A 67,442-nucleotide genomic window follows, 5' to 3' on the forward strand; every position below is an offset into this window, starting at 1 on the left:
GTTTTCTCTCAGATGTTGTGATGAATAAGATGAACAAAGCAAGTTGGGAAGGACAGCGTTTATTCAGCTCACAGGCTACAGTCCATCACCCAGGGAAACAAAACAGACAGACAGACAGATAGACAGATAATGAAAGAAGGGACAGGAAGCCGAAGCAAGGGAGGAACACTGCTTCCTGGCTTGCCCACTGGCTCGTGCTCACCTACTATTCTAACGCAGCCCAGACCCGCCTGCCTTGGGATGGTACTGTCCACAGTGGGCTGCCCACCCCTCATCAATCAACAGTCAACAGTCAAGGCATGACCATAGGCCTTTCTGAGTTGGCTCAGTTAAGACTCCTCTCAAGTAACACCACATTGTGTCGATTTGGCAATAAGAACCAACCAGTACACCTTCAGCCCTGCCATTCTCCTTGCCGGCATGGCAGACTTTACGACCAGTTTGGAAATATCCAAAAGCTCCTGGAACATCTTTCAGTACCAGGAGGTTAAAAAAAAAAAAAAAGTGCTCAACAAAAAGCCTAAGTTGACAGGGACATGCCAACAGGGCATAGTAAACAACTGAAGAATAAAATCCCCAGTGGCCAAAGCTAGGAGGATTTAAGCATCAAATAAAGTGGAATCAGATCATAATTCAACCTGAAAAATAAATACCCATGAGTTCATATTTACATAAATAAATGAGTGAAGAAATGAGACACAGAGGCAAATCTCTTCTGGAAAACTTGCAAATGAGCTGGGTGGTGGTGGCTCACACCTTTAATTCCAGCACTCTGTCTCTGTGAGTTTGAGGCTAGCCTGGGGTACAGAACAAGTTCCAGGGCAGGCTCCAAAGCTACAGAGAAACCCCGTGTTGAAAAACAAAAAGAATAAAAAGAAAATGCAAATGATGGGTATAAAGAGCAGTATTTAGAAGGCGACTTAGCAACATTTAGCAAAATACACATAGTTGGTTCTGCCTTGGGGCCTAGGACCTCCCCAGCCATGGGCTATAGTACCGGCCTGTGTAACAGGCTTTAAGTCTTATCAGAAGGCAGTTGTTTATTTCAGGGTACTTCTTGCCTGGCAGGCAGGTACTGCAGTGTTCAGAGTGTAGCACCGATGGCTCTTAACCTGGGTCAGAGACATTCCGTTTAGGGGTGGGCTGAAGTGAGTGTGGAGGCACACAGCTGGCCAAATGCTGAGAACCGAGGCTCACGTGGTCAGTTCCACACTGGACATCTCTATCAACAAACCCCGACCCTGTGCCAAGGCCCAGGGAACGTCGCAGAAAAGAGAGGAGAGCTGGAGAGTGGATAGGGGTCCAGTGAAATGCTCTCTCTGGACGTGGCTGTCACACTCACACACTCATGACATCAATACCAAAGCAGCCGAAACCTCGGCATAGGTGAAGACAATCTCCAGGTCCAGCCCTCCTGGAGATGCTATTGACAGTGGAAAGCTGCTGGGAAAAGGAAATTCATTCTTCTTTGGGGGTGTGGCCACCCATAGGCTTCCCTGCTCCAGAGAGTGGGTGTGGCCACTGATAGGCTTCCCATGCTCCAATGTATGGGTCCACACACATGCGCATGGGAAGCAATGGTTGGACTTAGCAGGTTATCAAAAACCAAAGCCATGGAATTAGGAAGTGTTTGGTGAAATATGGAAGAATTGAAGTGGAAATGGGGATATATACAGCCATGTTTCATTCATTACACACATGTATGAAACTCTAGGTGAATAAAAAAATAAGTAAAATATCCCAAATAATACATGTTAATACAGACGTTCTCACTCAATGTGTATATTGTGTGTTCCTTCTGGAGAATGTCAGTGCCAGGAACAGTTGGAAGAAACTTTGTCATTGTGAAGAAACCCAAATCCTTCCCCAGCCAAGGGCCAAGCTTGATAACCACCGTGAGCAGTTACGCGGACACCATCTCTCCTTCCATGATTTGATTTAAAAAATGGCCCTTACCTGTGTCATCGTCCTCCCAAGAATTAGTTACCTTAGTCAAATCAAAAGAAAAACAGAGCCGACCCCTTCTGCTCACAGCTTGTGACTTGGTGGGGAAGGGACTGACCAAAATGGGCCAGAACCTCCATCAATCCAGACACAAGCAGATCTTTGTGAGTTCAAAGCCAGCCTGTTCTACATAGCAAGCTACAGTCCAGGCAGGGCAACACAGTGAAAGTCCAAGATTGCTTGACAAATATTGAATTACATATTCAAGGCCACTATTCCATCTTTTCTTTTTATCTTATTTCTTTTTTCTTCTTTCCTTCTTAGGGATTTTGTTCAAGATTTCAACATAATAAGGATCATAGAGCCAAAGCTAGAAATAATCATTATGAAAATGGCAGCTTCATCTTTGCTCAGGAATAAAAGTCCTGATAGCAGCAAACTTTTTTATGAAGAGAGAGGGAGAGACTATTTGAGTACTTTGTATTCCTGTTATATGTGGGCACTCCCATTTCAAGGACAGGGCCATGTTCTTATCATAGCCAAACAAAATAGGAAATGTGTCAACTAAATGGGCCTTGCAAATCTGATGTTCGATTTTCTTCTTCCTGTCAATCTTTGCTAAACTGCTGTGTTCTAGCCCTGTGCATGAGGGTCAAGCATTCCTCGGGGATGAAAACAGCATCACATACCATCCGCTCCACCATCTGAAGAGGCTTGCATTATGTTCTCCTTTCTCATAATGGGATTGCCTTTCTGCCTGGGCTTCCTGGAAGCTTAGAACAAAATGTTATGCAAATTACATTAGCCAGGCTATTCCCAGGAATTCATGATGGTCTTTTTCCTATACTTTTTTCTATTCTAACTTCATTACCTAAAGGAGTATATTTTAATGTGGGCTACTTTAAAACCCTTGAAGTCATAGCTGGAATACAAATAACATCTTCCGATGCCCACATAGTTTGGGTAAGGTCACAGAGCCAGCTCTATCCGTGACGGTCTCTGTGAAGGGCCAATCTGCAGTCATAGAAATAAGTATGCACAGCTTTCTCTCCCACGCCATCTGTCCACTCTTGTTTATAATTCAGGAGACAGCATCGTAAATGTCTCCAGAAGTAATGGAAGTAAGATGGAGCTGAGCTCCAAGGCTCTGGGATTCCTTCTAGAAAACAAATGCACACCAACACCAAAAGAAAAGACATGGCATTTATTTCCTCAATTCAGGAATGAATTCATGAACTTGCTGTTTTTGTTGAGAAACTGTCAAATACTGTTTCAAATGTTCCTTGATCCTCATCTATATCTTTTTGTGTTGTTCTTGGTCGCTGTTTCATTCTTTGAAAGTAAGACTATAAAGTTTAGCTTTGGGATCAGTGGCATGACTCCATGGATATAGGTGCCTGCTGCCAATCCCAATGACCTGAGTACAGTTCCCAAGACCCACACATTAAAATGGGAGAAATCTGTTGTCTGACCTCCACATGCACGCACACAAACAAATAAATGTAGCTTTTAGAAGAACTAAGCTTTCTCGATCTTCCAAGTCCCACATGCTTTTCTCTCCTCCCCTTCTCTTTCTCCCATCTCCCTCTCCACTAACTGCCCCCACTCCCAATATGCTCAGGGGGTCTTGTTTCTTTCGAATATTGGATCAGGGGAGGAATAGATGAGGGGGGGAAGATACCATAAGAGTGGGAGCCATTATAGTTCTGAAGAGAAAACTGAACCTAGAGAAACGTCCAGAGACCTACAAGGATGACCCCAACTAACAATGTGAGCAACAGTGGAGAAGCTACCTTAAATGCCCTTCCCTGATAATGAGATCGATGGCTACCTTATCCACCATCATAGAGCCCTCATCTACTAGCTGATGGAAGCAGAAGCAGACACCCACAACTAAACACTGAGCCGAACTCCTGGAATCCAGTTGCAGAGAGGGAGGGGTGATAAGAAAATGGGGATAAGACCAGGCTACAGGAATCCACAGAGACAGCTGACCTGAACAAGGAGGAGCTCATGGACCCCCAGACTGATAGCTGGGAATCCAGCATTGGACTGACCCAGACCCCCTGAACATGGGTCTCAGTTAGAAGGCCTGGGCAGTCTAAGGGACCTCAGACAGTGGAACCAGGATGTATCCCTGGTGCACGAAAGGACTTTGGGAGCACATTCCCCATGGAGGGATAACTGTCTTAACCTAGAGGCAGAAGGGAGGGCCTAGTCCCTACTGCAAATGACTTAACAGATTTAGATGGCCCCTCCTGGAAGGCATCACCCTCCCTGTGGAGTGGGGGGGATAGGATGGGAGGGAGGAAGGCAGGGAGAGAGGGAGGGAGGGGAAACTGGGGTCAATATGTAAAATAAGAAAAAAAAAAAAAGAAGAAGAACAAAGCTTTCAAAAAAGAAAAAGAAAAAAACCTTGACAACATCAACTGACAGAGTAAGGAAAGACACTTTTTTTTAAATACCAAAGGACTTTAAAATTGAAGTGTAGATTTTTGGAAGCCTTTAGGCCTATAACATGAGATAAAAGCAATTAATAACACTGCAGGTAGATAACATTCATCTAAAGTGAGGTCTGTCCATCTGTTTAATTCTATTTAACTCTCAAAAGAACCATATACATAAGTGCTGGCAGGATCCCATTACACAGATGAAGAAGATGCTTGCTTTCCATTGCTATGCTCGGAAGCCACTTCCAGAGGAAAGGGTCTGTTTCTTCGTACAGCCTATCATGAGGGGAACCCAGAGGCAGGCAATGAAGCGGAGGCGTGCGGGAACCCCGCTTGGTGGCTTGCTCTCTACTGTTTGCTCACCCTGCATTCATATACACCCCAGGAGCCCCTGCCCAAGGGAGGCATTGCCTGCAGTGGGAGAGACCTCTTACACAGTGGGAATAGCGGGAAACGGGATAGAACAGGGAAAAGGGAAAAACAGTTCTCAACCTGTGGGTCTCAACCCCATTGGGAGTCACAAATCAAATATGTACATTATGATCCATAACAGTAGCAAAATTACAGTTACTAAGTAGTAAAGAAATAGCCTCATGGTTGGGGCCACCACATCATGAGGGACTGTACTAAGGGTTGCAGCAGTGGGAAGGTCGAGAGCCACTGAACTAGGCAGAAGGTTGGGACGTTTGGAAAGCCGGAAGACCTCATTTTATCCACAGAGCTGGACTTGCAAGTGTTCGCCGTGAAGAGTCCTTGTCTGTGGAGGCCTCTGGTATCTGCTACACTATGGATGCTGGATCCTCACGGGCACTCCCTCTTGGTTATCCTACTGTGGCCCTGTGTGTGGAGATCCTGCAGCTTTGGGTCTGCAGGACCGGTCCCTTCACATGCTCCGGCAGATCACAGATGGGATGGATGCTGGGATGGACCAACATATAACCCTGGTTCTGGGCCTGGGTAGCTGCAGGGTTACATAAAAGGGTTTGTTGTGCGACTCACTGTGTCACGCAATAGCTTCCGTGATGAGATTGCTTTTTACCCTTCTCTTCCTTTTCTTTTTTCTCTTAAATTTTATTTTATTTCGTGGGGGGAGTTACAAGGACAGAGAATGGATTCGAGGGACAGGGAAATGAATGGTGTGGAGGTGTGGGATGTGAAAGACACAAAGAACAAAGAAAAAGAAAAAGAACTCATTTTATATTTACCTAAAATTACCTAACATATCTATGTGTGGCTGACAATGCTCCCCTCGAGACCACAAGAACACAGACTAACAAAGCCCCCATTAGCAGGTCTGAGGAGCCACCATTCAAGTCGTTGGTCAGGATAGCCCGAGACTCTCAAAACAGTAAGCTGTTGCTGTCGTCCTTGGTTGCCTCCCAGAGGCTGACACTCAGAACTAGAGTCTGGAGGATTAGCTGGATTTGACCTGAAACCCTCCTTCTGAAGGTCTAGTTTCCAGAGTGTCACAGGTGCCATGCAATCTGCCAAGGGAGGGAAGCCATCACTAGTACCACCCCTGTGTGTTGCCTATGAACTACAGTGAATGTCAGTAAGGCGAGGTAGAGGCACTCATGTCTTGGTGGTGGCCGATAGCGAGATCTCTACTTGGATGAAGGCCCACTCAGCAGGGAAGAAATCATGTCTGGTACTAGAAACCTGGACAACTGCCAGCAGCTAGTAAGGTTGAGGATCTAAGAGGAGAACATACCACTGCCACTTCAGTAGACCAGCACAATTCCTAAATACTTACTCTTATACCCACAGATAAGCATAGCTCTAGCCCTCTTTGCAGAAGATAGTCTCTGAAAATGGCAGCTGCTCTAAATGCAGACATCAGTTGATGCGTCTATAGCACAACTCCTGCCCCTAAAGCTCAGAGGACAGCATAGAAAAGGGCATGGGAATATTATAAGAATCAGAAGCCCCGGAATCCTGAATCTTAGAAATGACAAGGAAGATATATCCATAACACCTCAACAATATGGCTTCCTACACAAGACCAAGCAATGGCTGACATGGAAGAGGGGACTCTCACAAGAGGCCCAACGTCTAAACAAAGAAGTCCAGGCAACTAATGCCTGCAGAGAGGGAGGATTCGTCTTTCCCAGGCATGAGTCCTCTAATTGCTTATCCAATACAAAGTAAGCAACCCTGAAACCTTACACACATATCATCAGGCCCCCACTTACCCATGGGCATTGTGACCTCGGACAATGTGTTTCTCTCAGCCTTCTTTCTTTAATCCAGAGAACTGCGTTGATAATGTTAGTGCTTTTATGAGAAGAAAGTGACTCACTAAAGAGACCAGGCCTTGATGAGGCCCTTCTGAGAACCAGGCAGTCTACATAGGAGGGACTCCACTAACGATGCCTTCCTGAGGACAGCCCCCTCTTACTGTTTTCGGCTCTGCTCATCTAGTGGTCTCCAGACTTGAAGATTTCAAGCAAAAACAATATTTCCTCTTGTGCATTTGTTTCATAGAGCGCCATCTGAAATGAAGTTGTCTATAGACAGGAAAATCTGTTCCTTCTTCCCGCTCCTTCCAACAACCCCAGGTCCTTCTTGGCTATGGACGGCATGGAAACCTGATGAGTGGAATCAGAGCCCTTATAAGAATAGACACTCCCTCCCATCCCCTTCTTCTCCCTTATCTCCACCATGCGGGAATATAGACAAGAAAATTGTGCAAACCACAAGGGCTTCTCGGCTCCAGACCAATATTTCTTAAGTTACCAAGCCTAGAGCAACTAGTCATGCAACCAAACAAATGGGCTTTGAAATTCTGAAGCAGAAAACCATCCCTGGTAGCCATCACATTCCAGTGTCATTTTGGATTGACAGACACTGTTGAGATGAGTCACTGTCTAAGCAATGTAGTCTTTCATTTCTCCTCCTGCAGCTGCTTACCTTTCGTTTCTGTTCCATTTGAGCTTCTCCCACCTGCAGGGCAGACAAGCTATGCAAAGTCCTCAAGCAACTGGTCTCAGCCTGTCCTCTGAGGTTAGTGAGATGCTGGCTTCCTCTTAGAGAAGGGGTGCTTTGATAGTTTGTGTAGCATCATTTAATTAAGGGGAAAAGTAATGGGAAATAGCTTATGGTTCACTGACCATGCCTTCAGAGAATCTTAGTTGGTCTTCTGATGTGTGTTTTCATCTCGGAGTACAAGCCTTTTTAATGAACTCTAGCCTCAGAAGGTATTTGCCAATTTTTTTTTCAGTATAAACACTAATGAAATAGTTCCTACTTCTTTAGATAAAATCTTGACTTCGTCTCCGTCTTACCTAATCACAGAATGTGGTGTGCTGTGTACTTTGAGAATAACTGAGGTCTTATGGCCAGCAATGCCCAAATGCACCTGTGGCATGATAAAATGTGTGTCTGCATTTGGTCTCATGTTTATGCCTGAATCCTAGCATCCACATGCGTTAGTCTGGTCTTAGGGAATGAACCTGAGTCTGAGTCATATCTGGTAAGGTAATAGCAAAAAGTCCATCTACATAGTTCTTGCAAATGCCGAGTTATGTAGATGAAAGCAAGTGAAAAATGGATTATATGTCTAAATACAACAGCTAAAACAAAACAACTCAAGACTATCAGAATATAAAGGTCTTACCTTGAAATTGGTGACATTAAAAACATGAAGAGCACCGAAGAAGTAGCTCAGTGTTAAAGTGCTTGTTATGCAAGCCTGAAGACCAGAGTTCAAATCCCCAGACTCCAAGTAAAAACTGGATGTGTTTGACAACCACCTGTAATGCCTGTACCTAGAAGTCAGACAGAATCCTTGGAGCAAGCTGGCTAACCAGATTAGCCGGCATGACAAGCTCTGGGTTCACTGAGCAATCCTGACTCAATATAGAGAGTGTAAAACAATGGACAGAAACACCAGCATCAGGCTAGGGCCTCCACATGCATGCACACACATATGTGCACTTGTACGCATACCTGTGCCCCCCCCTGCATGCACAAACTGACAAGCACAAATACATACACACACCACACATGTAGATACACACACAAAAAAAGAAATTGAAAAGATCCCTAAGATAACAAAAACATTTGCAAGTCATACATCTAGCAAGGGACTCATCCAAAATACACAAAGCACTCTGACAGTGGCGGACTGAAGACAGATGTTCATGAGAGCTTACACGAGAGTACACAGAGCCAGTCACCACAGATACTTACTCTTCTGCTCCTAGAACTCTGGAAGCTGAGGCAGGAGGTTCACGAAGTTAAGGCTAGCCTGCGAAGCACATCCAGAGTTTTTCTCAAAGACAAGAAATTGGGGCTGGAAGACTGGTCAGAGCAAATGCTGCTGCTGCTGCTGCTGCTGCTGCGTTGGAGTTTCTAGAACCTACTTCAGAGCCATGTCAGGCAGCCCTTAACCACCTGTAACTGAAGTCTCGAGGGATCTTATGACATCCTTTGGTCTCCTCAAGTTCCAGCATAAAACAGTACATGTAGGCAAGCAGATACATGCGCATATGCATACATAAGAATAAAACGGAAACAAAAATGATTACTGTGAAATTATTTTACATAGCTAAAACATAAACAAGAAAATTCCAACGAATTAATTAATTAATGGACAGATGAACCCAGTATGTCTATATAATGGGAAAGTACTCAGCCATGAAAGGGTCTGAAATACTGACGTGATACTATATAAAAGAAAACTAGCTACAAAGGGCCAGGTATTATAAAATTCTGCTTGTAGAAAAAAAAAATTTTAAAAGGGCAAATTTATATAGAGACAGTGGATTAGTGGTCGCCATTGTCTGGCTGAGGGTCAAAGAGTGGATGGAAAGGGAACTTACTCCCCAAGAGTACAGTTCTTCCATGTGTGAGGGTGAAACTTACCTACAGTGAGATCATGATGGTAGCCATAGAGAGCTGGTTTGTTCACTCAAGTTAGCTGAACTTAGGGTTTGTGAATGAAGTTCTGCTAAGAGGCCTGGTAAAGCATTAAACCTCATTGATGGGAGATGCCATTCTGTACATACGTTTCTGTTATTGGTTAATGAATAGCACTGTTGGCCAATAGGAAAGCAAGATAGGCGGGACTAGGAGACAAGGAGGAGAGAGGAAGTGGTAGGGAGGAGATTCAAGATGGAGGACTACAGGGTAGAATGCCAGCCCCTCTCTCCAGTAAGATGAGACCACGTGGAAATACTAAGATTAATAGAAATGGGTTAATATTTAAGACAGAGCTAGCCAATAAGAAACACTAGTAACAGGCCTACAGCGTTATATCTAATACAGCGTCTCTGTGTGTTATTTGGGGCTGATGCGGCTGTGGGACCAGGCTGGCGGGAAAACCGCCCATAACACATGGTAGCCCTCAAGATCCCTGCTAACTACAAGGCGCTTCTCCGAGCAGGCTTCCTTCCTGGGCTATCATGGCCTGTGGTGGTGGCTTTATGGATGTAGTGTTCTTTTCCTGTTTCATTAGCGGCTATCACCACCCTTATTCCCTGGCTCTCTACCAATCTGTCTTGCCTAAATTGCTGAGCTCCAGGCTAAGAAATCTTGTCTCAAACAGAAACAGGGAGAATAGGGAAAATGGTTGACAAGACACCCAATGTCCATCCCCCACTGCCCCCACACACTCACAAATACAAACCTGTACAGACAGACAGACACGTCGTAGGCAAGGAAACTAACCCACCAGATGCGTTATATAGGAATTGTAGATTTCATAGGCATTTAAGAAATAGGAGAAAACAATGGCTAACTTAAAGGGCAACCCAAGTGCCTTGGGCATCTGACGCCAAAGCTCCACGACATGTAGAACAGAGCTGAAGTCCTTCCTCTATGGCAGGTCTGTCAGCCCACTCATCGCCTTCCTCCTGACTCTGCAGCCGGGTTTCCAGCTCAGCCTTGGTGTGTGTCTGCAGAGCCTCTTTTCCCAGGGCACCCCAGTTCTATCCGTAACTAATTGCATTTGAAATAAAAATAAAAACCCTCACAAATCACATCGCCTTTGTCCCTCTTAATCATGCATTTTGAAAACATGGCTGCCTTCATCCCAAAAACACTGTCTGCAGTGACTTAGCATTTATCTAGTCCCTGAGCCCTCTGAAGAAAATACTGGGTTGGCCAAGGGTGGGGCTGTCTATTATGTAGTGGTGCAGGAAAGCAGAGAGCTTGCAAGAGGTGCTGAGGTCACTGAGTGCCCAAGGTCCCCGCGAGAGTCTTTCTTCTTCACTTGATAGCATCTTTAGTGTGGCCCAGAGAGACTCAAGTCTGTGGCAGACTCAGATTAGCATAATTTTAACTCCATTTCATATTTTGAAGCAAAGTGGAATTGTCTTATGAAATGTTTCTATTTAATAAGATAATTATTCCCTTTTAGAAACCAGTTTTCAGAAAAATTGCATAATGCACAACAACACTGATCTCTGAGCCCTCAGCAGAAAGACAAAGAGAAGAGTTACATTTTATCACTTTTGTGTCCCTGGCCCCACAGCAGTCTCCTCAAAGTGACCTTAGAGAACACGGCCAGAGCGCTCCAACAGGAAATTAGCCTCCCTCTGACAGGCTGCGGAGATGGATTACTTGGTTACGTACTTGCCTTACAAGCACAAAGACCTGGAACCCACCTGGGAAGTAGATTTGTTAGATCCCCTGGTTTTGCTGGCCATCTGGTGCAGCCTGTTAGGTGAGTCCTAGGCTATGACTAGCCCAGACCCTATCTCAAGAAAAAAATAACAAAAAGGAGAACATGCCCAAAATATGAAACCTGGGCTTCACTCCTCTGTCATCTATGCATCCACACATAGATGAACACACACAAGGAATTAGCTTTAGGGTTAAGAATGCCCCAAATAGGGAGGGAGGGAGGGGGGAAGGAGGGAGGGAGGGAGGGAGGGAGAGAGAACTGGGATCGACATGTAAAATAATAAATTAAATAAAAAAAATGCTTTGACTCCAAAATTTAAGTTCAAGGACAAGTTACTGGGGGAAAAGGATTTCTATTTTTGTTTCCACAGAAAATGAAAAGATGTGGATTCCTTCCAGACTAATGTGGTTTGATCAAGCCAGACCACCTGAAACAGAGTACCAGGTGATCCTACATTCAAAACAGCTGGACAAAGCAGCCTTACAGACAACAGCCAGGATTTCTGCATCTTCTTAGAATCCCCCATGACAGCGCCCCTTACCAGCAGGAAGTAGTTTGGAAAGAACGACGCCCAAATTCCCAAAGATTGTCTATAAATGTTTGTTTTCATTTAAATGGACTTGGTTATATAAAATATATATATGTATATATATACATACATGTATATATATGTATATATATATAAAGAATGTCCCAAATATTACATTCTGCCTTGCCTCATGACCCCCAAGTCCCCTTCTGAAGGGATGAGCTAAGTACCCGCATTCTTACTCACTGCCCCTTCCTCATCTGCTGTATACACATTGTAAAGGTCTTGAGTATTTGATCTAGAAAGTCTTGTTAAGCCCATACACGTTGGGTTTATGAGGCAGTTAATCCATTTGCAGACAGGATAAGACAGAGAGAAACTATGATGAGTAAGGCTCGCTAGCCAGTAGTCAATCTCACCTAAACCGGTGAGCCCGGGGTTAAGCAAGAGACTAGCTCTCAAACGATAAGTAATTGATGAAAGCAAACAGTAAGTAATCAGTGTCAACCTGTGCCCTACACGCACAACACAAAACCTAAACCCAGCGACTTAAGTAATGATGAGGATGCTGTCACAACGCAGCCGTGGTCAGGAGGAGAGTTACTCTGCCTCCTTGGAAACGCATTCCCGCTCTGAACTGGGATTTCTAAGGGCACCTTGACTTCTCCCGGCTGTGTTGATAAAGCAAGAACTATAGCCACACATAGATGAGGCGAGCCTCAGCCTGGGTACACAGGCCCCTAGCTCGGTGTACCTATTCAGTTCAAGGACGACTAGGGAGAGAAGGCAGGGGGAGTTTGAGGAGGAGTGGAGGAGATGTTTAACGGGAAAGGAGAGGAGGAAGAAATGTTCGCAGGGGTAGGCACCAGCCCCTTGCTCAGCAGGTATAACTCGGTTGCAGGAGTCACGTTGGGGGTGATGGCAGGCTCTGATGTAACACTTTACTTCATCTGTGGTACTCTGTGAGATCCCTTGGGAACAACGTGTCTATGTGCACAGGCTCTTTCCCTCCCCCCCCACCCCCACCCCACCCCTACCCCCGTGAACCATGACCATGATTTCTGTTTTTCTTCCCTATCATTCATTGCTCAGCCGCTACATCAGGAACATTGTGACTTCTTTACTATCTTCCATTAACCACAATAAGAACCTTGTGAGGTAGACACGATCCATGTTTTATATATGACATCTCTAGCCAACATTTATCCACATCTTTTCCTCTGATAGCTACTGTGCCCAAAACAGGCAGAATCTCATTTTAGGGGATGTAATATCCTCATCCCTATATTGTAGAAATGAACACATACAGAGAGAAGCAAAGAAAATTGTCCAAGGTCTTTCCTGAAATGCCCTGGCAGGATTCCCCAGAAGAGTTCATGGGCAGGAAACTACAGCCCGGCAGCCTACAGTCAATGCCACGCAGAAGGCCTCCTAGGAAATTCTTCCTAACAGCTCTGGTGAGGTTTGTCCCTGGCAACACTGTTGACACCGAAGTCCCCTGCAGTAGTTACTTTTTGTTGCTGTGATAAAATGCCAGGAACAAAGCAACCAAAGCAATGTGTAGAAGGAAGAGTTCATTGGGGTTTACAGTTCCAGAAGTAGAATACACAGTAACCCAGGAGACAAGGCAGCAGACAGCTAGAGCAAGAAGCTGAGAGATGAGATCGAATCTTCAACCACACGCACAAGTAGAGAGAACAAACAGCAAAGCTCCATCTTCCAGGTTCCTCAGCCTCCCTAAAGAGCAAACAGTACCACCAAGAGAGGGCCAAATGTGAGCCCAAAGGAGGCATTTCTCACAAACCACAATTCCTGTGAATGAGCATGACCAGGGAGCTGTGGCTGCTTCCTTCACCTGGCCAGGCACACACCAGGCAGTGAAGACCAGCGGTCACGGGCTTGCATCGTTGATATGTGGGGATGGAGATGAATGCGGGAGTCCGAATGTGACACAGAAAGCTCCTGTGGTATGTCAAGGGTCGGTGTGGCATTATGGCAGAACCTCAGCCTCGGTGACAGACAGATCAGAATTCAAGTCCTGTAGCCATCAATAATATCAGTAATGAACTTAAGCTAAAGGCATAAAACTCTTCTTCACAAATCCTATGGCTATGAAATAGCAGCAACCGTAAGTCCAAAAGTATGAACATTGTGTTTCTATAAACAGTAATGGTCATCATCATTATTGTTGCTAGTAGTTTTGCACAAGATCTCATGTATCAGGGCTTAATGAGTGGGAGCACATACTATTCTAAAGGACGTGAGTTCTGTCCTCAGCACCCACATCTAGGTAGCTCACTCACAACCACACTCCAGAGTCAGGGACGCCCATACCCATTTCTGGCCTCTGAAGGCAGCTACACACAGGTGTGCATGCACATAGAAATGCATAAGAGTCGGAAAACCTCGTGTATCAAAGGCTGGCTTGGAACTTGCTATATAACTGAAGAAGACCTTGAATCTCTAATTCTCCTCCCTCCACCTCCTGAGTCATACCCTGCCAAGCCCTGGTTTACGCACAATAGCGATGAGACCCATGTCTTCACTATCCAAGGGTTTTTGTCCTTTGTTTTTTGCTTAGTGCTGTACTACCACACAGCTGAAAACGATGACCAACTTCAACATGTAATCCCTCAACTGAAAATCTTGTTCCGGTGAAGATTCTAATTTTGAACATCTGTGGTTATATCTTTCTTGCACAAATGAAGCCTGTCTGGGGGTCAGATAATTGAGCTTGCCACTAGCTAACCACAGAGGTCTGGAGTTCTGTACAGACAGACAGGAAGTGAGGCAGCTGGGCACAGACAGGATGTAAGCAGGGAGAACCAGGAGCTCACTCTCTTGCCTGCTGAGGTAAGGTGTGCTGTGGCTTGCTCCTTCTCTCTTATCTCTCATCGGTTTCCTGTATCTCTGAGTCTGGCTTTTTATTTTCTATACCAATTAAGAACTCCATTTGCAAACATCTGAGATGGGATCAAAAGCCTCATCAATGACAAGTTCCCCAAAATGTTGATGGTTTGAACATCAGGAGTCCAAATCTTAGAGCCCCGCCGATGTTAGAATTGGAAGATGGGACCATTGCACTTCAGAAGCGCTGTCTTAGTTTTCGTCTCTGCTGCTGTGATAAAGCACTGGCCAGAACCAACTTGGGGAGGAGAGTGTTTACTTGGCTCACGTGTCCCAGCCACACTCTGTCACTTGGGGAAGTCCAGGCAGAAACCAGAGGAGTGCAGCTAACGGGCTTGTCCCCATAGCTTGCTCAGAGTTCTTATACAATGCTCAACCACCTTCAGGGGAAGCACTGCCCCAGTAGGCTGAGAGCTCCCACGTCATCATTAACCAAGAAAATGCCCCCACAGACATGAGCAAAGGCTACTCTGATGGGGGCAGGTCTTCAGCTGAAACTCCAACTGACCACTACAAGCCTCGTTCCAGAGTGCAGGGAGTGCATTTGGCAATGGAAAGCTGTGACCATTCCTCTTTGAGAATGGAGCATATCCGTGCCCAAGGGGTTCCTGTCTGCATTAATGACTTCCTGCTTTGCCTTTATCTGCATAACTTCGTTATTCTGGGTTACTTTTGCCCCAGGGGATAAAGTTTCAAAGAACTTGATCATTCCTTTTGAGATATCCAGAAACTTATTTTAATGAACCTTAAACTACTAAAAGAGTCTGTGTCTTTTTAAAGACACAGCTTCAAATGATTGTTCCTGGTCCAAGGCACCCCTGAAATCACTGCTCTTATCTATGTTTCTAAATGTGCTTTCGGTTTACTAAACATAAACAAGCCCCAATGGCAAAAGGCCTGTCTCAAACCTGACTCCAACACCTCACCAATGCTCTTCCCTTGCCCTTCCTGCTCTGAAGTTTGGTGTCCTCGTGAAATTCGTATGCTGAGGCCTGTGCATCACGGAAATACGCTACAGGGTCGGGAACTCTGGGAGGGTGGAGTCCTTGTGAACAAGTTTGGTGTAGTTGTACGAAGCGATGTGAAAGACCCCTTGTCCCGCTGTACAGAGGAAGATCCTGTACCTGTACAAAGGGATTGTTGCTTTAAGAGTCCTGGTCCTTGCCCTGGCCCTCCAAGGCGGATGCGGGATGGTGATGGATGCTGGAGCTTTCCTTTGTTGTCCCTGTGACTAGGTTTCTCAAAGGGGACACATCCCTGGCAAGTAGGAAAGAAGCAAAGCTGTGAAGGGAGGCTGGTCCTCTGATCCAGTACTTCTTAGCCTCTTGGGTCTTCTGGAGGCATCGTTTCCCTCCTGCCTCAAGCTTGGAGATGGCATCTCCATCCTGGAATCAGACCTTTCATCACAATTCCCACTCCCTGTTGGTGTCACAGGGGCATTAGGGAGGGGCCCATCAGGGTCCCTGCTGGGTCACCCTCTTGTTCGATAACCTGGAAAACTCTCTCATCTTGTTTTAATGTGCTGTTCATTCGTTAATGATTTGAGTGCCTATGATGTTGTAGTGTTCTATGTGCCAGAGTCAGGCATAGATTCAAGGCAGAATCTCGCCCTCAAAACAATTCACTGTAGGGCAGTAGTCACAGAGATCCAGGCAGAGGATTGGTTCCGCCTGCAAGGTTTAAGATGCAGCCAAGTAAAGAGAAGTCAAAACTCCCTTTGTCTGAACTCCACAAAGAACGTTGCCTGGCTTGTGAACCAGGGAGCATGGCAATGTGTAGTTGACTGTTCTGACGCCCTGCAGCAGCCACCAGCTGCACCCTACCCACCTCCTGTGAGCTGTCTATCCTGCATTCTTAGCTCTCTGTTAGCCCACACGTGAGTGATGGTTTCCAGGAGTTGTAATAACAATGGTCTGAGTAAGAGCATTTGACAACAGCAAAGCTCAGAGCATGCCACAGGAGTTCTACGTGCTTGGTGAACAGAGCACTGCTTTGCAAGTTAAAATTCATTGCCGCTGCATGGAAGGCAACTGAGTATCACCTAAATGCAACTGAGTATCACCTAAATGCCAGAGGAAATAATCCAACCCAATCTCAACACTTGAGGGGATTACTTCTCAGGCACCTCCAAGTGCCATCATTAGGCTATCTGCATTGACACAGAACTCTCTGTCTTCCTAGATTTCTGTAGCTCTAATCTATAACAGAAATGTCCATGTTCTTACTAAATGAAAAAGAATTTGTTGGAATAAGCTCCTTTCTTAAAAAAAAAAATGTATATACATTTCCAAACTGACAATGAGAATGCTTACACATTTATGGTTGTGAGCTTACACATAAGAAGACAGGTTTCCTCTGTATTTAGTGTTTCCTCAATAGTGTTACATTTCTGCTTGGATAACCACAACACGGTCACATTTATAGTATTCTTACCCTGATGGTGAAAACTTATGTTTCCCTCACCTGCTTACATGATTTTTAGAAATAAGCAAAGAAATGTGATTTCTGTCTGATAATTTCAGTAAGTATGTCCCTTGTTCTACCTTCTCTAACTGCCCTAAGGAAAATTTTATATAGCTTTTATCACTATTAAAAAAAGAAAAAATAGATGACTTTGGAATGGCCAATGAAATGTCACTGGATAACCTTTCATTGGAAGACAAAAGGCTCCGGGAGTTATTTAATTCCACATAGCAGTGACTTCTCTATGCTAGTTCGAAGGGGTTGAACTCTTCACAACTGAATTTAAGTTTTCAGTTCTCTGAGGAGGACACACAGGTGTCTCCTCCAACAAAGAGCCAAGTATCCACTGTATCCTTACATTCAGGGTCGAGGGAGAAATCAGAGGGCCTAAGTCAGCCTCACAGTATCACCCCCTAGGACAAACCCAGCAACCCCCTTCTGAATCACACCCAAGCTTATGCAGATGTGTCCAAAAACTGTAAAACTAGCCCTCAGCCAATTAGAAGTATACTAATGTGGCCGGCACTTGTTTAACCAGTTAAGTTTGAGATGACGTCATTGCTCCTGAAGCTCCTGTTAGCTGTTCCTAGAAGGAGCCTACAGGGTCCTCCACCATTTTATACAGGTTAAGGACCCCACATGCTTGTGCTGTAATACTCTTTGTTATTGCATTACTGTTTGAGTCTCCCTGGACCCTACGGTTTTCAATTCCATAGGTATGAGTTAACCTCCAATAAACTGACAGGGGTACATGGTTGTCTATAGAAATTTAGGTGAGATGGGACCAGGTGAAATAAAACTAACTTCTCAGGTAGAATAGTATGGCATGTCCATTTCAACATTTCCTTAGTGTATTACAATCCATATACTCACTCTACACAACCTTTAGCGTATGCTGACTTACATCTGGAAGTCATAAATCCTCTCAGCTTTTGAAAATTAGCCTCTGTGGTCACCAACTTCAGCCAATCCATATTGATTCAGTTATTACTATTATCAGGATATGGGATGGAGAAGTGATCTTCTGCCATGTTGGTGGACTTGACAACAGCAAGCTTTATTTATTGGCAGAACTCAGTGCCTTTTACCCAAATTTGTAACTAACGTGACAGGGGCTCACTCATTTGCTTGTCACATCCATTGGCAGCGTCACAATGGTGATGGAGATGGCCACACAAAGTGCTGGCAAGGTTTTCTTGTTCACAATGTACATGGGATGAGATGGGGATTTGGGTGAATGCTTCGATGAATGAGACACTTTATTGTTATGAGTAGTTTTTCCTGCCGGTATGGTCCCACCACCGTGCCAGCCCCAAATAACACACAGAGACTCTGTATTAGATATAAAGCTGTTGGCCAATTACTAGTTTCTTATTGGCTAGCTCTGTCTTAAACAGCCATGTCTATTAATCTTAAGTATTTCCACATGGTTTCATCTTACCGGAGGGGCTGGCTTTCTGCTTTCTCCATCCTCCATCTTGAATCTCCTCCCTACTCCTTCCTGGAATCCTCCTTGTCTCCTAGTCCCTCCTATCTTGCTTTCCTATTGGCCAACAGTGCTTTATTCATAAACCAATAAGAGAAACATATTTACAGAATGACATACTTATAGCAAGTATTTCTTAAAGTATCACAAAAAACTTATCGATGAACTAGTTAGTGGTTTGACAGTAAGGAGTCACAAACACAGCATTCTCTGCTGCATTCGTTGTCAAACACCACATGGATCAATAGAAACAAGAAGCAATACTGTTGGCTAAATGAGCAAAGCATAAAACAGTGGGTGTCCCTAGCCCTCAGACAGGCGTGTGCTGCATCCATCAACTGTATGGAACAATGGAGCTCTTTGGAAGCCTGAGGAGTATTGCAGACATCTATCTATGAAGTCCCAAGGAATACCAGAAATGGTAAACTAATTGTGTTTGTTGTTGTTGTTTTTTTTTTTACCAGTATATTTTTTTCCTGTGAGAACAAATAAATGGGAAAACCAATTAAAAAATACAGTAACTGTGATGCTTTGATGTTTTAAGAGAACTTGCTCAAAACTTTGAACTATTTTTGTCAAAGAGCCCTTGTTCTACTCTTCCTGATTGTCTTGAGATTATATATATTAACACAAATCTACTCAGATCCCTGAGGAGCTTCTGAATGCAGTCATTCTCCTGTTCTGTCTTCAGGGCCTCTGATTCTGCCTGAGGTGCATTCATTCTGTGTTGAGTCCTTTGCTGAGGGAATTTGCTTTGTTTTCTTTCCCACAAGGTTTCACTGCATGATGCAGGCTGATCCAGGTGGATGTGTGTAATTCCAGTAATCCCGTTTTCTCTGTTGAGATAATGGTGGTTTGAGGGCTTATCCAATTGAAACAGTGCTTCGCATTAATTGGCATGTGAATGCTTAAAGGGTCTTGCCAGCCTGGGACACATCTCATTAGTCATCGCGGTAGTTTGAATAAGAATGGTAAGCATGCCCCCGATAGGTTCATATATTTAAATGCTTTGGGAGTGTACTATTTGAAAAAGATTAGGAGGTTGGAGGAAGTGTCACTGGGGGGTAGACTCTGAAGTCAGAAAAGCCCAAGCCAGGCCCAGTCTCTCTCACAAGTTCTCTCTCTCTCTCTCTCTCTTTCTCTCTCTCTCTCCTCTCTCTCTTCCTGATGCCTGCCTATGGAATTCTCAAGCTCCTTCTTCAGTACCATGTCTGCCTGTGGCCACCACACTTCCCAGACTGCGGGTAATGTAATGGGCTAAACCTCTGAAACTATAAGCAAGCAAGCAGTTACAAGCTTCCCTTTATAGGTGTTGCTGTGTTTGGTCGTAGTGTCTCTTCACAGCAACAGAGTGCTGACTAAGGCATTCCTTCTTTTTGACGTGTTCTGAGGTTCCTCTTTCAGGTATTTTGTGTCTATACTTACGGGAATGGTGATTTACAATCTTCTCTCTTTGTGTTATCTTTACAGCACGAGCCATGTTCTAATTTTTGTAAGAATTTGCAGAGTTAGTTTCGACTTTTTGAAAACTAGGTCAGTTTTCAGAATTGGTAGTTGAAGTGAACTGTGACCTTCTGAAGACGACAGGTTGGTGGCTAGTTTCCCTGTCTCGCTAGTGACCCCCGCAGCTGCAGGCAGTACTCCCACACCCAGAGACTGGGAGATCTGTGCTTTCCAGACCACGGAGAAGATCCACGTCTGTTCTTCAACCAGTTGGGATCACTTTCTGCACCGAACTTTCCTGCTGCTGTGTTTCCTGTTTACATACTCTCAGTGGCATCACATTTCAGGGGTCTTCTATTTGCAGACAACTCTCCTGCAATACTTAATGCATTTATTTCCTTTGATGTCTCTAATGCTCTTTCAAACAGGCCTCATCAAAGAGGAAAACCAAACGTGGGCCCAACTTGCCATCGGGAAGTGGAAGTCCACGTCTTATCCTTGATTAACCCCTGGCAGAGTGGACCTCAGTGTGTAAAGCAGAATCAAACTAACTCCAATATGTTAGTACTTGGAAACTAGATTATGTTGCCTAACTATTACCTGAAGGTTTTCATATTTACAAAGTGAGAATATTGTTTCATTTGCCTTATGGTCCCAAACATGCAACACAAAAACCACTGAACTCAGATTTATAATTTTTCATTCTACCCATTTGACATACTTTAGAAGAATTTAATAGGCATTGTCCATTATTCTAAATTTATATCTATTCTGTGATAAAGATTATGACCAGAAGCAATTTTGAAAAGAAAGGATTTATTCGGCTTACGGGTCTCAATCACAGTACAACCCTGAGACACCTAGGCAGGGACCCAGGCAGAGACCATGGGCGGATGCTGCTTACTGGGTTGCTCCTTCTGGCTTGCTCAGTTTGCTTTCTTATATAGCCGAGGACCACCTGTCCAGATATGGCACCACTCACTGTGGGACCTTTCATATTAATCATCAGTCCAGAAAATACCCCACAGGCAGGCACATAGGCCAATTCGATGGAGGCAATTGTTCAAATGAGGCTCCCGCATCCCAGATGATTCCAGCTTGTGTCAAAAACGACAAAGAAAGAAAACAGTACAAACACACACACACACACACGTATATGTACACATATGTGTGTATGGGTATATATGTTTACGCATATGGTATATATGTGTATGCCTATACATATTTATATACATACACATATCTGTAGAACGTGTCTATTGCTCACTGTTGCTCTTGCCGGTTGTAGGTCTTAATTTGTGTATGTGTTTACTTTTCCTTCTCCTGGACTATACTTGACATTTGTTATCATTGCACATAGTTTTTGTATCAGGCTTAAAACCTTCTTATTTGGACAAAAGGGGGGATTTGTAGTGGCATCTTGCTTGCCAGTGAATGTGCAGTAGTGGCCACACCCTTTGGGCGTGGTTTCAAGTGCAGACAGGTTAAGGGAGAGGGGGACTGGCTTGAGTTCTCTTGGGTTGCAGAGAGCTTCATAGGAGCAGAGATGGCACCTTCTAAAGCAGGAAGAGCTCGGTGGTTATTTATTCTTATCTGTGTAAGTCCTTCCCTAATAAACACCTATTTATCATGTATCTTGGGTCTGGCAAACTCATTTTAAACCCCTGCCTTCACATATCTGAAATTGTAGTCATTTTAAATTAATATTGACATATCACATTACATTGGCTCTCTGAATTTCCTCTGAATTCTTAAATAACAACAAAATATTATCAAAATCTAAGTTTTAAAAATAATTCTTATATTCAGAGAGAATGGGTATTGTTTGATACTTCCTAATTATAAACGAGATATTAGGTAAATGTTATCAAGCAGTTGAATTTGAGTTTGGAATTTCCTTAGTAATGAAAATCTTTAATTTTCAAAATTAAAGTCAAACAGTTTCTACTGAAATGGGCCGCATCCCTTAAACCTTTTGAGGATACCTTAGCACGTTTTCTGGTCGTAAGTACCCATAGCTATGGCACTCACAGGAAATTCTTCCATCTGACCTGCTCCAGTTTAAATTTGTCTCCCTCTTTCGTAGCCTGACATTTTGAAGGAGACTAGAACATACGGGAACCATCACATAACTACCTCCAAGAAGTTACTACCATAGAGTGTGACTTTTGAAAAATGCCAAGAGCCGTTAGTGTTAAGGTTGAACAACGCCATAGAATGGTAATTAATTTGATGTTTAACTGTTGAGTGCCAGCCCCCTGCACAGAGAGGCAATGGATGGAGTTGAGTAATGTGCTGGCCAAAGGTACGAGGTTTCGTGTGGGCCAGGCCGAGGGTCCCCTCCTTTCCCCTTGGGCATGCTGCTGAATCTGATTGACTCTCATTCTCCTTTCTCAGAAATGGTTCTAATAGCAGTGGTTGTAGGATTTAAACAGGTGTGATGCTAGCTAGAAAGAGCCCTGCGCGGACATGGACGTGTTTCTTCTCTTCACCTGCTCTGTGTGAGCATCACATGTCCTAGACTGTGTCCGTGAAGGCCACCTAAGAGACCATTTCCATTATCTTTGCCCCGTGCTGTCAGCTGAAAGCAACGATAGAAGTTTATTCATTTGCTTTAAACTCTTTCTAAAAACAGGGAGATGTTTAAAATGTTTTCACCAACTTTACATGAGTCTCAATTGAAAGTATTTTTCACACAGATGATCCTGATCATGGCTTCCTTCCCCCAACTCCTCCCCACACATTCTTTTTCTCTTCTCACTTTCACAGCAGCGTCCTCAAACCTAGCAGACCAAGCAACGACGGCACTCGTGTGGCAGCTCTCAGCTGCTGCTGGCCAAGACTTTGCCAGGACTAAATGGGCTAATTCTTAGATTGTTTCACTCAGCTCATTAGACCACTGTAACCTGATTCTAATAGAAAGAATTAACAGCACAACTGAAAGCCGTAGAACAGAGAGAAGCGAACTCACCCGGTAGGCGTAGACGCCAGGAAATAATCAACTTGAGGTCTGAAATCAACAAAATAGGAACCAGGAAAACAATACAAAAAAAAAAAAAAAAATCAATGCAATAAAGAGTTGGTTTTTTGAGAAAATCAACAGGATAGACAAAGCTTTATCCAAGCTAACGAAAAAGCAGAGAGAGAACATGCAAATTAACAAAATCAGAAACGAAAAGGGGAATATAACAATGGAAATCTGGACATACTTTGCAAACCTGTATTCCACAAAAATTGAAAATTCAAAAGAAATGGAAAATTTCTGGATAACTATCCCTTACCAAAATTAAAGCAAGAACAGACAAACAATTTAAATAGACCTATAACCCGCAATGAAGCAGTCATTGAAAGCCTTTCAACCAAAAAAAAAAAAAAAAAGTCCAGGGCCAGATGGATTCAGTGCAGAATTCTACCAAACATTCAAGGAAGAACTAATACCAATACTCCTCAAACTGTTCCACAAAATATAAACAGAAGGTTCATTGCCAAACTCTTTTTATGAGGCCACAATAACTTTGGTACCCAAACCTCACAAAGACACAACTAAGAAAGAAAACTACAGACCAATATCCCTCATGAACATAGATGCAAAAATACTCAATAAAATACTGAATCCAAGAATACATCAGAAAAATCATCCACCTTGACCAAGTAGGCTTCATACCTGGAATGCAGGGATGGTTTAACATATGAAAATCTATCAACGTGATCCACCATATAAACAAACTGAAAAAGAAAAAACCATATGATTATCTCCCTAGATGCTGAAAAAGCCTTAGACAAAATTCAACACTCTTTCATGATAAAGGTCTTGGATAGATCAGGGATAACAGGAACATACCTAAACATAATAAGAGCAATATACAGCAAACAAAATGCCAACATCAAACTGAATGGAGAGAAACTTAAGCCAATTCCTCTAAAATCAGGAACAAGACAAGGCTGTCCTCTCTCTCCATATCTCTTCAATATCGTACTGGAAGTTCTAGCTAAAGCAATAAGACAACAAAAGGAGATCCAAATTGGAAAGGAAGAAGTCAAACTGTCTATATTTGCAGATGATATGATAGTTTACATAAGCGACCCAATAAACTCTACCAGGGAACTCCTACAGCTGATAAACACCTTCAGCAAGCTAGCAGGATACAAGATAAAAATCAGTAGCCCTACTTTTTTCAGATGACAAAGAGACAGAGAAAGAAATCAGAAAAACATCACCCTTTACAAAAGCCACAAGCAGCATAAAGGATCTTGGGGTAATTCTTACAAAACAAGTAAAAGACCTATATAATAAGAACTTTGTGACTCTAAAGAAAGAAATTAAAGAAGATACCAGAAAATGGAACGATCTCCCATGTTCTTGGATAGGTAGGATAAACAGAGTAAAAATGGCAATCTTGCCAAAAGCAATCTACAGATTCAATGCAATCCCCATTAAAATCCCAGCACAATTCTTCACTGACCTTGAAAGGATAATAATCAACTTTATATGGAAAAACAAGACCCAGGATAGCCAAAACAACCCTATACAATAAAAGAACTTCAGGAGGCATCACCATTCCTGCTTTAAGCTCTACTACAGAGCTATAGTTCTGAAAACAGCCTGGTATTGGCATAAAAATAGACAGGTAGACCAATGGAATCGAATTGAAAATCCTGATATTAACCCACGCACCTATGAACACCTGATTTTCGACAAAACAGCTAAAATTATACAATGGGGTGAGGACAGCATCTTCAACAAATGGTGCTGGGACAATCAGATGAATGTGTGTAGAAGACTGCAGATAGACCCATGTCTGTCGCCATGCACAAAACTCAAGTCCAAATGGATAAAAGACCTCAACATCAATCCAGCCACATTGAACCTCTTAGAAGAGAAAGTAGGAGGTAACCTTGAACAAATTGGTATAGGAGACTGCTTCCTGAACATAACTCCATGGGCACAGACACTGAGAGCAACAATTAATAAATGGGACCTCTTCAAACTTAGAAGCTTCTGTAAGGCAAAGGACACAGACTGGGAAAAGATTTTCACCAATCCTATATCTGACAAAGGGCCGATCTCCAAAATATACAAAGAACTCAAGAAACTAGTCAACAAAACACCAAATAACCCTATTTAAAAATGGGGTACAGAACTGAAGAAAGAATTCTCAATAGAGGAAATCAAAAAGGCTGAAAGACACTTAAGAAAATGCTCCACATCCTTAGCTATCAAGGAAATGCAAATCAAAACAACTTTGAGACACCATCTTACCCCTGCCAGAATGGCTAAAATTAGAAACACCAATGACAGCTTATGCTGGAGAGGATGTGGAGAAAGTGGAACACTCCTCCACTGCTGGTGGGAGTGCAAACTCACACAGCCATTTTGGAGATCGGTATGGCGGTTCCTTAGGAAAATGGGAATTAGTTTACCACAGGACCCAGCAATCCCCCTCTTAAGCATATACCCAAAGGATTCACATCCATGCAACAAAGACATCTGTTCAACTATGTTCATAGCAGCACTATTTGTAATAGCAAGAACCTGGAAGCAACCTAGATGCCCCTCAATTAAAGAATGGAAAATGAAGATGTGGCACATCTACACAATGGAATACTACTCTGCAGAAAAAAATAATGGTATCTTGAAATTCGCAGGCAAGTGGATGGCACTTGAAGAAACCATCCTGAATGAGGTAACCCAGTCACAAAAAGAGAAACACAGTATGTACTCACTCATATATGGATTTTGGACCTAGATCAAAGGATCACCAGCCTATAATTCACACCACCAGAGGAAAAAGGATACAAGGTGTATTCTAAGAGATTCATATAAGGTCCCTCACCAGGAAGGGACAAGTCCCCCAGAGCACAGGGGATGTGGGGGGGGGGCAGTGAATGGAGAGAAGTAGGAGAAAACGAGGGGGAGGAAAGGAAAACACGTGCAACTAGGAAGATTGAGTCATTGAGTCCAGGTAGGAATAGAAGACAAGAGAGAGAGAGAGAGAAAGAGAGACAGAGAGAGACAGAGAGAACATAAAAGAGGGAGCCAATATTGGTTTGAAGAGAAAATTGAACCCAAAGAAAGGTCTAGAGACCTACAAGACTTCCACCAACTAACAATTTGAGCTTCCGTGGAAAGGCTATCATAAATGCCCTTCCCAGATAGTGAGATCAACAACTAACTTATCCATGGAGCCCATTATCTAATACCTGTTGGAAACAGAAGCAAACACCCATACATAAACACTGAGTCGAAGTAGAACCCAGATGCAGATGGAGAGGACAAGACCAAGCTGCAGAAACACATAGAAACAGCTGACCTGAACAAGGAGGAGCTAATGGGCACCAGACTGATAGCTGGGAAGCCAGCATGGGACTGACTCAGACCCCCCTGAATATGGGTCTCAGTTAGAAGGACTGAGCAGTCTAAGGGACCTCAGACAGTGGAACCAGGATGTATCCCTGGTGCACAAAAGGACCTTGTGAACACATCCCCCATGGAGGGATAACTGCCTTAATCTAGAGACAGGAGAGAAGTCCTAGTCCCTACTTCACATGACCTGTCAGATCAAATGACCCCAACTGGATGGCATTCCCCTACATATGGAATTGGATTGGGGGGATGGGAGGGGAGGGTGGTTAGAGTGCATGTGAGAGGGCAGAGAGGGTAAAAGGGAGGGAGGGAGGGAGAGGGAACTGGGATCTGCATCTAAAATAATAAATTAAATTTAAAAAAGTTAAAAAAAATGGGAGGGGACAGCAAAATGGCTAAGTGACTAAAGAAGCTTACCACCCAAGCCTCAGGACCTGAATTTGACCCCACCCATGTAGAGATGAGAGAAAAAACTCCACAAAGTTGTCCTCTGGTCTCCACATAAATGGTGGCCATGTGCAGCCACACATCCAGATCATGTACAAACACACACAATAATAAATAAATGTAAAAACTTTAATAAAACAAAAATAATTCTGCAGCTAGGCTATTTTCCATTTTATTTAATCTTATAAATGGAAAACTTAAAAGGCATTAAATAGCAAGCAAAATAATTATACTTTATTGACAATTCAGAAGATACAGTACGTTCAGACATTTTTCAAATTCTTTTACAAAGAAAAATAAATTACAATAAATGACACAAGTTCAATGCAACTTGACTTTCAATAAAGCTAACAAAATAACTTTTGAAAAACAAATCTCTACATCCTGGATTTTTCATGTCATGAATATACATTTTCCTATGTGATCATCATTCTGGTCCAATATTCTGTGGTAGAGAAGTTGAAATGGATTCAGATGTGAGTCCCTTTGGGGTAGCATGCATGGACACACACGGAAAGTAGCCAATACTAACAGGAAATATGAACAACTGTGTGATCTTGCCTTTCACTCGCTAGGCAAAAATTCTAGACCTAGCCATATTTCTTTTTATACGCTAGGTCAAGAGCAGTCAGATCCAGGAAGTCATGTGTGGTCAAGTAACTTCCTTAAGTAAGGGAAGATAACTGAGTCAAACCCATTTCTAATATTTTATAATTTCATACTATTGATGCTTTACATTTCAATAAATTATTTTATTTCTCAACAGTTAACATCTGCTGAACCACTCATATCATATAAACAACTATATTATCTCCATTGGCTTGTTCTGAATCTTTTCCATCTTGACTGAAGAAAAAGGAGTTGCAGTCAAGACCTACTGGATAATGCCAGTAACAAATGTGCTGGCACCTGTGGGAACTTCTGTTAGGAACGGCACCATACGACTCCAGCTGGCATTTCCAGGACTACGAATATACATCAAAGTGGCTTTGGTGACAAGTCAGAGCGAACACAACAGGGTAGCAGTGGACACTGCACACACCAGTCGGTTGGTTTATTTTAAGTGGCTCTATCTAACCTGAAAGCTTCCTAGCTACCTACCACTTCTTAACTGTGGAGGGAAAGATCCCGTGGTAAACGCCACGTGGGAACCGTCTTTTGACGAGTGGCCGCAGATGCTGATGAGCACTCTTTGGAGTGTCAGGGAACCCAGACAAACAGTGAACGGCTGAGAGTCTAGTCCATGGGAGGCGAACAATGGCTTTCCTCTCAGGGTGTCACAGTGGACCCGGAAAAGTTCCCACGGCCATGGGAAGTAACTGCTGGGTCATTTCAGCCACCGTATGATGCATCAAGAGAGCAAACATGCGTTCAACAGGTGTGTCTGCTTCCCCTTCCTCCGGCCCACAGACGACGTAATACCTGCTGCAGTCAAAATATCGTCTCCAACACTCTTTAGAAAATACAATTTTGTAAAACCAAATATTACAGAAAAAATGATCAAATGACAAATATATCTTCAGTCACCTTTATACAAGAGTGCATGGCCTTTCCACTTTGCATCTAAACAGCGTTTCGCACTAAAACTTAACTATTTCCTCTTCCGTCAGCCTACGTTCCTTTCTGTATTGTGACTTGGGCAGTCTTATATGCAGGAAATCCTGACTGATAAGATGCTCACAGTGTGTGCAGAACTTTTAAAAGTACTGCAGTGATCCACTGCACTCGGTGAATCCCACAGTAACAGGTGAAGATACAGACATAAAACAGCATGCAGAGGAGCGTGGACCCTGAGCATAGCCGCTAAGAGCCCCCTGCTGTGCAGAGGAGCTGTACGCCCCCCACCCCAGGACAGCCGGCAAGGGTCTCCCACTGCTCTTCATGAGTTTTAACTCACTGGACGCCAGTGCACATTTCTGAATATCTAATACATGTCCCATGTCAAATTCCTATGAAATTACTTTCCTCATAACCTCATCCACTTTCTCTGCACAAGAGTAAAGATGTGAAGCAACAATTTAACATAAAACATCATAAACAATTATTAGAAACATCTAACATAAACGTTTTCAAAGTTTTTGGTTCTTATGAATTCCTACCAAAATAAAGCTTCTGATATATTTATGAGCTCACACTTGAAGACGAAGTGATGATGTAAGCAAAGCTGAACCTGAATAAGTTAACATTTTCATAGAAAAACAGAGACTTCCACAGAGAGCTTGTGACATCTTAGAGACTAACACACTGGAGAGCCACGGGCTGCGCAGTCCACAAAGCAACCCAGGACTCATTGCTTTAAACTCCAGCATCCCTGTCTGCTTGGGTATTGTGTGTGGAGATGGTGAAGGAGGCTTTCTCGGGGTGATGCCTGAAGTGTCTCAGTATTTACTAGGCAGTTTCTTACTGTTTCAAGCTTCCTAAGCCTGCACATTAGGGTTCCTTTACTCTGCCCAGGCTAGGAAGTTCCAGAATCCTGTATTTTGCCATGTGCCTATGATTCTGGGAAGGAAAAAGGCAAGGGACCATGTGACTAGAATACTGCACAGCTAGTAAGCTGTCCCCTGCTGTATAAGGAGCCCTCACTGACCAGCAAACACCACAGCTTCTGCTATTTAAGGAAATATGAGCTTCTCTTCCTGTGTGAGGTCTATAAAGCCAGCAAGCAGGCTTCTTGGATTTTTCTGACACATACAGTCAAAGATCAGGCACACGCTCTCCAAAGATGAAATAGAATTAAATAAACCCATACTAAAATGAAGCAGTATGTAGCTTCTTCATTCTTCTTCAGTATGACATAAAACATAATGATAATTAAAAACATCTCTGCGTGGAGTCAAACGTCAGGTTCTGTAGGCTCTGGTAAATGCTCTTGGCGAAGTCACCGGACATTTCTGGGACTACATTCCCTCCAACCTAACTGTTACGTCTCATTTATGACAGCTTTATACGATGTAGAGTAATTTTGGAGGAGAGATTCAAATAGGAAAATGTCTCTGTCAGACTAACCTGCAGGCAAGCCTGCGGGGGCATTTTCCAGACTGAAGACCAGTTTGCAAGGGTTCTGCGCACTGCGGTCCCGGATGCTGTGCAGTGAGCAGCATCCTCCACAGCCTCTGCAGCAGCTCCTGCCCTAGCTTCCTGCCTTCACTGCCCTCATGACGCACTGTGATGTGAACTATGAAGGGAAATAACTCCAGAAGCTGCTCTTGGTCATGGTGCTGTATCGCAGCAACAGAGCCCTAACTAGGACAGCCGCTAAGGGAGCAGCAGTCCAGAAACTTCAATGGCCGTTCCGCCCACGACCAAAGTGGGTCAGAGCCTTGCTCGGTGGTTCCCAGTGGCCATAGAGCCTAACAGTGAGGTGGTTCTGGCTCTGAGAACTTTCTAGTGTTTACATGGTGGTCAGGGGGAATCGTCTATCCTGCAAGGGACTGTTTGAAGCATTACCCATGGAATGTAACTGCAAGCGATGCATTTTCATACGTGTACACAGGGGCTCACTTTGCTACTGTGGCTGCTACAGAAAGAGTCTGTTAACTATGTCCCTGTTGAATTCCTTAATCTTCCCAATAGCGTGGTAAGAGAGATTATTCTTATTCAAAGTGTTTCTTACAGGAACAAATAATAATAATAGGGTATGCTTATTGTTTAAGTTTTGAAATTTAGTTTTTTTCAATTTTCAAAGCTAATTTAAAATTTTTCACTAGATAAAAGCACGAATCTGCCATAGTTGACCACAGCCACAGAAGATGACAGTTCACAATCCAATCACAACATCCTGCCAGCACACACAAGAGTTTGGCACTGTGTTTAGGTGTACATCGATGCACTGTACTGGTTCTTAACTGCCGTTAGAACTGTGAGGACAGCAGAAGGTTCACAGCTCTTCCGCTACTTCAAACCAGATGCCAAGCACGTAGAATTCGCATTCAGAGAGAGACCCTGTGAGTCACCCACCACAGCTACTGTAGTTGGGTACAGAATTTCTTCCACAGTGACATACGTGCCCAGCAAGAAGCCGACGACTCCAGTGAAAGCTATGGAAATGTTTTTCAGGACCATCCATATGTTGTAGTGTTCCTTGGAGAACGTGAGGATTTCCACGATCGGGGGCAGGATGAGGGCCAGAGTGCTGCTGCTCACAGCCCCGACAAAGGAGATGACGATGTCCAGGCGAGGGATGAGAACTGCCCCAGCACCTGTTAGAAAAGACTCTGTTGACTTGTTTGCTCACACGCAGGAACTACACGCAGACCTTTTGGACACTGGATGTAACTATCAGAGGTCACGGCTTATGGGGAAAGTGACATCATTTACTCTGAGCTCAGGAGGAACAAACCAGAGAAACATTCCATACTCCCCAACAACATTTCTCACACAAATACCTACTGACTTTTTGCTGTGCGATCAGAGCTTCTGTTTCCCAGCACTGAGTTCCTCTGCTTGCCACACGGCAGAGTCTATGACTCACACACAGAGCGTGGTGCGCCATGAGTAAACGGGAGGCCACACTCGCTGAGGCCAGGAGTCAATGAAGGGCGTAAAAATCAGTGGACTGGGTCTCCAAGTCATGGAGATCGTAAGATCGAGGCCAGCCTGGGCTACATAGCAAGGCCCCGTCTCAAAACCCCAAGATCTGGGGATTAACTTGGGGTATAACGCATGTCTGGTGTGCGCAAGTCCCTGCGTTTGTGTCTAGGATCAAACTTAAAAACGGGATGAGATCTGAGTATGTGTTGTCTCTGAAGTGGAGAAACACGCAGGCCGCTTTAACCAAGTGAGCAGAGCTGACACTCTGGTGTGGCACCCGGAGCACTGCCCAGCTCACTCCTGTGGGAGTCCTGACTCCTGCTAATGGTTTAAACTAAGCCATGAGTGCATTTGGGAAGCTGAGGCAGGAAGAAGGAGGTTTTGTTTTGTTTTGTTTTTTCTTATTTTACATATCGATCCCAGTTCCCTCTTCCTCCCTCCCATCCCATCCACCCCCACCCTCCCCACTCCACAGGGAGGCTGAGGCCTGGAAGACTTAAGTTTGAAGCTGCCCTGATCTACACATATACAAACATAGCTCTGTTAAAAAAAACTTTTTTTTTTTGCAAAATATGTAACAAGCAGTTCTCATTTTAACACATACACGTCCGCTTTTACGACAGACATGTGCTGATACTTACAAGTGATGCTAACCAAGAAGGACCGTATCCCAAATTCACAGATGTGCTTCCACTTGGCGTGAAGTCTGGCAGTGACTCCAGGGATAATGATCTCTGCTGGAACATAGAACTGAATTGAATAGGTCACGAAAATGCCAAAGGAATACAGAATTTTCACTGACTGATACAACCTGTTGGGAAAAAAAAAGAAATTCAGCATTTAGTTTTTCTCAATGTGATTCTGATTTTCTTCTTTTTTATCGTTTAGAGGGTAAACAAGAAATATAGAACACAAGCCAGTCTAGAGACCTCCTAATCAAAGGTGTAAAAGCCAAGCAAGATAGATGTGTGTGGGGGGGTACAACTGTAAATCCAGCACTCGGGAAGCCACAAGACAGCGGTGAGTTTCCCAGACCCCACCAGTGGCTGCAGAAGAATCCCCAGACCCCACCAGTGGCTGCAGAAGAATCCCCAGACCCCACCAGTGGCTAAAGAATAATCCCCAGACCCCACCAGTGGCTGCAGAATAATCCCCAGGCCCCACCAGTGGCTGCAGAATAATTCTCAGACCCTACCAGTGGCTAAAGAATAATCCCCAGACCCCACCAGTGGCTAAAGAATAATCCCCAGACCCCACCAGTGGCTGCAGAATAATTCTCAGACCCTACCAGTGGCTAAAGATAATCCCCAGACCCCACCAGTGGCTAAAGAATAATCCCCAGACCCTACCAGTGGCTGCAGAATAATCCCCAGACCCCACCAGTAGCTGCAGAATAATTCTCAGACCCCACCAGTGGCTAAAGAATAATCCCCAGACCCTACCAGTGGCTAAAGAATAATCCCCAGGCCCCACCAGTGGCTACAGAATAATCCCCAGACCCCACCAGTGGCTGCAGAATAATTCTCAGACCCTACCAGTGGCTAAAGAATAATCCCCAGACCCTACCAGTGGCTAAAGAATAATCCCCAGACCCCACCAGTGTCTGCAGACTAGGAGCGCTGTCTCAAGAATGAAAATAACAGAAACTGGCCTGCACTAACTACATTTCTAGTCCTCATACGAACAACTCGCTGTCACCAGCCTGGTGAGGCTGAGCGTGCACTTGGGGACACAGTGCTCGGAAGACTGTGTTTAGGACCAAGGAAGAGCTCCATGAAGAGATCTAGGAAGCTTTCCAAAGCAATATTATTTTCAACTTTCTTTTTAAAACTTTAGTATTCTTATACTTCCTTTGAAATACTGAGTCACAGCCCCAGTGATCTACATGTAGAAGAAAAATGTCATACTGGGCCCTCAATCTGAGCTCGCCTTGTTTGACACTTTTGTTAGGCACCGGGCATAAGGAGTGACATCTGAATTATTTCAACCAGCTGAGTTCTCCAGGCTGCACCTGCTCCTGTGTGTTAAAATCACAGCGCTGAGGGAGCACATTTGCTGCTGATTGTTTGCGATACAAACGTAGCCCTTTGAGGCCAGGGCTTCAAAAGTGCTCATCAGTTTTCAGCTTCACATACATACACCTTTAGGAGTCTCTCGTTACTCATTTTATGTGATGCACAGAGTCACACACACTAACAGGACAGTGCAGCGACTCCTCCGTCTTGTATTGTTGCTGAGGCCACTTAGGTTTAATAGAATTTGGTCTCCTTGATGGAGAAGCCTGTGGAAAAATCACCCAGCTCTACTCGAGAAGCCAAGGTCCATCGCTTCTCAGCTTCTGCTAAACTGCCGGCTTACACAACCTCCCCTCAGCTACTGCTTATCCTAGCGGTCTGTTAAACCGCTAGCTCAGGTAAAAATCTCCTCCTCTGGATGCCTTCGGGTGTCTTTTTTGCCTTTAAAAGCCCTTTCTCTAAATGCTCAGAGCTACAATTGGGTCCCAAATATTGGAGTGTAGTCCCAGACAGCTACAATACAGACTTTAAATTGGCTACAAACTGTGTCTAAGTGGTCACCTCTGGGGACTCCTTGTAAACAGCAGGTCAGGTCACACAGACATGCACGATAGTCATTAGATTTCAACGTTGGTGATGGCCTCCTGCCAAACTGGGCATGCACTTCACCTTTTTCTCCTTTTTATTTAATTAATTTAGTATTTTATGTGTCAGCTACATGTCTGTCTATGTGCCATATGAGTATCTGGTGCGTTGCAAGGCCGGAAGAGGGCATCAGACGCCCTGGAACTGGAGTTAGGGACGGATGCGAGTTATGTGGGCACACAGAACTGAGCCTGGTCCTCCGGGTGAGCAGCGAGTCCTCTGAACAGCTGGATCACTTCTCCAGCCCGTCAGCACGCACTTCTCAGGAGATACCTCAGCAAATCCCTTTGTCTAGAGAAAGTGATGTTCATCGAGGTACTCACAAGTCAGATGGACAAAGAACCTACTCCTCTGAGCCAGGAATGATAAAATGAGTGTGTTGTACTTCAATACCTCAACATTTTATTTGTTAAGTTCTTTTTATATTTAAAATAATCAACAGAAATATCCAATTGCATGTCTTAAGAGACTACCTAGAAAGGAGGCTGTGCTGCAGTTTGGGGCCGCGACCACCTCCTGCGCTCTTTCTCCCTCCGAGGGAATGTCTCCTCTCCAAGAGTGGGATACACAGGGAGCACATCCTATCGTCCTAAAAGGACACACAGGAGGCTACTTTCCGCAAAGCCATTAATTAGGCTTAAGCTTATTTCGACATCTTAAGGCCTACAACCGTGAGAAGTATAAACAGCTCTACAGTCTGCAGCCAAGCAAGGGTTGCACAGGTTCTGCCACAGCGCATTCACCTCAGGGGAGAGTAGAGGAAATAGGGCGGAGTAGATTTGAAAATATGGCAAATAGCATAATTAGGAACAAGGAAAGTCCTCAGGGCTATAGACAATAAATCTTAACTAAAAAATTAGCCAAGGACATATTTAGGTAGAGCCTTAAAATTTAACTATAAATGGTTGTGGCTGAAAATATGCAAAACTTCCAAATAACTATTTTTTCACAGGTTGTAGGGAATTAAACAAGCATTCTCAGTTCATTATTCACTTAAAAGAGGAAGACTGCTTTTTCTTTCTAATTACTGCTGTTTCCGAAGTATGGCTGCTAATATACTTTAAAATGAAAACATTGTTTTCCATATTAATATAGTTATATTCCACCGACATAAAGCTGGAGTCACACAGGCTAACACGTGTTTAGTGTTAATGTCATTCCACGCGTAGTACTAGTATTTGGTGTTATAAGGCCCATTGTTCCAACTTTTCCTTCTCGTGTGCTTGCTGGAGAAATGAGCACTGCACAGACCGGGTTTTCAACCCGGGAAGAGTGATATAAGCCACAGAGTGTGCAAACACGTGTGTGAAAACCCATGTTTTCATTCTTGCCTATTCTGTCTCAAAAGCCATTTGTTTCTACAGATGGCATCTATACTTTCAGCAGCACTTAACGGTTTTTCTCAACGCTTCAACCTGTGCTCTCACTTGGGTTTTAAGTACCCACAGAGCCGTGTACTCTGCATTGCTCATAGGAGACATAGGGGCATTCTGCACTCACTTTCCAGAACATGCTAACTTTGAAAGGACAGCACCACCCTGCACCTCTCAGCCAGGGGCTATTAACTCTGATTACTCCCCAGGTCCACAACACACACACAGCAACGCAGAGGACAGGCTGCACCCAGCTGCCCTGTCCACTCGGACAGACTCTCTAAAGGAAATCACTCTCTACCCTGACCTGCTCTCCTGCTTTTCAAGATGTCTACTGGTCCTCGGGAAAAAATTTGGAGGCTTTTTTCCAACTGAAAATCAGATGACTTGCTTGCTTTCTTGAGGCTAACCTCTGACTTACGGTCGTAAGTTCCAATTTTCTCTGTCCTAAATGGAGAAGACACCAAGAAGGCATCGGGAATGAGCCAGGACCATAGGGGAGGAAAGGACTACTTCAAGGACAGGTCACACAGAACCCAGGCTTGAACTGTCCTCTGTGTCTTAGCTGGGAACAGGGGCATCTATCCGCCTGCGCGCTTGCTCTTTTCCCAGTAAGACTTAAAAACTTCTGTGAATAAAGATTGTTACTGTTTCTACCCATGTCTCATATTTGAAATTGCAAAAGCCCATCAAATATATTGTCAGTTCCACAAATAATGAAATCATGAAAAAGTTTAAATGCTCAAATCATAAACCTAAAAATGTATCTTCCCCATCAAATCTTGGTGAATATAAAAAACACTTAAACTATGACGAGTAAGTCGTCTCCACCTACCACACATCCTGGGGAAGATTCAGGGTAATGCTGCCCTTGATTTCATCACGGAAACACATGTAGCCCAAGGTGGCCAAGCTGACATACAGCACCGTGACAACTGCCATGCCGATGTTCAGCGCCTGGGGGAATCGCTTAGACTCCTTCATTTGGTTTTCCAGTGGGAGCACCTAAAAGGAGAGTGTAACTATTTTTACAGGAACGGGATACAGGAATTTCAGAATAACCTGGGTAATTAGATAGAAGAGTTGGCCCTTTGTAGTGTCCTGTGCAAAATCTTTTTTCCATTGCACACGTTAACAAAGTGCTATTTCCTTTGTAATGTGTAGACTATGTGTGCATGTGTATGTGGGGGGCGTGTTCTTATGTGTGCATGTGTATGTGCGGGGTGTGTTCTTATGTGTGCATGCTTGTGGGGGGTGTGTTCTTATGTGTGCATGCTTGTGGGGGGCGTGTTCTTATGTGTGCATGTGTATGTGTGGGGCGTGTTCTTATGTGTGCATGTGGGGGGGCGTGTTCTTATGTGTGCATGCTTGTGGGGGGCGTGTTCTTATGTGTGCATGTGTATGTGTGTGGTTGATGTCAGTGTCTTCCTCTTTCGCCTTCCACCTTAGTTTTTACCCTCTTAGGTTTGTTTAGAGAGTGCCTCACTATGTAGCTTTGGCTAGCCTGGAACTACACAGACCAGCCTGGCCTCGGGCTCACACAGGCCGGCCTCTGCCCATGTGTGAGCAGCAGGGGTCTACCTGTCTTCATCTCCCAGCACTGGGATTACGGGGGCACTCAGCTTTGGGTGTGGGTGATGGGCTCATCCTTAAGTAGCAGGCGCTAACCAACACACCCACCTCCTCAGCCCCTGTGCTCTGTAGATGTTTATATCACATTACTTTTTAACTCCTAAACAGATTTGAACACCAGTCCTCAGGAGGCAACCTGCTGGTTATTTTTATACACCTTTTCTGGTTAGGATAATTTTAGGTTTGTTTTTAAATGCAGAGGAAAACACAGGCAGCTCCCATGTCACCTCTGAACCAGCTGGCTGAACCCCGAATTCCATTTCAATTTCTCCCGCGCTTCCACGAGTGGCCTTCTGCAGCAGGAGCCCATCCAGGAAGCCAGAGCTTCCTCCGTCTCCTGTGGCCTCGCTGGCTTCTCGGTCTTTCTTTGCTCACTCTCCCGACTTGCTAAACGCCTTTGTACAGCATCCCTCTAATTTGGATTTGTCCTAATGCCTTCCTTGTGAGAAAGCCACCACACCCCAGTGTGCCTCGGTCTAGTCGCAGGGGCAAAGCCACCTTCCCACCCACCCACCTCATCACGCTCCGCCCATTCTCCAAGAACTCAGTGGGAACTGCCTCACAGTCATTACTGCAATTATTTTTGTCACTATGGGCCTCTGGAGAGCTGCTGTGCACACTGAGCGTGGCAGAATGTTGGGTTGGAGCTCAGTGTGCAGTCATGTGTCCAGGCATGTGTGCATCCAGGCAGTGTCCAGGCATGTGTGCGTCCGTGGTGCAGACTGCCTCACTCTCCCCCTGAGCAGTCACTTCATCTCTGGCCTATATTGCATGGTTCCAGTCACCACCACACATTTTTCTCTACAGAACACTGCTCTTGGAGCATGGCATTCAGAATGAAGATCTCTGTGCTGAGTGTGCTATGTGAGGAGTGTTGCTTCTGACCCCTCAGGAGACAAAGGGAGTTAAAGCTCACATGCGTGTGAACACGCACGCACACCCCTGTAACTGATCTACAGCGTGTGGCGGCGGGAGCAGGAAGGGGATTACAAAAAGACAGAGATCTTGGGAAGGGAGGAGAGATAGGAACGGAACGTGTGACGCCAAGGGACTGTGTGGATAAGGAAGACAAAAGAGGGGTGGAGAGTCCAGTCCGGGCAAATAAGGACAAAGCACATCTTACGTGTGTGCAGAAATGCCGCAGGAAACTGATCTTGTCAGAGAATCGACGCTTAACTAAATATCAAGTGATTAAGATCCTAAACTAATGAAGACAGACACTGAAAGCCACATCTTACAGTAAGAGGAGCTGTGAGAACTTCTAAGACTATAAAAGTTCAGACAGCAGACAGCCAAGGGGGTGGGTGGGAGGAGACATCCATTTGCATTCACCGGGAGAGACATCTAAAGTGCCTTTGTTCTGATATCAAACCATCAGACCTGGAAGGCAGTAGACATTGATATTCTAATTTCCCTAAATCTACAACTTCTGGGCCACAAATACTGACGGGTTCTGAGCAGAAATACTTAAGAGGCCTCGGGATGCATCTCATGGCATTGACATCTCATTAATGTTATGCCTCAAAACAAGCATGATGTACTCAACCTAAGGGGGAAATTATCTTTGATTTTCACATGACAATAACTTTATAATCACTTCCATAGCCTTCAAATATTCTAGTCTATACATAGCACGTGATGTTTGGGCTGGTAGGTTGGCATGCGAGCCTGATGGCCTGATTCTAGTCACCCAAACCCAGAAAAGGCTGGATATGCTGGCTCACTCCTGTGGTAGAAGCTCTCGGGACTCCTACCCTGGAGAACCTCAGAGCAGCAGAAACAGGAGAGATCTTACCCCCATAACATAAAAGGAGAGAACCAACTCCTGAACGTTGTGCTCTGCGCTCCTGGCCCACACCAATTCCTGCACCTTTTTTTAAATGTGTGATGGGGGGGGCACTAGAGAGAGCTGGGTGGTTAGGAGCACCTGGCTGCATTTCCAGAGGCCCTAGTTTTGATCCCCGGAACCCATGTAGTGGTTCACAACCATGTACAACTCCAGTTCCAAGGCCTCAGCACCCTCTTCTGACCTTTATAGGAGCCAGACATGCTCCTGGTGCAGACATGCTTACAGGCAAACTCAAATGGAGAGCGAGTCTCATTCAGTGGACCTATGGCTCCCACCCCATCTCTCCTCTCACGGTCCAGTTTAGTCAGCCAGGTGTGCTCAGCCTGGGCTCTTCCCTTTCCCTGGTTTCTCCCTTACATCTACAATAAAAATCTCCATACGTTAGGGCTATCCATGCCCCCCCTCAAAAAAACAAAAAAAATGTATTTTTTATAGAGTTTGGCTACAAAAATTCTTGTGTTAAAGAGTCTAGAAAACAAGAAATGGATAATTCTTACCACTCCTATGCCTTCAAAAGCAAACACAGCAGTACCAAAAAACAGTGGGTATTTCTTCCAACCAGCCACAATTGGAAGGTTGTGGGGATCTGGCATATTCTGCAGAAAAGAGAAAAAAAAAAAAAAAAAAAAAAGGAAAAAGAAGGCAAGTTACAGCTTTATCCTATGCAGACTATTTATAATTAAAGAGTAAAATCACAGAGCACGTGGGATTATGAAATTCAGCAAACATTTCCCACACCCCGGGTTAGGGGAGGCTCGCATCCACAGGCTCCCCGGTGCCTGTGTCCACCGGCCAGGCCCAGGCACATGGGATCCATCTCCTGCCATACTCAGAGAGTCGTGGACTTGTGCCATGGCAGTGGACAGCATGTGGTGGCAAGCAAAATACTTAAACAATTACATACACAGCCACCCTTGTGACTGGCTCAAGCTCAAAGGCATAAACACAGTAACTCAATGAGTTGAGTCATGGGAGGCTCTGTAGTAGGAGCACAGTCCTAAATCTCACAAGAGCTCTAACAGGAAAGTGAGATGTTCGGGAGCATTGACTGAAACCCACGGGCATCCTCATGAGCATTCAAACCAGATACAACCTCTTAGCATCTATGTCCTGCATTAGCATTATCCCTGAGGGGAAACCAGCATTGGCGGTCTGTCTGTCTGTGTGCCCTGTGTGTCACCTCCAAAGGAAGCTTTCCACACATGGGAACACAGGAAGGTTACTCGAAAGCACACTTACCCTGACAACGTACTGGTAAATTATCACGAGACTGGCAGCCATGGAAATGTTGGCAAGGAACGAAAGTATGAAGAGATTCTTCAGCTCACGAATGAAGACCAAGAGGATTATGAAGGGGAGAAAGCAGAGCATGTAGACCCTGAGGTCCACACTCCTCTCGCACGCATGAGATGGGTCGGTGCTGTTGGAAACAAACCCTGTGCTCCCCAGCAGTCCTTCATGAACCTGCAGTCCAGTGACGGGGGAGGAAGAAGGAGATGGCCATCAGCCTACAGCCGTAAGAGACAAACGGAGTATGACTCACACCCTCTAGGACCAAGCCCCTTGACAGCGGTGACCAGTGGGGTCATCCCACGGTGTCCTGTCTGTGACAGTGGGGGCATCTGACCAGTGAGTTTATCCAGCAGTGTCGAACAGTAAGGGTTAGCCAGTGTGCAGCGATGTGCACTGTCTACAGAGAGTGACAATTTCCAACCTCACACTTCTGTGGCTGCTGCCCCTGCTGCGTGTATTTCTCTCGTTTCCCTTCATGCCTCTGAAAGACCTTCATCATTCTGGCTCTAAAGGACAACTTCTCTTTCCAACCAGCCAGGGAGCCACCTGTTCCTATCTCATGCCTTAAATTTTCATTAAATGCTGGTGCAGACAATGCTTCGTAAGAGAAAGTCATTAAAAGAGCCTTTAGATGTTTCCTCCCTGTGCTGCTCACACACACACACACACACACACACACACACACACACACACACGGGGAAAAAAATCCCACCCACGATAAAATTCATTACCAAAGGTGGCTAACCAGGTAAGACAGTACATAAGCAGAAACCCTAACCCTACTCAGAAAATGAGACACCAAGATCCTGAGTTCAAGACCATACTCAACTAACAACAATAGCATCTATGACCAAGGGCTCCATTTCAGGAAAATGCCGAGTAAGCTTGGGGATGTGGATCGTGTTCTCAGGACTTCACAGCAGTTACTCCAGGGTAACTGTAAACGCTAATGCTGCATTACAGTGTATAAACATAAAACCACACAGGGCTGTTGGGAGAACTAGAAGAGGACATCTGTGTTCCCAGCCAGCACGTGGGAGGGGAAAGCAGGAGGGTCAGAGGTTCAAGCACAGCCTGAGCTAAACAGAAAGTTCAACATGAGCCTGAATGAGACGAGACCATCTCAAAAAGCAAGTAAAAATGGTGGGGATGATCCCGGACAGACTCCGCTGCCGTCACAGAGCATGTGAATGACTGCAAGGTGGCATGCCAAGTTTTCAGAACCTCTGTAAAGGACAGCAGCAATACTGGAGCTTAGCAACCAGCGCTCGCCTTTGTACCTGATGCTTTCAACTGCTGTGCGCCACCTATCTCCTTTAAAAACCGCCAACAACATGAAGAGTGTGACCACGGACCTGTGTGCATATTTCTGAGATCTTGGTTACTGAACAGAGAGTAACCAAGAAACAGCAAGCCAAGCCACATTCTGGTCCAAAAAAAAAAAAAAAAAAACCAAGTAGCATGGCTGACATAAAATCAGGCATAATAATTCCAACGGCAATAACGTGAGAAATCCAACTTGTAAAAGAGACAACTAAAAATGACCGTGAGTCACTCAGACAGCTCAAAGAAATAGGTCATTAATGTGGCCATTTTTCAGATGAGAGAGCTGAAGTTTAATCACCTTTTTCAAAGTCATGTAGCTTAGTCAATACGTGAACTATAGACATCTGGATCCAGAATCTGAAACTGGGGGGGCGGGGGAGGGCTTTTAAAAGAAGGGGTTGCCCAGGCTGGCCACAAACTTACTGTGACCCACAGGCAAGTCCCATTCTCACCAATCTTAAAGGCTGAGATTCTGAGCATGTACTGCTACAGCTGGCTCAGAGCCTGAATTATTCCTATCACCCTTCTTCTCCCTTTATTGTATAGTGCCAGGAATAGAACCCAGAGACTTGTACACGCTGCACAAGCGGCCTACCACTGAGCTACACCCCCTGGCCAAGCTTGAAACCTTAACCTCTATTCTGTTCCATCAACTACAAAGTAGGTACGCAAGGTTGTGACTGATGCTGTCATAACATTTGTCAAATTAGGACCGGAAAGTTCTCTATGTAACACCAAGCACTTAGTTTGGAATCTGGCACAAAAAAAAAAAAAAAAAATGTTAACATTTGTCCTTGTAAATATCGAGTCTGTGGTAAGACGAGGGTTTTGAATGCCAGCATGATTGATTTTCATTGTTACAAAGTAACCAAAGCACCAAAAAAAAAAAAAAAAAAAAAAAAAACAAAAGGACCCTGAGTGAAACACATCTGTATTGTCAACAACACATCTGTATCTTCAACCATGGCCTCCACGGAAGATGCACCAGGCAATGAACAAGGCATGGGAAGGAAAGACCTCACTGACTGCAGAAGCATACTCACTTGTTTCACATTTTCGGCTAAGAAGACGATATAGACGCTGCAGAATCCCAGCTGTGTTATCACCAGAAAGAAGTCTACCACGCTCCTGAAACAGTCCGGCAAACAAGTGTCACACGGAGCCCTCAGCACTCTTCACTTAACTGTTTTAAAGCACTTCATGACGGCATTCATTCCCTTACTGCCTCAGACAATGGCCACGTCAATATTTGTTTCCCATGAAGGCAGTGTCAGTCAGAAAGGCACTAGACCACGATAGTAAAGAGCACGCTGCGCTCAGTTAAAAGACAAAGACGCTTTACATCGCTTCCTACTTCTGCAATTTTGCTATGTAACAACAGCGGCTTGTGAAACCATCTCACAGTGGAGAGCCTTTAACCCGGGTGACCGGGGGCCGTCATTCAAGACTCAGCACTGGAGAAGAACTCATGTTCTAGACTACACCCTTCCCCGCTACTCCTCAAGATCTCCTCACGCCAAGCCAGTGTATTTCCTCGCTGCCAGCTTCACAAGGGAAGGGCACATGCTACTTCCTGGTTCAATAAAAATGCGGAATGCAAGGGGACTGGGAGCATGGGTCTAGAGACATCTTTGGTAGATTTTCTCTGTTACTTCACAATGAGATGCTCTAGAAACTTCCAAAACACAAAACAGTTACGTAGAAGGAGGGAGCAACTATTGCCAGATATCTATGTAACACCATTTGGGTATGGCGGGTCCTACGTACAACATCCTGCGTTCTGGACTTGGAGCAAGGAGGGAGCACACAGTCAGACGGACTGATTGATGACTCCTGTCAACCGCCATCACGATCATAGAACAGCAAAGAGACAGAGACTAGAACCAGAGTCTGTCCAACTGTGACACCCACTTACCATGTTTCCCCGTTATGTCTTGTTCAGTGAAAGTAGTTAAAAAACATTAGAAGCAAGGCCAGTGCTTACCGTCCCCACGCTGCCTGCCGCTGAAGGCAACTCCACGGGCTGGCCTCCATGGCAAAACTCACAGTGTCACTGTACCCCAACGTTGACTTCTTAAACCTACAATTTATAGGCACACACACAGAGGAAAGTATTAAATTGGTCTATAACACCATTCCATGAAAATAGCATCAAATAAAGAGAGAGATTTGTGAACTCAGGATACACACCAGCAGCTTTGTTTTCAAAGTGCAAATAAATATCTATGTATCCATGAGCACGAATCAAGAAATTTCAAAGTATTGCCTGCCCCGTTGCAGGCATACAAAGTTTAACTGCCGCTGCAGTTTTTTTCTGTCAAATGCAGACACTTTGTATTGATGCTCCATTGACTTAAATATTTCAAGCACCCAGAACAGCAGCTGGAGATCATCCCACCCTGTGACAGCGCTTGGAACAGCGAGCAGGCGCTGCACTACAGTTAGTTCCCTGCGAGCCGTCCCATTTAATGCTCCCAGCACCTCCACGAAGGCAGCCACTTCTCCATCTCTATTCTACTTTCTCCTCTAGAGTATGCGTCATTATTGCAACAACAAGCATGATATAAACAGTTTCGAGACCATTTAATGAAAAGAGCTGGGAGCCAACCATTGGTTTGCTATAACATGAAGCATTTTAAAGGCGGGTTTATCATCCAGGAGAGCATTTCATGCTACAGAACTAAAAGGGGGTTTTACTTTTCTGCGTCCATCAGCGCACTTACCAGCAACCTTCACTGGAAACGCGGCGCTCTGCCCCAAACCCAATCACCAATGAACGGAGCACCTGGGGCTGTCACTCCAGTGCTCAGCTGCTGGCTTCCTGTCCTTTAAATGAAAGCACCCACCCCACCTCCCCAGTGGAACACCTTCTGAATGTCTGCAATCACAGGCCAGCGAGACCACTCAGCAGCTAACATAACTGCCACAGAAGCCTGACAACCTGAGTGCGACCTGAGCAGCCCCACAGAGCGGAGGGAAGCACTGAGCAGCCCCACAGAGCGGAGGGAAGCACTGAGCAGCCCCACAGAGCGGAGGGAAGCACTGAGCAGCCCCACAGAGCAGAGGGAAGCACTGAGCAGCCCCACAGAGCGGAGGGAAGCACTGAGCAGCCCCACAGACTCTCATGTGTACTGTGGCACACATGTGCCCACAGACATACGTCATGTACACACAGGCAATATTCAACATTAAAAAGAAAGCACAGGCATCACTCCACACCCACGAGTTCCTCGTGAATGGGTCAGCCAACTGCACATGGAAAATTCATGAAAACACATATCTGTGTTGATTACATACACTGTTTTTCTTGCCACTATTTGGTGTACAGTATAGAATAATAATGTGCACAGCATTTATACTGAATTGAAGATGATTATAGCACCTGGGAGGTTGTACAGAGGTTGCATCATTTTATGTGAGGGACTTGAGCACGTGTAGGTATCCATGGAGACCCTGGAGCCAGTCCTCTGAGAACGCTAGGGATGACTGAACAAATCCTGACCACACTGACTACAAGAAACGCTAGCCTGTCCCATGGTCGTTATCTTAAGAGCGTCAGACGCTGGAAGGAAACACAACCTCTAGATGCAAGGCACAATAGATACATGAAACAATGATGCGCTAAGCAAGTATGAAACTTTACAATGAATCAAATAGACTTAATGAGTCCACATTTACCTCTGACATAGAAAGTGACTGCAACGTACCAATATGTGCATACAGTGGACGGAAATAATCCCTATAAACACAAGGCTGATTGGTCCAAGCTGTGGAGAAGAAAACAAGGGAGATTTAAATAATCATTTTAAAAAGTGAGTGAGCTTATAAGCAGTAAATCAACGAACAATTCAGTGAAAAAAAAAAATGTTGAACCCACGGATTAAATTATCACAGGCATGAAGAAAATTAATAATTTTGACACAGAAATTACTTCAGGTGCTATTTTGACAATGATGCTATCTTGCCGACTTGGCGACCTGTGGTACAGACACTCAGCACTGAATATAGAATACAATGTCTCACCCAGCACAGGAGGACAAATCTATGGCATCAGTGTAGTGCATACTTAAATACCCTTGTCTAGACAAGAAAGATCTTTCCCCTACACATTGCTCTTAGAGAACCCCGCAAGCATGCCAGGGACAGTCATTAGGAAATAACAGTTCTTAAAAGCAGTTCATGAAAAGTTTCAACTGTGTACTCGCCAGACTCACAGTGATGTCTGGATTAGGGTGGGTTGCAGAACCAGGCAAAGCTGACCTGAGCAGTAAAAAATCCAGTTACTTTACACACAGGATTGTTAAACCCAGAAAAAGTAAACAGCTACAACCTTCGTGGAACCAATTTAAAAAGATTTATGTCTAATTTACTTCAACCATGAACCTGCCTCAACAAGGTTCTCAAATGCAGCAATTATAGTAACTGTCTAACACAGTTTTGATACCTGTGTTTAAATGATGCCGTCACGCATTTCAACTATTTTTCTTAGATATGAATACTGCAAACATACTTATTCTGACTCTAAGATACTAAAGAAGTCATACCATAAAAATAATGCATTCCCTTAATACATTAGTTGCTGTGGGTACATGCTTAAGCGCCTGACAAGCCCCAAAAATGAGACACGCCCATGTTCAGAAATCAAGAACTGGGTTAGGTGTCAGAGTTTGTTGTTGTTAAGTATTAAATATAAGAGATCACGCAGAAAATGAAAGCAGTGACTCTCACTCTGGGTTAGGTGCCGTGATTACAGTTCACACACACAGTGGCCACCCCTACATGTCACCTGCCCAGGTTACACTGGATGAGACGGCCATTTGTACTGACAACTATCTGGAGTGGACAGCCTTACCACAATGCCAGCGTTCTTTATTGCCAAGGGAAGCCCTAAAAGGCCAGTTCCGATGTTCCCCTTCAGAAGATGCATCAGGGTCTGCACGAATCTGGAAAGCGAAAACGGTAAGGTCTGAGCATTCAACCTAGGGACCGAGGCAACAGCAAATAAAGGTTCTCATCCCACCATCAGGCAAGAAGTCACCGGGGATCAAATGCCATCTCTACTCAACAAATACAAGTCCAGAGAACTGTTGTAGAACTTAAAGGAAATGTTTAGTCAGTGTTGGGCATATAGAACAGTAATTTAAAACTGGTTTTCTCATAAGATACTTTGCTGCTATGGTGTCAAGAACATTGAGAATCTCGCTGGTAAAACAGAAGGATTTGTTGGCACTGTCTAGATAATTATGTTCTAAATATCTGATCCATGATTGTCACCCTAAAGGGAAATTATAAAAGAAAAATTATTTACACAAGTTTTAACACTATCCTCAGGTAAAATAACAACTTCTATTATCATGAGCTCCCTCATGAGCTTCCATGGCTTAGAAGTTTCTAGGAGGTGACTTGACCAAGAAGAAACACACTGAAATCAAGAGCACAAACTTCAAACTCATGAAACAAAAATAACCGCCCAGACTTATTCAGTTTTTTTAGTATATACCTGATCAAATTTCAAGTGACTGTTCTTACTCATTAAATTACTATTAAAGCAAGAATTCAATGATGAGAAGACACCAAAACAGGTTTTTATAACACATTCTACCAGTAGCTTGTCTCCTCACTCTGCAAGAGCCATCCCCTCCCACAAGCTCGCCATTCTTCTATCACTACTGAAGAAATCCCCATGCTGTTCAGTGTCCTCATACTACAAACATCTAGGGACCCTTCATCTTCTTAATCGCCTCTGTGTCCTCTGTAAAACACTCAGGTCTGTGGGAGACTACAAAATGCACACAGAGCCGAACAGAGCCGAGGACCCACAACCCACGACACTCACGAAATCCCACGCTGCCCGTCAAGCTGGTAGTGCTTCTGCATAGGCAGGAGCGTCTGTTCCTGTTCCTCATCCGACGTCCCATCGAAATTCTGCTCGTTTATTAAGGGCCTCATCACGTCCATATCTACAAAATGGAAAGGGTCCTGTAACACTGCTTGTAAAACTGAGGTAAGGCTGTAACTCTGGAGTCTTTAAACATTGGAAGTATCAGGCTAAAGAGACGAGACGACCACTGGATAAAACAACTATCCACAAGTTTAAAGGCCTGAGTTCTCATCCCTGGCACTCACAAAGAAGCCAGGTGTCCATGGTAGCTGTGTGTTACATCTGCCCTAGACAACAAGCTGAGTGGCTAACCAGACTAGCAAGATACCATAAACTCTAAATTCAGTGAAAGATCCTGTCTCAATAACGTGGAGAACAACCTACAAAGATACTCACGGTCAACTTCGGGCCTACATACAACACACACACACACACACACACACACACACACACACACACACACACACACACTCACACACACCATAAAATGCCATCTGTATTCACTGAAGTTGAGTATCTCAGTTTACCTTAGCCCCCGAGTCTTGTTACTGTCACAAAGGAAAAACCAGACTTACTTTCTGGACGTTCTATTGGATTATATACAGTGTAGAGGGAAACACTTAAGTAATAATAGAAAACGGGTTGTTGGTTCAGGTTTTGTGAGTTCCTGTGAGCCAGGTTAGTTGTTTCTATGGGTTTTCATACAAGATGCCCAATTAATCATACCACAGGGACACTTGCTCAGCTGTGTTCATACCAGCTTTACTCATCATATCCAGAACCTGCAAACAACCTAGATGCCCCTCAACTGAAAATGAATAAAGAAGATGTGACACATTTATACAATGGAGTGTTGTTACGGCGTCAAAAACAAAGACATCGTGAAATGTGAAGGGAAATGGATGGAACTTTAAAAAAAAATCACCCTGAGTAAGGCAACCAGACCAGAAAGACAAACAGGGTGAACATGGAGCATGCTCACTCATAAGTGGATATTGACTTTACGGTAACGTGCAGCCACGCTAATATCCACAGACACAGAGAGGCTGGGTAACAAGAAGGATCCAAGCGGGGAGGCTTGGAGCTCCCTGGGAGGGGGAAATCGAAGAGATCTCCTGGGTGGGATGGGGGCAGGTGGGAACTTGAGGGACCAGGTCAGGGGTAGATGGGGGGGAAGAGGACTTAAAGAGCTGGCTGGAAAGGGGGCACACTTGGGAGTCAGGCAGAAACCTGATCAAGGGAAACTCCTACAAATCTACAAGGATGACCCCAGCTAGACCCATAGCAATGGTGGATACAGCAGCCTGAACTGGCCCTCTCCTGTGATCAGATTGGGGACTACTTCAATTGTCATCAGAGAGCCTTTATCCAGTAACTTAGGGAAACCGATGCAGAGACCCACAGCCAAGCATTGACCTGCGCTCGGGAATCCCGCTGAAGAAAAGAAGGGATTGTAGGAGCCGGAGGGCCAGGGACATCACAGGGCCTGTTTCTCGATGGTCCCTCACCCTTCACAACGGTGCTCCCTAGGTCCCCTCTCATCTGGCCAGAGGAGAGGAGAGGAGAGGGGAGCGGAGGGGAGGGGAGGGGAGGGGAGGGGAGGGGAGGGGAGGGGAGGGGAGGGGAGGGGAGGGGGAGGGGAGGGGAGGGGAGGGGAGGGGAGGGGAGGGGAGGAGCACTCGCTCTCAGGAGAGAATGAGGCCCTGGTTGAGGCTACAGCTGCTGCAGCTGAGCGCCTGAAGATGAGACACTCAGGCCACCATGGCTGCCAGTGCCATCTTGATTCTCGCCTTCCTGTGTCTTTAAGGCACAAATCCTTTGCTTATTATGACATCTTCACCTGGTCATCCTGAGTCCATCTCTCTAGGAACCGACTGGGCCTTCTCGACACATTGCTTCTGCTTTTCTCTAATTTCTAAAAAAGTATCTTGGGTTTTAGCTCTAAATGCCTACAGGCCGAATGCTCTCCTTCTTTAGGCATTCCAGCTGCACGCACGCACGCATGCACGTTGGCTCTCCCTTGCCCATGCCTGTCTCCAGCACCTTCCTCTCTGACCTTTTGATGGCTTTGCTTCGCTTCCCTTTTTAAGGACCTGCCACTCTATTATTTCACTATCTCTCCCTTGGCAACGTTTTCTCCTCTACTTTGCATTTCCCTATTCCTAAAACCTCACCCACAAGGATCCTAAGGCACGAAGGCCAGCCTACGCCTTGGATGAGCTTGAGGAGGAAGTCCCATGTCTTCTGACTGAGTTTCCTCTGCAGGGTCCCCATTTTCCTCCTCCGTCTCCCTTCAATGTCAGGGTGTGGGGAGCCCCTCCCCTCCCCTCCCCTCCCCGGCTCGACAGCGCTCCTCTATGAGCGATCTTTGCCAAGGCTGCCTCTCAGTCCTACCTGTAATACAATTCATTTGCTGGCCTCAGGCTCTGAACTGTTCGCTACTTGAAGACCAGACCTCACTGTTCAAACCCTTTAAGAAGTCCACATTGAAGGTGATTTCCAATATTTCTTTCTAGGCTTCTACACCCACCCTTCCCATATCCTGATACTGCCTCTGTCCACCCCACACTGCCCCCGTCCCCTGTCCACGCTGTCCCCTCCCCACGCTGTCCCCTCCCCACTCTGTCCCCTGTCCACGCTGTCCCTGTCCACGCTGTCCCCTGTCCACTCTGTCCCCTGTCCACGCTGTCCCCTCCCCACGCTGTCCCCTGTCCACGCTGTCCCCTGTCCACGCTGTCCCCTGTCCACGCTGTCCCCTGTCCACGCTGTCCCCTGTCCACGCTGTCCCCTGTCCACCCTGTCCCCTCCCCACGCTGTCCCCTGTCCACCCTGTCCCCTCCCCACGCTGTCCCCTGTCCACTCTGTCCCCTGTCCACGCTGTCCCCTGTCCACGCTGTCCACGCTGTCCCCTGTCCACGCTGTCCACGCTGTCCCCTGTCCACTCTGTCCACGCTGTCCCCTGTCCACGCTGTCCCCTGTCCACGCTGTCCCCTGTCCACCCTGTCCCCTCCCCACGCTGTCCCCTGTCCACGCTGTCCCCTGTCCACGCTGTCCCCTGTCCATGCTGTCCCCTGTCCACGCTGTCCCCTGTCCACGCTGTCCACGCTGTCCCCTGTCCACTCTGTCCACGCTGTCCCCTGTCCACACTGTCCCCTGTCCACCCTGTCCCCTCCCCACGCTGTCCCCTGTCCACGCTGTCCCCTGTCCACGCTGTCCCCTGTCCACGCTGTCCCCTGTCCACGCTGTCCCCTGTCCACGCTGTCCCCTCCCCACGCTGTCCCCTGTCCACGCTGTCCCCTGTCCACGCTGTCCCCTGTCCACGCTGTCCCCTGTCCACGCTGTCCCCTGTCCACTCTGTCCCCTGTCCACTCTGTCCCCTGTCCACGCTGTCCCCTGTCCACGCTGTCCCCTGTCCACGCTGTCCCCTGTCCACTCTGTCCCCTGTCCACGCTGTCCCCTCCCCACGCTGTCCCCTGTCCACGCTGTCCCCTCCCCACGCTGTCCCCTGTCCACGCTGTCCCCTGTCCACGCTGTCCCCTGTCCACTCTGTCCCCTCCCCACGCTGTCCCCTGTCCACGCTGTCCCCTGTCCACGCTGTCCCCTGTCCACTCTGTCCCCTCCCCACGCTGTCCCCTGTCCACGCTGTCCCCTGTCCACGCTGTCCCCTGTCCACTCTGTCCCCTGTCCACGCTGTCCCCTGTCCACTCTGTCCCCTGTCCACGCTGTCCCCTGTCCACGCTGTCCCCTGTCCACGCTGTCCCCTGTCCACGCTGTCCCCTGTCCACCCCACGCTGTCTCCCTGTCCACTCTCCACGTCTGCATCTTAATAAACACCGTTTCCTTCTCTGCTTCTCAATGTCTTTGTGCTGCAGACCCTTAGTCTCCTTGCATGTCCCACAAATCATTTACTTCCGTTCTTTACTGAATTCACAGGCCTGGGACTGATGTGTTCCTACACTGGCTCAGGTAGTCCAGCCTGGCGCCACCTGGAGTACGGCCTCCGGATTTTTACTGAGGCCCTGGTCTTGCAATGCTGGGAGATACTTTAAAAGTCTATGCTTATATCATTCCTCCTGGAGTGATGTAACTAACAGAGAGAGGCTAAAATCAGCTAAGCTATGGAAAGCTCCAAGTTCCTGTCATCCAGCTAAACTCGCGAGGACTTTTATAATTCAGACTGCACCGTCTGTGTCTTTGGATGGTTCCTCTGACTCTGTCATCCTCTTCGACTCTCCGGGGGTTACTTTGTAGGGTTGCCTTGTTTCTTAACCTCTGGTATCAAAGAATTTACAGGCCAGACTTGAAGAGAGTGAAACTCAAAAGGGGACAGTTAGTTGTTTCCCCATGGGAGGTCTACTGTGACACCATCTCATAATTACCCCAGAAAGATGTTAGGGTCGGTTATATGTACCCTTCCTTAGTGCAGATCCTGCTTCCTTTCCTGTTATGCTCCATACAGAGCAATGCCATTGTTCCCCCACAAAACCATCACTGCAGGTGTGTGACAGTACCATACCAAAACAGGACGACAGAAATCCATCATCCCGAAGGTCAAGACCCCTGAAGCCTGAAATAAGGGTGTAGGGAGAGTGGATTCCTCCCAGGGCCAGGGAAGGCTCTGGCCCAGGCATCTATCCTCTGTCCCATCTCACATGTGGCCATTTTCATGTTCGTGCAACACCATAGATAAGCCTGCGCCTAAGTCCCCCATCTGTAGGGATACCAGTCACACTGCCATCTACAGCAGGTCCTGTCTCCAGTGAGATCACTTCCTGAGTTGTCAGTCCAACACGTGACTTCTGGGGAGCGAGTTGCCTTTATGCCTCAGCGCACCCCACTGCCCTCTGGGCCTTGACTTCATTCACTTTGATTAGCTCAACTTGTCCAAACGACCAGTTACGCCCACTTTCTAATATCTTCCTGCCCGGGGCTGTTGCTGTAGTGAGTTCACTGTGTTCTCCATAAAGATAGCCATCACTTCCAGCACTTCAAAACCATAGCCATCTATTATTTGAAGCTGACTGCCAGAGAGACCACAGCGGCCATGGAAAGTCTAGTAAAAGGTAAGTTCTCTCACGACTTTTAAAATGTATCAACTCTAAATGAGAAATCTGCTCTTATTGTACAGATGGGGGATTTATTTTCAGCACCTGTTTTTAGCTAACCTGGGAATCTAACCTACAAGTATGGAAATGGCTGTAATCTGTGGTTGTTCGTAATTTATGGTTGAGACTTTCAAATCAGCAACACAATGTTCGCTTGACTCTTCCAGCTCACAGCCCCTGCCTTAGGTTGTTCGGCAACTGACTTAAGCATGTTAGCTCCACTTTTCCCTGGTTCTAAAACCATCCTCGATGCTGTAACAGTCCAGGAAACGTTACCCATGACACACTGTGGAAACAAATCCTTCGCTCCGCTTCTTTGCTTTCAATCCACTTTCCTATCCCTCATACTTGGACGTCTTCATAAAAGTTAATTATCCCAGCACACTCCTCTGGCTTTCTTATATCGAGATTTGGAAGAATTAATTTATAAAAGTACTTACCGGGTTAGGAACTCGGGAGTCTACACTACCTATTACTTTGACTCTGCCACTGAAGCCAGCCACAGCTGCCTGCCACACTGCTGGTGACCCTGCCCTCTGTGCCGAATCGATGTCTAAAGGCAGCTGGAAGGGCCCTGCACTTCCCCTCGCTTCTGACCCCACCACTGCAGGAACACTGCACACTAAGAAATCTCCTTTAACTAAGCTAAGCACGGGTGAAGGGTCAAACTCTAGAACCGACTAGATTCAGCTAAAGGACACAGGGTAACTCAGATGCTAACATGGGGAGAGCGCACCTAAAATGCGCACTAATACCTCATTCAACCGGAGCCTCTAAGGGTAAGATCTGCCACAAACAAACTCGGCCACTTACAACTCTCAAGAATTCCGTCAGCCACTCACTATGCAATAAGAAACTATTTTGTTCTGGATGTCAGGATACAGTGTGCAAACACAACAGTAATGCCTTGTGTTTGACCCCCTACAAAACGCAGTGACCTTTTCCAGTTGTTTGGTCTTTGGTGCTAACACGGGACCAGCCAGCACACGCCAGGCCTGAACCTCTCTCTGCCTGCTGCTGGGAGGACATTTAATAGTGTTCTGTGTTTAATCTGATGAGTCCAACACACTGCCCCCTGACCAGACAATCAACATAAAGGCAGGGTGTTTTACATCCTGCTTTCTTTTCATGCTAAGTACTGCAATCCAGGGTGTAATTACTGGGACTCACACACTGCAAACCCTCAGAGACCGACGCCGTGTAGCCAGGGCATGGTTGCTGCAGGATTGTAAGCAGAGGAATGAGTCAGGTGAACAACACCTTACCCAGAGGCCTCTCTGGTAATGAAACTCACAACTTCTACCTCTCAGAGATACAAAGTCATGAGACAGCAGGCATGAAGCAAGGGTCCCACTGCACAGTACATGAGTCACCCATGAACAGAGCTCCCTTGCTATGTAACAGTGCTAAAAGCAAATTATACTTTCTGGGACTTTAAAGAGCTAATCCCTGACAAGAAATTAGAATTTACTTCATACAATAATTGATAATGAGCATTTTGGAGCTACCAACTATCTAAAAAGATTGAGTTTGCCAAGACAGGAAGTTATACTAGCTAAGGGGAAACAGAAACTAATGCAAAATTCATTCTTAAGGAGAGCTAGGGAGACAGCTCAGTAGTCACGGGTGCTTGCTACCAAGCCTGAAGACCTGAATTTGATCCCTGGGACCTGCACACAGTTCTACCCTGGCCTGCACACGCGCACGGGCGCACACACGCACGGGCGCACACACAGTCAACGAATTAGTGAATTAACCCTGGAATAATAATCACGGCAACGATAACTACAGATCCAACACGGTAACAGATTTAACAGAGTTAAGAGCACATGAAATAACTTCTGAACACTCTACATTACGTAATTAAAATTACATGAGCCGATGTAATTTACATGTAGTCTGTTATTTTGATACACTTTTTTTGGCCAAGCAGTAAATCACATCGTTCTAATAAAAACTATGATAAAACAGATAAAATTAATAATGCCTTATAAAATACTAGTAAGCAGTGGATTTCAGATCATTGCGGCATAATTATTTCTATTTAGGAGTGGGTAACTTATGCATGAATAAGGAACACGCATGTGACTCAGTGTTATGCACTTCACACATACTATGTGCCACACGCCCACACACACGCGCACACGCTAAACCTGAACGAGGCAGAACAGGGATGATCTCTTATGTCACCCCAGCTGCCCAACCTAAAACAGCTTAAGCTCCAGCAATATGTATTAAAGCCTCACAGCACTCATTACTTTCATGCAGTAATTCTGGCAAGCTACTGATAAAGACCTCTGCCAAAACATGAAGTCTTGGAACTTGCTAAGAATACGGCAATAAGCAACTTACTCTACTCACTAGGGCACATGCCCCCTCTATAAAACACAACCCTGACTTCACACTGTGGTTATAGACTCAGACAAAGGCAGTCATAGCTTATGAAGAATCAGGAGAGCAACCACGTATTCATGCTACACTGCGATGTTTTAAAAAGTGAGGAGGAAATAAAGAGAAAACATTCCAACGAAGGAATAAGCTAACAGGGGTACAGATGGATCACAGAGCCATCTGTACCCTCTTCTTTCTATGAAAGTGTTAAATGCATTAAGTAATGTTATATTGCTCTTCTTATAAGAAACCACTTATATGTTGGCAATGAGAATCAGACAAACTACACATGGTTTCTTTACCAAAAAAGCACAATGTCGTCACCGAGACCTATGAGCCACTATCTTGACTGTGAAATAAGACTACTTCATTCCTGTGGTTGAGAGAATAGTATGTAAGAAACAGTCTGGAAATCCCCAATGGCCTATGACACAAAGGCCAGCCTCTGAGCTAGGAAGGTAAATCCTCATCTCCAACAATGCTACCCACAGACGGCCAATGTTAAAACGTCCTTTACATTACGCAACACTCGCCAACAAGGAAAGTCACAACACATATAGATAATGGTGTAACAGCACTTTCTAAAAATGCATCTCGCCATCCCAACACTACCTCATAATACCAGTCATGATTGTGTCCATCCTTTCTTTATCTCCCCCCTCCTTTGCCTCCTCTCCCCTCCCCTGCCCTCCCCACAACGTCAGTGTTATCCAAGCTTTCTCCCTAGACCTCACCTTCCAATACTCTACACGTGAACAAGCTCTCAATCAAACGCCTCACCTCCTCTTCAAACCCACATGACTTCGCCCGTCAAACAAGCCGCCTCTAGTGTGGTACCAATTATTTTTTACTTCATTAAAAAAAAAAAGGTCTCTGACTCCTGTCAGGAGGCCTCCAATCTGTACCCCAGGGATGCTGTCTTCGGGCTGCCTGGGTATCCTACCAACATGGCTTCCCTTCAAGTGAGTACTCCTAATGAGAGAGCAAAGAGGAAGGCCCTTGCAGCCTAACTCTGAAGTGGCGAATCGTCACATCAGCCACTCATCAGAAGTGAGCTGTTAAGCCCAGCACATACTCAAGGGGGAGAAAAGAAGCCCCTTCCTTTAAAGGGACACATAAAAGCCTGGACACATTATAAAACTGCTGTAAGCCCTCAATCCAAGGCACCTTCATTCCTCAGACATGCAGGTCCCTGGAGCCATCTGTCTCCCTTCACCCGGTCTCCTGGGAAGCCAAGCTGCTCTACATCCTAACATGCACAGTCCAGTCACCTCTGTGTTTCCGTCACTGCTGCCACGCTGGCCTTTGCTAAATTTATGGAATGCCCTCCAGCTTTTGCCTTTTCCCCTTAGTCCATTCTTCACATGGGAGCCTCCAGAAGCAGGCTTGATTTACTACTGCATTGCTTTTTAAAACAAGGTCTCATGTAAACCAGGCTGGCTTCAAACTTGCTATGTGGCAGAGGATGACCCTGAACTTCTAATCCTCCTCTCTCTACCTTCTGAGTGCTGCACCTCTATACCTAGTTTACGTAGTGCTGGGGATCAAACCCAGGGCTTAAGGCATACTAAACAATACTCTAGTGGCCTTGCTACATTCCCGTTACCCTTCTAAAACCTAACCCACGCTAGGCCCACCCTCCAGTGCTGGTACTTATACTCGGGAGGCAGACAGGCAGACCTCTCAGTTCCAAGACAGCTATGGATGCATAGGACGACCCTGTCTCAAAAGTAAGTAACTAATCCTGTCAGCCATCCTCAGTCCCTCACACCGCCCGCCACTGGACAGATGTGTAATTACCTGACTGGAATCTGGGCTCTTCACTGTCTTTATCTGCTTACTAAATACAATAGCCAAGGCAGGCATCCTGATGGGTTTGGGGTTTTTTTGTTTTGTTTTGTTTTGTTTTGTTTTGTTTTGTTTTTGGAGGGGCGGGTCTTTTTCATATTTCCTGTGTCCTAAGCTGCACAGAGAGACGCCCACCTCAAAAATTCAAAACAGGGGGGCTGGGGAGAAGGGAACTAACACGCTTTTCCAGTTAAAAGACATGATATATGGTGAACATTTTTCCATACCATGCTTAATAGCTAGGCAGTAGATGATTGTATGGCTAAACCACATCTTAGCCCGTGGCCTTTCATTGGACAGTAACTACCTTGACCCTATTACATGTGTAATTACATGTCTAATTACATGTGCATGTGCCTGTGTGTGCGTGCGTGTATGTGCACACGTACATGCGTGCGTGTACGCGCATGCGTGTGTGTGCGTGTCTGTGTATGTGAGTGCCTGTGTGTTTGTGTATGTGAGTGCATGTGTGCATACATGTGTGTGCATGTGTGTGCACGTGTGCACACATGTGAGTGTGCATGTACATGTGTGTGTTCGTGTGTGTGTGTGTGTGTGTGCTTGTGTTGGTCAGAGGATAATTCTGGGGAGCCCATTCTCACTCCGACCTTGCTTGAGGCAGGAACTCTTCTGTGGCTGTGCTATGCAGCTGGTATCTAAGCCACTGAGTGATTGTCCTGCCTCTATCTCCCATCCCAGGGTCCAGTGATGACAGAGAGCCACACTCCGCGTCTTTATATGGGTTCTGGGGGGTCTGAACTCAGGCCACCGGCTTGCATGGGAAGTACTCTTCCACACTGAACTATCCTCTCAGCCTAATGTAAAACGTCATCACATGGTTTACTTTTTTGAGAAACATCTTTGACATAAAATTGCTGAGTAAAAAGACAGACTTTTTCTGGAAAGAAGAGGTCAGTCAGGATCTCACTCTTTGGACCAGACTGGCCTGGAACTCACCGTGGGGCACAGGCCAGAGGTCCTCTTGCCTCAGTCCAAGAAGGCTGGGACTGTAGGTGTGTGTTCCTACCACACCAGCTTCACGGGTTTCAATGGTGATGTGTTACCCTACTCCTTCCTATCAATACCCTCACACGGAGGATATTGAGTTACCGATGAACTAGAAAGCCACATAAACTTGAGTTTGTAGTGGCATGGCCCTGCCTTTAGTGAGCTTAACTGTAAAAAGAACTCGCCAGGCTGAACTCCTGGGTGGATCATGATAGTGGGCATCGGTCAGCAAAGAGTACAGCGCCCAGCTTGAGGCGTCAATAAAAGTTCCGTTACACTTGCAGCCTCTATCATCGTTGAGGCATTAAAGAAAACTCAAAGGGCCGGCACGTTATTACAGGAATGCCGGCCTATAAATTACTTTACAGTGTGTTTTAATTCCACCTCTTTCTTCGGGGTTGACATCCTGCATGGACTTAGAAATATTCCTAAGCGCAGTGTGCAGCTGGGAGGGCCTCATTTTATCCTAATCCTGGCTTGTTTTCTTTCTGACAGCAGCAAGCAGGTCACCGCCCAGGTGGATGTGGGTGCGTCCTGTTCTCCCTGGCACCAACGCCCCCATTAGAACAGCTGGGGAGCAAAGAGTCAACCCAGGCTTCACCTAGGGACGCCCAGCATTGAGAAAAGAAAGCAATGGCAACTTCCTTTAAACATCCTGGAAAAAACCAATGGCAGCGGCTCGCGCCTCCCTCTGACGTGGACAGACAAGGCGGGTGGAGAGACAGACAGACACACACAGGCGAGAGACCTGAGGACACTCAGGCAGCCGCCGCGATGCAGCAGCGCCCTGCAGGGCCAGGCCAGGCCCAGGCACCACCTCCAGCTGCTGCCCTGGAGGACCTGAGCCTCTGCCTGGGGCGTCTGCAACCACGCCGCCCGGCCGCCCCGATCACCCCGGCCCCGGCCCCGCCGCCCCGGCCCCGATCACCCCGGCCACGATCACCCCGGCCCCCGTCACCCCGGCCCCGATCACCCCGGCCCCGATCACCCCGGCCCCCGTCGCCCCGGCCCCGCCGCCCCGGCCCCGATCACCCCGGCCCCCATCACCCCGGCCCCCATCACCCCGGCCCCCGTCACCCCGGCCCCCGTCACCCCGGCCCCCGTCACCCCGGCCCCCGTCACCCCGGCCCCGATCACCCCGGCCCCCATCACCCCGGCCCCGATCACCCCGGCCCCCATCACCCCGGCCCCGATCACCCCGGCCCCCGATCACCCCGGCCCCGCCGCCCCGGCCCCGCCGCCCCGGCCCCCATCACCCCGGCCCCGATCACCCCGGCCCCCATCACCCCGGCCCCGATCACCCCGGCCCCCGATCACCCCGGCCCCGCCGCCCCGGCCCCGCCGCCCCGGCCCCCATCACCCCGGCCCCCGTCACCCCGGCCCCCGTCACCCCGGCCCCCATCACCCCCGTCACCCCCGGCCCCGATCACCCCGGCCCCCATCACCCCCGTCACCCCGGCCCCCATCACCCCGGCCCCGGCCCCGCCGCCCCGTGCTCGCTGCGCCCAGGGCCGCCCCGGATGTCGCCGCAGACGCGGAGGTCCGCGCCCTGGGCCTTGGGCGCGGGGGAGGGAAGCCCGCCCTCCTCCCGCCCTCCTCCCTCCCCCCTCCTCCCTCCTCCCGCCCGCACCCCGGCCGGCCGGCCCGCACACACCCACCGAGCTCCTCGCATCCCGCCGCCTCCGCCGGCGCCGGCGCTTCCATCCCTCGGGGTCCCCCGGTCGCCCCGCCAGCCCCGCCGCCCGCACTGCCGAGCATGCGCGGGGCCGCCCCGAGGGGCGGGGCCGGCCGACCTGGACCGCAGCCCTCGAGGGACGCGTGCGGACCCGGGGCAGCCTGCAGCTCCGCAGGCCTCGGTCCCCCTGCATCCACCCACTCTACAGGCATGCGCTCCGCACGGCACCTTACATGTGGTTTACATGTGCGCTCCGCACGGCACCTTACATGTCATTTACACACAATCTCCGGCACGGGCATCTTACATGTGTACACGCAGTCTCCGGCACGGGCATCTTACATGTGTACACGCAGTCTCCGGCACGGGCATCTTACATGTCATTTACACACAATCTCCGGCACAGGCATCTTACATGTGTACACGCAGTCTCCGGCACGGGCATCTTACATGTCATTTACACACAGTCTCCGGCACGGGCATCTTACATGTGTACACGCAGTCTCCGGCACGGGCATCTTACATGTTGTGTACACGCAGTCTCCGGCACGGGCATCTTACATGTCATTTACACACAATCTCCGGCACGGGCATCTTACATGTGTACACGCAGTCTCCGGCACGGGCATCTTACATGTGTACACGCAGTCTCCGGCACGGGCATCTTACATGTCATTTACACACAATCTCCGGCACGGGCATCTTACATGTGTACACGCAGTCTCCGGCACGGGCATCTTACATGTCATTTACACACAGTCTCCGGCACGGGCATCTTACATGTGTACACGCAGTCTCCGGCACGGGCATCTTACATGTGTACACGCAGTCTCCGGCACGGGCATCTTACATGTGTACACGCAGTCTCCGGCACGGGCATCTGAGCACAGCTGACGCTAGGGTAAGGATGAGAGAGCTGCCCACACTGTCCAGCAGTACACACATCGCTGCGTGTTTCCGTGGGCACCAGAGAGACTGCTCCTGACAGTCTGTAACCCACTGTGTTCACTGCCTTGCAGAGGGAGTCACTTCACCCACAGTAAGCAATGGAGGCCGCCACTGCAGCTAGGACTCAGGGCAGGCGTGCAAAGCTGGCCTCGGGTGCACGCCAATTAATACATGAGGAACACACAGAGAAAGCACACTCGCGATTAGAAAAATATTTAGTTTTGAGATTGAAGCCTGTGTGATGGCTTCCTCGGGTAACCCAACACCGGGAAGAAGAGACCCGCAGGTTTCTGTGAGATACTCGAGTTCCAAAACAAATTCCAAGGCTGCATACACAGACCCTGTCTTACATAAAATTAAAGTTTAAAAGATTATCATGGTGACACATGTCTGTGATCACAGCTGGAGTCTAAGGCTATGAAGTTTGAGGCCAGGCTGAGCTGCATGAGAGTCTCAAAAATAAATAAATAAATAAATAAATAAATAAATAAATAAATAAATAAAATGTAAGTAATTTAAAAATTGCCTTTCTTAAGCCGGGCGTTGGTGGCACACGCCTTTAATCCCAGCACTCGGGAGAGAGGCAGAGGCAGGCGGATCTCTGTGAGTTCATGGCCAGCCTGGTGTACAGAACGAGTTCTAGGACAGGTTCCAAAGCTACACAGAGAAACCCTGTCTTGAAAAAAACAAAAAAAGTGACTTTTTTTTCACATCATAGACTTCATGTCAGGATAGCACACAAAACTTTTTGTTCCTTGCCTGTGTTTGGGGGTCAGTTCAGGAGAGAGGCATGTATGTTTCCATGGGAACAGAGCAGTCTGGGTTTAGCCCACTAATAAAATCACAGTGTCACAGTGTGTTAGATATTGAGGCTTCCCAGATTAATGAAGACCCATTTCCTCTCAGATCCACATCTTTTCTTCCCTTGAAAATCCCCAAGGTTCCCACCAGATATCCAGGCACAGAGAAGCTTCTGCTCAAAGCCAGTTTCCACATCACAGGGAAATCCCCAGCCACTGGGACCTGGGTCCCTAAGGATGGCTGGGTCCATGGGCTGGCGGGCAGCAGAGATCTGTATCAGAAGTGATGGCCTCTGTTTATCTGCGTGTTGAAAGCATGCAAAGCCATTGCCTTTGAATCACAGGGCACAGGGAAGATGAGCTGGACTGTCCCGCAAGCCTGCCTTGCTGAGACGGGCTTCCACACTGTGTTTCTTTCCTTACTATGGCGTGGGGATAAAACAAATGGTAAGAAATCCGGAGAACTATGTTACCGTACATCATTGCTCGTAAACACATTTCCTTCCGTCGCTCCTGCTCCAGGTCTTGTGAATTGAAGCAGTAGTCCCCTGCATCCCAAGACTGACAGAATGCCCGAAACCGGGTGAAATGAACACTGGACCCCATGTAGGCAAAGAGAGGACAGGGCTTAACTGATGAAGAAAGGCATGTGACACTGGGACACCGGGCTTGTCCTAAAGGTCGCTTGGCAGCAAGCTCTACAGTACCGTGCTGGAGGATAAGATACACCTAACACTGGCTGAGTGTGGGGAGGCCGTGTATACAGCGTGGATGCTCAACAAGCATGGTGGATGATCCGCAAGCATGCAGAAGATGGCCGGACAGTGTGAGACCTCAACACAGTGCTCAGAGTGAGGTTTGAAACTGCCATTTGTGACTTCCTTTGCTGTTGTCGTTTTGCCTTTCGAGACAAGGATTTCCTGCGTAGCCTTATCCTAGAACTTGCTCCGCGGGTCAGGCTGGGCTTGAACTCACGGAGAGTGGCGTCTTTGTTTCTAAGATCTCCCGGCTACTGTTTTCAGAGCACAGCTGACAAGGAGTGACTACGGACTTGGGAAGTGAAGCCACACAGGGAAGCACACATCAGTGCCCGCTGCCATATGTACTGGCACACCCACCGCTGCCGTTGAAGGTGCCTCGGCTCATTAACCCAAGGCGTCAGGGTGTAGCAAGATATGACTGGAAGCTGGCTTCCGTGGCTCTTCTCGCCCCCGACACGCCATGATGGATGGTAATACTGTGCCTATGAGGAACCTGAGCACAGGGGCACAGCGTGCTGGCCAGGCCTTTAATCTCAGCCCTTGGAAGACAAGGGAAGATCTCTGAGTTCCAGGCCAGCCTGGTCTACATATGGAATTCCAGTCCAACCAGAGTCACATAGCGAGACCCGTCTCCAGGGAAGGAAGGAAGGAAGGAAGGAAGGAAGGAAGGAAGGAAGGAAGGAAGGAAGGAAATATTGCCTACTTTGTATTTTAAAGCAGTTTCACCGTCTACTGAGTTCCCGGAAGGAGGAGCAACCTCCTTCCTGTCCTCTGAGCAGTGACCACGTGCTATGGCTGTAGCTAGGAAACACAATGACAGTTCCCTGGGATATTCCCAACTGTTACTACGGCATGACCTTTACTGCACTGTCCTTGTAAGTCCTTATGACTGGCTTATCCAGCTGAAAGCTAAGTAAGAAAAATCACACAACTTTAACTTATTTTGAAAAGGCTCCACACTGTCCTCACATAAATATATATATATATACACACACACACACACACACACACACACACACACACACACACACATCGTATCTACTGTCTAAGTTAGGGTTTCTATTGCTATGATAAAGCACCATTTGGCAAATGCAGCTGGAGGAGGAAAAGTTTATTTCACCTTACAATGTGGAGGTCTGTCACTGGGGGACCCAGGGCAGGAACTCACAGCAGGAATCTGGAGGCAGGGACTGGAGCAGGAGCCATGGAGAGGCGCTGCTCCCTGGCTCAGTCTCTACGGCTTACTTACGCTGCTTCCTAATAGCATCCCCTCAGGACATGGTACTGCCCACACACAGCTGGGCCCTTCACCAATCAAGGCAGTACTCCACAGACTTGTCTACACGCCAGAATGGAGGCAGGTTCCTCAACTGAGACTCCCTCTTTCCAGATATGTCTAGAATTGTATCAAGTGGAACTGAAGAACATTTATCGTTGAAGGGCATTGGTCTCCAGATCTGAAGACCGCTGACCACCTAATACAGCAGATGAAAATCAACTTAAGCAAGATGTATTGTTATTAAACTTTAGCATAAGGAAAAACAACAGAAAGATGCTGAAGGTTTTGCCGGTTTAAATACTAGGGGCAATGGAGAGAGCGCCCGTGGCGTACAGCTCACCGGCCCACTCAGCAAACATCAAAGGCGGGAGCTCCATGAACGTTGCCTTCCACTTTTTCAAGGCAAGCACACTAAAGCTAAACTACCTGAACTGTGGACACAGTGAAAGAAAAATACAAGAACGCTTTAGTACTGTATAAAAACGTAGTCTGGACATCTCATGTGCTATGTCTTAGTGAGCCCCGGAGGAATGTCTGACCAGAATTAAGGAGTAAACCTAGTCAGAAGTCATGGCAACCAAGGGACCAAGAATCCTAGGCGGAAGAGGAAATCCTCAGAGGAACCCAGACCACGGCTGCATCTAGAGGAATGCCAGTCCACCCAGAACACAAGGAAGGGATGAAATGAATTGTGACATTAAAGAATAATCTGAAGATGATGTAAAATTAGGCAAAGAGATTTTTTTCCCCTCTTTGTAGAGAACATCAAAAGACGTTGCTGCAAAAATGACAAAAGCCAAGGAGAAGGTGAGGGGCCAGGTAAACAGACAGACAGACATACAGACAGACAGACAGGAGAAGGTGAGGGGCCAGGTAAACAGACAGACAGACAGGAGAAGGTGAGGGGCCAGGTAGACAGACAGACAGACAGACAGACAGACAGACAGACAGGAGAAGGTGAGGGGCCAGGTAGACATAGACAGCAGCTCCAGTTAACCTAATGTTGATAAAAAGAAATATAGGAAAGCATAAGCATACAATCTGCCTTGGTCATGAGTAATACACAAAGCCATATCCAAATAAATCATGAGCAATGGTGACTGTCTATGATCCTGCAAATGTAGGCTTATATAAAGAAGCTAAGTACTTACTTTTCACAGTTATGGGGAAATGGTGATAGACAAAACTAAAAATTAGTGTGTGCTTCCTAGAAGTATGGAGGAAAATACAAAATGAAGCTTCTGAGCAGTGGCCTCTCACAACAGAATTATAGATAGACAAGACTCCATCTTTCAATGAGTCCTATTTGACTCTAAGCTATATACATGGAAAAATACTCAATTCACAAAAGAAATAGCAGCCTCTACAAATTGTTAATTTTTATTGAGACAAAAATCCCAGAAAATCATCTGTAACATGAAGCTTATTAATTTTTAAAATTATACTGCTTCCTGTTCAGTAGTTACTTTCAGAGTCTTTGGTATTTTGGTGGTGATAGTGGTGGTGATGTTGATTGTGATGGTGTTGATGTTGTGGAGGATGGAGAGGGTGGTGCATGTGCGTGCATGCGTACGTGCGTGCGTGCGTGCGTGCGTGTGTGTGTGTGTGTGTGTGTGTGTGTGTGTGTGTGTGTGTGTGTTGTTTATCTGGGTACTGAGCCAGAGTCTGACTGCCGAGCAAGTTTTCCACCACTGACCAACATCTCAGCGCATTTTGGTTTTATTCTTTTTCTTTTTAGAGAGTTTCACTAAATTGCTCAAATTAGTCTCAAATATTCAACTCTACTGCCTCTTTTTCCCCAGTAGCCAGGATCTCAAGTGTGCATTGTCGTGCCCAGCACAAATTCCCTGTTTCAGTGCCAGCCATCTCTATGGCTAAGGACATAGCAGCTCAGTTCCTAAATTTCTACAGTCTGTATATGATCATAAAAAAAATGTATTTTCTGAAATGTCCTTTAAATTATTATACTTAGATTCAAAAGAAGCCCATGTATTTATTAAAGACTACCAACCTAGGAGCTGGGGAGATGGCTCAGCAGTTAAGAGCATTGATTGCTCTTCCGGAGGACCTGGGTTCAATTCCCAGCACCCACATAGCTGCTCACAATTGTCTGTAACTCCAGAATCCAATATCCTCACACAGACAGACAGGCAAAACTCCAATAAAATAAATATAAGTGAATTTTTAAAAAAAGATTACCAACCCTTAAGTGACAGGTTAAACTAATACTAACCTACCCAGCTATGACAACCCTCTTTAAAAAACATTTACATGTAAAAGTTTGTTGGGAAAGGTAAATCCTCCACAGACTGGTGGTTCAAGGCGGTGAGCTGAAACACTGGTTGTTAAGCTAACTGACCTGATGCAGGAGGGTGTTCTGGGGAAGCGTGACTCACTGGGGAGGAGGAAGGCAAAGCTGAGCCCCTGCCTCACAGAAGTTTGCATTCCCCAGACTGGCAGGGCTCAGTGCCCTTGCTCAGAATGTGGAGCGATAAATACTGTTAGGCCTGCCACCATACCATGGCAGCATGCAGGATGCTGCTACTGGGAATGTCTTTGAGCACGCACACTGATACATTCTGAAATGTTCTAAAAGATCACATGGAGAAAGCCTTGACGTGTTTTCAGATCACACCCTGTTCTCAAAGGCTGAGCTAGATTGTGGAGTTCACTCTGTATTGCGGTAAATAAGGATCAGGATAAACAAATAAGCCGAATAGATGTTTATTCAGGGAGAAATAACTTACAACCTAGACAGAAGAACACCAGGAAATTCAACCCGATCCTCTCCTGTCCGAGTCACGCCAGAAAGAGAGCGCCTTCCTGGCCCCCTCCGACCTCCTTCCTCAGGTCACCTCCGCCCATAGCTCCACCCCCCAATGGGCGTGGTCAGTGCTACAGAAGGACTACCTCACTACAACTCTGGGTTTGTCTCCTTACCTCAAGGGTTGTGGCCCAGTCAGGCGGCATGCTAACTATTTTAGCCTTCCCCAGTTAATGCCCACTGCCAACCAAGCCCACACCCACTTTCTGCCCAGCTCCTTGCCCTGCTCACTGGCTCCCTTGAGTTCTGCTTCTAATCATCGGGTTTCTGGAAAGAGACCGCAGGGCAGGGCAGAGCTAGGGGTTCACCTGTAGGGTGCCCTCCTTACAGAGAACAGAACACAGTTCCTCTCGAGACCCTGACCCAGGGAGCTCTGCCTTCCCATCTTGATTTCTCTGAACACCTGCTTTCTTAAATAGCCTAGCCTTCAGGACCAAGCTCCATCCAGTGGTGTCTGGTAAACAAAGGAACTGTCTGCTCGTAGCCCTGGGGACTGGAATCTCATGAGCATCCTCCAGCTGCAGAGTGCTGCCTTGTGTTGCATCCCCGTGCAGTAGAAGGAAGATAAGGTAGCTCTCTGATGTCCTTTCTATAGGGATGTGAATCTTGTTCATGAGGCTTTCACCCTCATAGCTTCTCAAGGGCCATACTCCTTGTCACCATCCCGTTGGGATTAGGGTTATCTGTCATTGAGCCCACTGTGCCTACTCACAAGAAACGGGTAAACAGTCCTTTTCTTAGGCTTTAATTGGCCTCTCTGTGTACCTCAGTTTCCTTGTAAGGCCTGTATCCATGCACGGCCATAGCCTTATCGGTTTCAGTGATGGGCACCGGATAAGTTGTAGAATTCTGATGTACAGTTTGGTGGTTATAGTTAAGATACTAAATGACCCCCTGCCTGTGGAGTGGGAGGGGTGGGAAGGGATGGGGGTCAGGGGGCATGGGAGGGGGGGAGAGGGAACTGGGATGGATATGTAAAATAAGAATACATATATATGTGTGTGTGTGTGTATGTGTATATATATATATGACCTTACTACATATGCATAATATAATACAGGGACACCACACCACACAAGGTTAGCTTGACTATAATAACCATTTCACAATGTATAATGTCTGTCAAGATACCACATACACTGTAAGTAGATTCAATTATTTATTTGTTTGTTTTTGTAGGGCAAGCTCTCATGTAGCACAGGCTAGCTTAAATGTAAACAAGGCTACCCTCCAACTCCTTCTCCTCATGTCTTCATTCACCCTTAACACGCACACACACGCACACCACACACACACACACACCCTACCTGCTAGGATTACAGGTGTGCACCATCATACCTAGCTTACATTCCTTTTGTTTTGTTTTGTTTTCTTCAGTTATATATCTACACGGTCAAACAGGGGAAGTCAAACCTGGTGGCCCAGGCCTATAATGCCAGCTACTTGGAAGGCTAAGGCAGAAGGTGGCAAGTTCGAGGCATACTTGGGCTACGCAGTGAATGAAAGCCAACCATTTTATCATGAAACAAAACTAATGCAAAACAGGGCTGAGGCTCTAGCTCAGCCATAGAGCATTGCCTGGTGTGCAGAGGCCTCCG

The 67,442-nt window shown here is 46.3% G+C and overlaps 1 protein-coding gene across 1 annotated transcript; it reads right to left on the bottom strand.

Annotated features, from left to right (window-relative positions):
* Positions 1-26,873: 26,873 nt before the first annotated feature.
* On the bottom strand, positions 26,874-59,313 carry Slc36a4 (solute carrier family 36 member 4). The gene is made up of 11 exons (XM_051198754.1): positions 59,216-59,313; positions 47,161-47,284; positions 46,177-46,267; positions 45,003-45,091; positions 43,309-43,404; positions 42,368-42,452; positions 39,945-40,169; positions 39,203-39,301; positions 36,060-36,229; positions 31,833-32,002; positions 26,874-30,860 (listed from the first exon to the last, which is right to left on the bottom strand). Exons 1-11 carry the CDS (start codon positions 59,259-59,261, stop codon positions 30,553-30,555), a joined length of 1,503 nt encoding a protein of 500 aa, XP_051054711.1. The 5' UTR covers positions 59,262-59,313; the 3' UTR covers positions 26,874-30,552.
* Positions 59,314-67,442: the final 8,129 nt, after the last annotated feature.

This window comes from Phodopus roborovskii, unplaced genomic scaffold, assembly GCF_943737965.1.
Source record: "Phodopus roborovskii unplaced genomic scaffold, PHOROB, whole genome shotgun sequence".
Taxonomy (NCBI): Eukaryota; Metazoa; Chordata; class Mammalia; order Rodentia; family Cricetidae; genus Phodopus; species Phodopus roborovskii.

Excerpts from the sequence above, each read along its gene's own strand:
- Slc36a4 (XM_051198754.1), bottom strand. The coding sequence starts at position 59,261 with ATGGAAGCGCCGGCGCCGGCGGAGGCGGCGGGATGCGAGGAGCTCG. Across the intron at positions 46,268-47,160 it reads GACGGGCAGCGTGGGATTTC|ATTCGTGCAGACCCTGATGC; the intron begins GTGAGTGTCGTG and ends TTCGCTTTCCAG. Across the intron at positions 43,405-45,002 it reads AGTCACTTTCTATGTCAGAG|GTTTAAGAAGTCAACGTTGG; the intron begins GTAAATGTGGAC and ends TATAAATTGTAG.